Raw genomic sequence first — 72089 nt, forward strand, 5'->3', positions numbered from 1 at the left:
GCGCATTCAGTTTTTCCGGCGGAGGTGAGGGTGGTGTCTAGCAACACACACAATAATATATCTAAGAGCTTATGTTTACAATATGAATGAAATACCTCGGTAACCGTAGTGAATTTTGTTTTCGTGTTCTTTCTGGATGATAACATGTGTGAAGTCCGCACAAACAGACTATAAAAACAACAAAATAAAATTCATAGTTCAGTTTTATACCTTAAATGTAACTGTTACTGCCTTAGGTATCGTAATACATGTCAGTCTTATATTGATTAGAAGGAAACATCTTTCAGGTCCTATATTCATTCGTTGATGGTTTGAAACGATGACAGTACAACACACATACCACATTTGTAAACATTCCTTCTAATACACAGTAAAGCACGTGCAACACATTTATAGCCACTCCCTCTAATACAATTCGTGGTTTCAGATTATATGGTGGGCAGGACTTGGACGAGCTGACTGTTTAAAAGGACTGGAAATCGAAACGCCCCATTACAAGTGATAATGCAAACACAGTAAATGAAATACCATTTGGAGGAAATCACGTAATTGTTTTATGTGCATTGTGTATCAATCGATATCCCCATTCAGAGCGAATTGTCGCCTTTTAAGGTGGGAGCAACGACGCACAGTGACAACCATTCTGAGGGGAACTCTGGACAGTCTGGAGTGAACCAAAAAGTGGGAAGCCAGTTGCTTCGACTGGGGTACAGTGGCTTTATGCTATAATAGGAGCAACGACGCCCTTGATGATCCAGGTGAGTTTGATGCAACTATGACTTTTCTCACTCAAAGAGAATTACTCACTGTAGGCAAGCTGTAACGAATCAGGCTGACTAAAGGTTTTCAATTTGGCACCGAAAACCCAATTTGGACAATAACTCGTACTAACTAACCTGCCTAATTCATTTGGTAACCGTCTGCAAAACAGCTGAAGTAATTACTGCATCTCCATACCTGATTAAGATCACAAAATATTGACAGTTTTTGTCTCAGACTGGGACGCTTTTCGGCCAATTATATACGCTTAGTACCAAAAGTCACAAATTATATAGTAAAAAAGCTTAGCAGCCATAGAAACACAAATTTAATAGTTCGCAAAATCGTACGGCTTAACACCGTTGGACACGGCGATAGATGGCGATAAACGACGTAAATCCAGTAGCAAAGTACAGCAAAGATCATTCGTGTATAGTAAGGATGCCTCATATATAGATACGCTTCCTTGACAACAGAGAAATAATACTTTATCTGGGCGAAAATTTAAGCACATTGGTTTTGATTTTATATTAATTATGAGTAATAGCTGATAAATCAGTAAATAGTGCTATGTTGTCTTAGCATTTAAAGACATGTATCGATTCTTTCTGATGCTTGTTCATGCATAAATTACAAACAGAAACCGACTTTGAAAGGTCACTTTCAGACATTGAGAGCGAAAATAGAATTCTTTCAAGCAATTTATCTCCTAAAGATACAAACTATTTTCAGTTCTAGTGTAGACGTTATATAAAACTAGTCTCCTACTTACTGTATGCAATGAAGTTAATGCAAAATGAATGTTCTCTTTGATGAACAAGATAGATTCAAGTAAGCAAACAATGAAATGTTTAGTATTACCATCATCTTGTTCTTCTGGTCTTATAATACTGTAACGTGAAATATATATATGAAACAAATTAGTTTTATTTATAATTTGCACTATATATATATATATATATATATATATATATATATATATATATATATATATATATATATATATATATATATATATATATATATATGTCCTTGTGTTGCATTACACAAGGCATTTCCTTATTTCTCTGTAGGATTAGAACCGTACAAACTGAACACACACACACACACACACACACACACACACAACAACAACAAACTGCAGTTAATCATTTCACACTCTCTTTACAAAGGGAACTCACAAAAGGGGATTTATAACTGAACAGTTAGCTCACAGACTAAAAGCATTTAAATTTGACGTAAGTGAAAATAATACATGCTGATAACAAGAAGGATGACAGATAAAGTAAACACTAGCAGCCAAGCAGAACAATCGGAGTTATTCAGATCTGAGGTTTGGTCTTGAAGTAATTAGTAAAGATACCTTTTCGATATTACCTTCTTAGTGACAAGCGAAATGAAGGGTTAGCATGGAGTATCATTGTGGTTAGCTACCATATACGATGATATACTTAAGTTCATTCTAGGTTATTACATTTAGGGTAAAGATGACAGTTTGCAATCATTACAACTGTATTGTAGTGTTGCTTGTCTATCAAGAAATGAAAAATATGGTTTTGAGAGTGAAAACGGGGATATATCACATCAGTACCCTTGAAAATGAATCTTTCACTCAGAGGGCAATCAGATAGCAGTCATTCAAATATGCTAAAGTGTTTGCTTAACTTAGATCTTTTAGCTTGTCACTATCGTTACAATTATATTTACTTCTAGATTATAAAAATATATTTAAAACAACCTGCACGCGTTCTGTTTTTTAAGCTATGTTACCCGTATAGACGACAGTATTTATCTTGGCTCTAACTTGCATCATTGTGTTATGACCTTAGGTCTCACTGGACAGTTTATCTGGTGAATTTTCCTCCAACGATGGCCAGTTACAGAAAAATGAGAATAATTTTACATTGAAGATACAAATAAAAACAAACTAATGATTTTTGTAGAAAGCATACATGTGAGATTTTGACTGCAGTAATCAGGTTAATTCCTGATGCAGCTGGTGGTTTTTATACTGAACCAACACTGCCACCAACCTCTAAATGTTACATTCATTTTTGACAAGAAATAGCTATTTTGAATATTTTCCTGTGACAAGGCAGCTAAAAGAATCAGTATGTGCCTTATACATGAATAAAGTTCACTAGTACTATAACAAATTAGCATACTTTTCATCACCCCTCAACCATTTAAATTTTTAGATATTTACCTCTGTAGCAGACACACATAAATACGTAAGCCAAGTTGGCAGCTCATTTGCAGCCCAAGTTACGCATTTGATCTCCAATACTCATCTAACTGTGACAGGCAGTCACCAACAAGCCAACCTATTTCCAAGCCTAACTCAAAATAAATCTAAACCACATTATACATTTAGCTTATGTGTGAATTTATAAATGTTTGGCTTGTGAATTAGGTTCATGCCTTTTACCTTAAAAATTGGGGGGGGGGGGAGGGTCAAAATACGAAACTATCCAGTGAGACCTTAACAACAGGTGTTTGCAATGGATATGAATACCAGATAAAATCCGTACCACGCTGATAACGATCCATCAGCTATAGTAATCGTTGATGTGTTGCATGGCATTATTTTAATATTTGCATTGTGACATGACCCATGCTCAGTAGCGTATTAATGGCTGGGGTCGGGTCACAGAGCGGTTGCCCCGGACGCCTGATGTCTTGAGGCGCAAAAAGACCCCGGGCGCTAGAGGTCTTGAGCACCAAAACCCCTTTGGGCCTTCATAGTTGCCCCGAGCGCCATTTACCATACGGGTAGATGTTTATAATATATACTACGTAAATCAATTATACAGGCCACATATCTGAGACTGATATTGGATCACCGTAATTTAGTACTTTCATATCTGTTAGTACTACAACATTTAAATATCTTCCTGATCATGTTTCACCAAATTTGATCAGTATCATTCCGGCCTTGACATCTTCCAGCCAAGATTTCATGGCTAGCTGAAAATTACAGCTGGCGTTTAAACCAATGTTGAGTAGGTGAGTAGTCTAATGCTGGCCTTGACCTCTTGACAGTCCTATTATAGCACTGAAGACGAAGCATTAAATACTAACGGTCGTCACTGAAAAAGAACAATACTGCCACTTGTGAAAATTCAAGTTTGATCTAAACGGCTAACTTATTTTATTAGATAGTCTAATCCATTTGCACAAAAATTATATATATAAAATTGTGTTTTCGTTTTTTGCATGATATTGCCGATTTCTATTCCAAATCTTTGGGCTATAAAGTAATTCTTACAAATGTGTAGGGTACACCTCTCTCTCTCTCTCTCTCTCTCTCTCTCTCTCTCTCTCTCTATATATATATATATATATATATATATATATATATATATATATATATATATATATATATATATATATATTGCTTTCCCAAATAAATCGCTTTAGGATTAATTTTGCATTGTTTGTATTGTTAATTTATTTATTTATTTATTTATTTATTTATTTATTTATTTATTTATTTATTATTTTTTAAAAATTTATTTATTTGTGTTTAGGGTTGAAGTATTAAACGACGGCTATGGCCACTTTTCAAAGACCCTACATCGTCCATGGCATTCGAGGATCTGCACCTGGCAAACAAGTAGAAGTATCCCAGATTATTATTATCCAAGAATACGAGAAAATGAGACAAAGAGCCTTGCAAGATACGTCCTTCAGTATTCAAAGCGACCCGCTCTACGTATCTAATGGTGCAAAGATACGCACCAAGATCTATCTCAACGGGGATGAAATAGGAGGGGATCGGTGTATGACGGCCTTCTTCGTCATCATGAGAGGTTTAAATGATGCACATTTGATCTGGCCATTCGATGGTATAGTCGTGCTTGAAATATTCAATAAAGAGACGAGTGAATTTGAATTTGTGGACAGTTTTGTGTCCGATCCTGCCAGTGTCTGCTTTAAAAAACCTAGCACAGACAGAAACATTGGTTATGGTTTTTTGAAGGCAATACCACACCATGCGCTCGAAAAAATGATTTTAAATAACATGTTAATTTTAAAATTGTCAGTCATTACATCAAACTGAACGATGTGAATGCCTTGTATATTTTCATACTGTCATGCTTTTATCAGCAATACATTCTTAAATTAAAAAGTAAATGTAAATTTCATTATTTTTGCGTGGGATAAAAGTATGGCAGATTCTGTAGGATGTTGTAGACTATCTGTAAGATGATACAGGCATTTTCATTCTTAATGTTTATGAGATGAAGGCAATTTTAAAGTATTGATGCGATTGCTTTACACATTAAATTTCAGTTTTATGATTAATGTCGTGTTTTCTTTCAAGGACGAGAAATACCCCGATGGTTTTTATATGTTCAGTATGGATTAAAGTTTTGTCCTCTGATCACAATTGTCGAAAGACTGCTTAGACATGCTCTCAAAACTTTACTGTCCTTAAATGTAAGCGTCTTGCTTATTATCTCTTGATTTATGTCGAGAGGGTTCGTTTTGTTTTTTAATGTGCGATATTTAAGTCTGACAAGGTGTCATCCACTTACGAAATACCATCTTAGCGACCACTGTAACATTCATTCAGAATGTTTTCCTTAATAATCTTTAGTAGTTTAAGACCACCTTCGCCGCCTCCTACCCCCACCCGGAAGATTACAAAAAACCAAAAGAAACATCCAAACGGATCATCCATCTTGTTGAGTTGAGAAACTCAATTGTTACGGATTAAAGTTAGTATAAAATACATTCAGAACGCAGTGGTTTCGAAAATGAGATTTACTTTCCAGAGACGGTCTATTGTTTCCCTACAATCTGAATTTGCTACAGCCGCGCTGGCTTATATACGATTCACCAATTATCTAATTTAAACTTTTTGCAGAAGAAATATGGACAAAAAAAAAGTAATCCCCCCACTTGCCCTTTTTATGTTTTGTTTGGAACCAGTAGAATTTGTTTTGGAAATTCTTAGGATCAAGCAATGTTTGCAAATAAATTTAAAGCGATTTCCATGTTCTCTATGGAACCTGATTGCACGTCACCTGCATACGGTACATATTAGTCAGCAGTCATATATTCTGCTTAAATCAGGACAAAGAAAAGGAAGAAAAAGAAACCTCGTGAACTTCCCATTTTTTGCATATGTAGCTTATGCTTGAATGATCTTGCACAGGTACATTTCTCTTTTATAATATTCGTCAAAACGGATATCAGTCTAGCACATTAAGGCAGAAATATAGGACAAGTAAATCTTAACTTATTAAGAATTATGGCACTCACATATAGAGAAATAGATAGATGGCCTGACAAAATTACAGAACAATTATAATTTATAAATGTGTATAATTTACTGAAAAATTATTGGTAAGCCGTACAATTATCTTCTGATTATTGGGAGTTTCGTGTAGGTGGGAGTCCTTAACTGCTTATCTTTTATTTTCCTATTCCAATGATGTCTTTAACATGTGTTATGCCAATTTGAAGAATTTGCTAGGATCTGCCATTTTCAAATGTTTTCTGTCTTTTGTTTATAAAGTAATTCCCATAGGAGGAAAGTAAATGTTTTTGTTCTTGGTTTTTGATCAATAACCTCAAGGAATAGATGAACAATAGTTAGTAGAAGTACTATGATCCTTTCTAAAACATGACAGGCAGCAACGTTTTCCTAGACATACCCTAACTATATTCGACTATGTTCTTCTCTCGAGATACAACTAGTTCTAAATGGCCAAATTGTAAATAAATTTAGTAGGTGCAATACGATTATAAGAGCTTATTATATATTGAAGATACACCCCTTGAAATAGTTTCTGATGATCTGCCTATTTTTGCGGGATTTTCCTGTACCGTTTTCATAATTTTCGACCTCTCAAACTTACACTAGGTATACGAAAATGTGAAAAACCTTCCAAACCTAGACATGTTACGTATATCAGTTTTCACGAGTCTGATGTCAACAATACGTTTTCAGTGTTCTCTCAGTTTCATTGCACATAAGTACAGCTATTTAACATAATTAGTGTCATGTGAATATTTTATTGTTACATCTAAATATAAATTTAATGACGGTAATGAGTTTTACATTCATATGCAGCATAACTTTATGAGTATAGTATTATTATAATTACAACAGCAATAAAGCTGAAATTTACACTTAAAAATATTATCATATTTACAACATTAATTTAATGACATAAAATCTTACATACGAGTATCATGTTCTCATAGTTGAAAGGACAATTAACTATATATGCTACCATTGTTTTGGGGCCGATGTAAAGGCGTCAAATGTTATGAACCAATTATAAAATAAGTGTAAGTTTCGAAAACGTTTCAAAATAGAAGTATCATTCGATCCTTGGCATATTGACATATGAGTTACATTGCTGTTTTGGGCTTTGGAAGATCTGATTAGAAGGATTTTAAACCGGCCGGCTGACAGAAATCCAAACGATTAATTGCAGAAAAGGTCATATCATGGCATTAGTGAACTTGTAAAGGAGGACACTGTTTGCACATTTACTGGACTGGATGGCTGTTGTCTTGTTTATGGTGAGTATATGTGCCTTGCATTCATATTAATATGGGGCACACTTAAGTTCCGTCATGTTTCCCAAACTGTTTTCCAGGATATGAAATTTTTCGATGAGAACACTTATTTTTTATCATTAGATACGATTATATCTGGCAGATCATTTTGTGTTTTCCTTCTCTATAATTAAATGAATTTTATCTAAACTCATAATATTTATTTGTCATATCATTGATGTATTTCTTACCTGTTGCTTCGTAAAATATTTGAAATGTTTTGAAATTTAATTTTTTTAAATATGGAATTGAATCTATTCCGTCTGCTTTAATAAAATTGTGAAATTTAAATGAAATGTTCCACGGATGAGAAAATGTGCTTAGAGCGGATTTATATCTTGAAACACAACAAGGCATCAAGCGTATTCTCGAGTAAATCAAATTCAGGATGCCTTAATTAATTTTTTTTAATACAAAATAAACGGTTTAAAGAAAAAGAAAAAGAAAATCGTTGAAATTGTTTTTCATATATTAAAGAACTAGCAAAGGTAAAAATAATATAATAATTAAAAATATATTACTTGCCCTCAGCAACATGGTTTCAATTCTTTTCTTTTTTTCCTTCAAATTGTTTTATTTGTTTACTACAACTGAAGATTTGCATCAAAGTGTACATGGCATCATTCATATTCTGCGCAAAATGTCGTGGTTTCCTTTAAATCTAAAAAACTTCTCAAGGATTGCACAATTGTTATTGTAAGTTACAAAGACACCCCAGACAGAGTGGAAAACGTTATTTCTGGATCATAAAAAAGTATGCGTAATAATCTGAAGTAAAATTATATGGATAAAGGAAATTATTATTTATGCTGGAGAATTTAATTCGTTCCATGCTGAGAGTCAAACTCACGCACGCAAGATCAAGGAATCCATTACCATATACTTCAGTAATATGTATTCGTTCTTCAATTTCGAGATGACCATGACGTCATTAGCTTTTTTTTTTTTTTTTTTTTTTTTGACTGTGGGTACGTGAGTAGCCGATCAGGCAATTTGGGCACACATGAAAAATGAAAAGGAGATGACGCGTGAGTTCGTTTGATCGAAGGAAACTTGCTGGGATTTACGCTACTCGCGCTTCACCAATGCATCTTCAATTCTTCTCCGTTCAAAGTGTGTAGATCCAGTGGAGGTGAGACTGCACTAGCTTGTGAGGAAACCTTTAATTAGATAAAATGATTATGCCGTCTTCTGCTTGGTAACAAGAATTTAGTTTTAGTTTTTCTTAACTAGATTGAGTGTCAATAAATTTGGACCTAATTAAAGTACGTTTCTTCATGGATAAACATCTTTTTAGATTTAATTTGTGTAAACGAAAAGAACAAAATGAATTTAAACATATGCCTTTTGTCATAAAATTTATCCACAGTATGTATGACTATAGTAATATAATATTTATGGTGTAGCGGTAATCAGTTTGGATTGTGGTTCTTGTTCGCATATATTTTTTATATTTCTTACATGGGACGAATTAAAGGTCTCAAACCTATATAATTATACAAGCGTCTTTCTAACTATAATGCTTTCATGTAACCATTTCTCCCAACATACAGTGTGGGATACCAAGCTAAGCAATTTCCACTCTGCTAAAATTTTGGCGGGATTTTCCTGTACGGTTTTCATAATTTTCGACCTCACAAACTTACACTAGGCATACGAAAATGTGAAAAACTTTCCAAACCTAGACATGGAAAGTTTACTTGGAAATATAGACTGTATCAACATGCGTTTGATATCAATTTATATCACGTAATAGTATCTACGATCTGACAACAGAATAGCTTGCTATCGTCAAATACTGTTCATATAAAATGACTTTGAATATTGTACATGCAAAAGTTTCACATTTCAGAGATGTTTCCTGTCTTTTTCAATCGCAAAAGGACATATAAGCTGTTTAAAACATCCCAGTTCAGATTATATTTAGTTTCATCGATCCGCTCGGAGTTGCAAGATACTGCAATAGTGATAGCTGAATTTATGCATTCTCCAATCCAGATTGAACGTTATAACCATGGAATGGAAGGATATTACTAAATTACAGGAAACGTTTCGTTGTCTTTATGCTGAAATACCAATGTAGAATCGTACAATTTTAACAAGATGTACATAAATGGAGCATCTTGATATTTTTTTTAGCTAATTAGTAAAACCATTTTTATTCAATAAATAATATTTAGTGTGGAGATAAATCCTTTTTTATTAGGCTTTTTTTTTTGTCTTTTTTTCGCAAAATTATCTGACTCCGAAAATTAAAATAATGACACCTGTTAATTATACTCTCCAAAACGAACATTACATAAAGTTTATGATTGTTTTAAATGCAGTTTGTGCTTGAGTAATTTGCAGTAAGGAAAAAATTTGGATTTTATATATATATATATATATATATATATATATATATATATATATATATATATATATATATATATATATATATATATATATATATATGTATGTATGTATGTATGTATGTATGTATATATATATATATATATATATATATATATATATATATATATATATATATATATATATATATAAAATGTAAGCTTGCATTTTAAAAAATTCTTTCAAAGCGAAGTGACAGGTAGTTAGCCCTTTCGTTCTTGTGAAACGAAGGAATATTTATTTCGATATCTTATCAATTCACTGCAATATCACTGCAGAGATACTGCTTATATAATATGGATATTTAAAATTAATTTATAGAACAGTCCTACGGTATGATGGGTCTGTTCAGGTTCAATATCTACACTTTTTCAGATCGCAACTTTGTATGAATTCTTGGATCATAATACCTATCACAAGCATTTGTTTCCAGTTTTCCTCTTGGCACTTGTATTCCTACTCTCGCTGTTTGTGTGTCTCTCTCATTCACTATGCGTGTTAAATAGTTTTCTGCTTCCCCAAGGATCGCTTGTTTTGTTCAAGAAGTGATTTTATCACGAGATCTAAATAACCCGACAGGGGATGTTATAGTCAACTGTTTGAACCAAGCAGACTTTCATGACATATTATAGTTTTAAAGGCAAATAGTTATACGCATTATTTTGGTAATTATTATATTAGATCAGATCAGATCAATTAAATGGAAAAAAACAGTTCCTCAATTGCATGGTTAGATTGTCCTTAATACATAGAAAATCTAGAGTTGCTTTCTAGGTTCTCTTCAAAATACTGTAGTACTTGACCATGCACTGGTCCCGTGCTCCCACTACGCCGGTAAAGGTGGGAAAACTATAAGCTTTATACTTATTAATCAAAAACCATATCATATCCTTTGTGCAAGCATACAGTCGCTGACAGCTATTGTGAAACCACTCTCACCTTCTTACGATCTCACCTTCTTTGAGAAATAGATTAACTAAGTATAACCTTGAAATTAATGAATCAATTAACATAATATATTTCTTTGCAAGCCTACGGACAGACAGTAAACATGAGACAAAGCACTGTATCACTCAACTAATTTTACATTTTACCCATGCAATTTTGATATAAGTATCATTTCTACAAATTCTATTTGATATAAACGCATGCTCTAAGATCTAGTAGACATCAAATTTACGTAATTAAATTAAAGTTCTAGCTGCTAATGAAGAATGCACTTCGATGAGCAAATAAAAAAAAGGTTTAAAAATCTTTCGGGATATTACCATTTTGATGCCATACGTTTTTAGTTCAGGTGCATGTTTAGTACAAGAAATCATCCGCATATTACACGATAAAGACAATTAGTTCAACGTCTACCGACGTTACATTCTACCTGGTCAAACTTTCATGAAACGTCCTGACTTTGTGCATGTATGTTGTTCGGGTTTTCCGTAGCCATAATGGGGAAATAACAATATTAACAATTCAACAGATTTATACATAGGAATAATCTGATATTTTCAATAATTGCAACAGAAAGCTGTATATCAACTAGACTTGATTATGAATTGGTTGAAGAGCCATACTCTGAGTTGAGTATTATCTCTATATGAGAAATGTTATGAAACCGTGGTCTGATTTTATTAAACGGACTTAACATTACCCGTCTCTATTGTTACATTTCATCCCAGTCTAAATCTTAACACTCTGGGACACAAAGGTGTGGATCAATATAAATTCACACAAAACGTGTTTTGTCCAGTTCTGTGATACCATTAGGAGTATGCTTAACAACTGAATTTCTAATTAGAGAGGTGCTTGCAATTTATTTTAAAGAGTCGCATCAATCAGGATATTCTTGTGTTCCACCAACATACAACCCACCAATGTAATGGTATGATACAGACTATGAACATGCGAAATCGTTGGAACCAATCGCGTAATTTCTTCCAAAAAGTGTGTCACGTGGTCATGACATCACACACAAAACCAAACTCAGCAGCTGTAAATATGGCGTCAAAAGATGAAAATCGACCATCAAGAATGAACACTGGCGTGCCCAGTACTTCTGGAAGTACACATTACCAGAAGTTACGCAGTGAGAGCAGTGAACAGGTTTGTATTTCAATTTCTTGAAAAGATTACACCAATGTGTGTATTATAGACGTACCAAACAGCTGCCAATTATAAATTATCATCTCATCCGTACCCACCCACCCACCCGAAATGGCTGGTCTATTAAAGAAAACAAAATGTGATTTTATTCATAGCCGTTTGAAAGAGGAAATATTTTAGAATTCTAGCAAGTTACTCCTTTCCCATGGATTATGTTGTTCTAGTTTAAAACCTATATTGACAATTTGAATCGTCCTTTAAAACTCCTAACAGCTGCCGTTTACCATGTCTGGAAAGACTATAAGCACTGCCGCCGTGTATATAATTTACTTAAAGCTATTCGTAGGCTGCCGCATACCTCGTAACACGATATACGTAATATACTCATTACCCGTATTTCGATATTTGCAAGTTACTGTTTAAACTTTTACAAATAAGAATGTTTAAATGAATATTGAGTGACTCTCATTGGTGGAAAGTTCAGTATTGTCGCCCAATAATTGCACTTTATTAATAGTTAACTCATTTGTATGACATATCAAATTAAATAATGAATTAAACAAGACTCCAGCTTCTTAGTTTATTTTATAAGGTTTATTTAGTATAAGCGGTATGTAATACAGCATATGGTATAAAGGTAAATTCTACGTAAATCTAAGAAAAGGAATAATATACTCAGACCAGTATATGAAAATGTTACTTTATGGCCCTGTTTTATGATCTTTTCCAGTGATAGTAATCACTTTAGTTCTCAATAAAAGAAGGTAAACTAATTTTTGCACCAAGATCAATGAGTTGCTCTGATAACATTTCCTTTTTTAAATTGGCAATCCGAGATAAATAGTCATACAGTATTTCATATGATTTGAATACAGAACTCTGCCAACCACTCAACATACTTAGGTAATAATGAGACATCATTTTAAATGTCATATTTATATCTAAGACAAGATTTAATGTTTGTTCCATCTTCTTCATCTTGTTTTAGTTGAATTTAGCATCAGCTTCCAGAGTACAAGTAGGGATATGAAATTGGTTAGTTTTTTCAATATTTTTTGACCAAATTAGGTTGGCTTTTTAAGGCATGTACTGGTGTTATGTTGAATACCCCCTCCTCTCTCTCTACATACATACATCCATAAATATGCTCAATGATTGTATACAGTGTCAATAGCCTAGTGGTTAGAGCATCTGCCTTGGATGCGTGAAGTTGTAGGTTTGAACCCCAGTCGAGTCATACAAAAGACTTAAAAAAATGGTACTAACAGCTGCCTTGCTTGGCGTTCAGCATTAATAGGTTAGTGTTAAGACTGGTTGTCCTGGATTCAGACATAGCGGTATGACTGAAAACTTGTAAAAGCTATTGTTAAAAAAATAATAAACACCCATATACAGTGTTATACACATGTGGCCATACTGTGTTTTTTTATTTATTAATTGGTTAGGTTAAATCACTGCATGTAAACTTCCATCTCCACCCAGCATTTTATGAAGGATATTATTTTCTTGCAGGTGCTTGTCATGGGTGTTCCATCAGACCGTCCAGAACTTGGTATATACACAGCAACAATGCAGCAAAACAAAGGTAGTTCTCTAAGTGTGCATTGATTATCCATTTCCATATGACTAACAGAAAAGTTTTAAATTACTAAGCAACTATATTTGCAGATTGTCCTCCATAACAGTTCTGATACATATAGTGCTTTCATTAAGCTTTGGTTTCTAAAGGCTGAAATAGTTTTGTTTCTGTTGTTTTATCTTCACAAAAGACACTTCAAATATTGTTCAAAGTGGAGAGGTAAATGAGTTGTTACTATGATGAAATGTCCATTAATGCATACAGTGTCCAAGAAAATGTTTCTAAAATTAATATAAATGCTAGATTCTTGTATGGTTGTATAAAGTAACTTAAAATTGGTATGCAAGGATCTATCCTTCAAATCTCCAGGTGTTTCCAACAGTTTTAAAGTTAAGAATGTATAAGAGACATTCAGTGAATGGTGAAACACTGGAAACTCATAGTGAAAACCAAACTTGAGAGGATATGACATCTTATTGTGACAATAAATATAATCATTTAAGGCGCTGTGACTGATTTAAAAAATGATGCAAATGCAGTGTTTTGTAGTCAAAACTTATCAAATCATTGGAATCTTAGCTGTTTAATACCAGTAGTTTAACCCTGTGCAGGCCTGTTATGGATTGATTACTTCACAATAGTACTTTGGTGACATTTTGTTTTCACCCCCAACATAACAAAAGTTGACAAAAGATGTATAAATGGATTCCATCTTGCCATCTGTGTATTAGACTGTCAAGCACATTTTCAGTTTAAGAGCATCATTCCCAAACAATTCAAAATATCTTTTATAAAACTTGTTAGCCTTTTTAAGCTGTTGATTCTGATGTGCCTTTTGCTATTCACAATTTTTCTTTTTGAATATTTGTAAAATAATTTTTCCATGTCCTTGTCCATCCATCCATTATCCTCACATTTATTTGTCTCACCACAAATCATAATGTGTTTTAATACAGACTGTCAGGGTTGTTAACCTGTATGGCTTGCATTAATTAGATAAGATGTAAGCAACAGAAATAACCTTTATTATCCATAACAGAATACTATTTTTGAGCTAGTTCACCATCAAACTCACCAAATTTGTCTGCTATGTAAGCATTATACATTTTCATGGACTTGAGCCTGTTAACTAATATTAAATTTGATTTTGTTTAATTCACAAGAAACTACTGTTTCAGGTTAATATTCCAAACTAAATGTTAATGTAAGAAAATATATTTTTTACAATAAAAAAAGTTGAAAGGGAAATATGTTATAAATTGATAATGATAACCATGCAACAGCACATCCAGAAAGGAACCTGCATATATTCTCACACATTAGTTCATGAAATACATATTTCAATATTTTGTATTATTCATGGTCAGTACTATTGTCATTTTCATGCTTTTATAATTCCCTTGCCCTGTTAAAACAATCGGGTTCAACAAAAAACATTAGAAGCCTTTATATACAGTGGCCCCCCTCTTGAATGTCTCTTTGACCGGTGTCCACCCACTTTTTATGGCCAGAATTCCATGGCACTGAAGAGTTCCTGTTTAAAAGTATCCCCAAGAAAGTCCACCCCTCAAATGCAAACAGCAGCAATTATAATTGTGCACAAATGTAAGATTCTCACTTCACAAGTGGCAACATTTTATTTTAATATGTGTCCGAAACCAATATTTGATTGGTACAGTAAGTAACATGATTATCTCTTCTGATGTCTATTTCCCAATGTCAGGTTTGAGTGTACCACTAAGGTTAATATATAATTATCTATAAATGCCAGGATTACAAAATGGTCTTCATGGGCTAAAAATAGATTTGTGGATTAGCACACAGGAAGAAATTAACCTTGAACAGCACTGAGTACCAGACAAAGACCAGAAAATCATGAGACAACTCATGCATCACTTCCTTTATAAACTAGGCATTTTGTCCACAAAAGTTTCATCTTCATAATCAATTGCAGTACTGTACCATTAGCAAAAAAGGAAAAAATCATTAGAAAACTTTAACAGTTCATCACGAAAATGGAGACCTATTACTTTAAAAGAAAAGTTAAAGTCATTCGACTCAACATCCTTAGCGGTGGTGTGTGGGGCCCAAATCGCTTCATGTTGGAAAGGCTCCAATCCAATACATTTTTTGTAACAGATAAGGAGGATATTCATCAGCATTGGAAAATGGAGTAAATGGAAAGAGCATTGTATATGTACCAAGATTTAAATGACATTTTTGAATGTTTCTGCAATTTGCATGATAAATATACCTCACTTGCATTTCATTCTTAAGTCGAGAAAAAGAATTATTCAGTTGTTCAATTGAAATAAGTCTGTTCTTAAGACAAGAACATTTTAATAATTAATGCTGCTTTTAAATGAAGATGTTAAATGCTTTGAAGTTGTATGTAACTTTCTTACTACCGTACTATGTACATTCTATACACTTATGCACAAAACATTTAGTCCTCAATTGAAAAGGCCACATAATAAGAACAGGGCCAGTGTGTGTATGTGTATATATATGTATATACATACACTTCTTATACATTTGAAAGATCCTTTTATCTTCAGTCAGTTTTGTTAAGGTGGTGGATAAGATGTAGATACGTAGAACTAATAATATATTGGTGGTGTGAATATTTCTATAGATAATGATGAAGTAAACAGTTGTGTGCAGTGTCTGTAAACTGCCACAAACTGGTTTTAATTATATATGATCTTTTTATTTTGTGTGTTTACAGAGTGGACTTCCAATCTCAGACGTAACATGAAATTATGTCATGCAGCAGTGACTCGGCAGTCAGCTTTTTGCCATCTTCTCCAAAGGATAACTTTACCAGAAACATCTTACATGTTCCTTTTGGAGAAGAGTATGATGGACATGGCAATAGCAGGATTGTCAGAAGGCTATGCATATCGTGTTGTATTTCGCCAGGGACGTCTGCACTATTTACGATTTTTTTTAAAGCGGCATTTTCAGTGGATTCTTTGAAAGCAAAGGTAATCACATCATCACAACATTATAGCTACATTTGAGACTCGTGAAAGCAAATGCTCATGCTTTTGGGACATTCAAACTGGCTCCAAATTACTGGATGGTTAACTGGTGATCAAAGAACAGAGTACATTGTGCTTATGTTTGTAAGCATTTGTCAAATTCTATTCTACGACATCTCTTTGTAATTGCATTTATTCTATATTTGACCTATGACCACCTTAAATAAACCACAGGGGAGGGATACAAACTATCATACCCTAGTTGCAGCTATAAAAGTATAAAAATGTATGTTGAAATATCAGTTAAGTTAGAACAGTGTAGTTTAAAACCTTGTTTATCCCACTGATAGGAAAGTTTTTAGAAGTTGAATTTGTAGTTTTATTTCATTTAGCATTAAACTGAAATTAAGACTGTCAGAGAACAGTTATTAATCTTCTGATATGTGTGGTTAATGAAAGCACATTAGGCTTACAGTAATGTTATCTTTAACATTGTCATTTTGTCAAAATTTACAGATATAGCTTTTTTATCAGGTTATCAGTTTATACAAATATTTAATGTTCTTTTCTCCTTGTTAAAGTCAATCTATTGATTATATATATATATATATATATATATATATATATATATATATATATATATATATATATATATATATATATATTTATATATATATATATATATAATTGTATTGCATCTGATAAACATTGTTAACTTTTCATTCTGAAGAATTATAGTGGATGAGTCTTTGTCTGCATGATTTGTTATCTCCAGAATCGAGGCACAACATTTTACCTATAAATCTTTCTCTTTCAAGGTTTGGATATTATCAAACAGGCGCTTGAATGTGATAGAAACGAGGATTTTTTTTGGGAAAACATATTTACATTGGATGATATCAAAGCAGCTGAAGGAGAATACTTTAATTTGCTAACCGAGAAACGCAAAAAGCTGCCAGAGCCAGGTTTGTGCATTATTCAAGGCTTTCTTCTTACTAATACATGACCAAATATACCTGTAGCTTGCCAGCTTTCTAGTTAATACTGAAGTGTTTAGAAGCCACAAAATCAACTATCTTAAAACCTAACTTTGAACAAAAATGAAGTGAGAACAAGATAGGCATTGTTGATGTGAAATGTGAACAGAAGATTGTCTTTAATGTTTAATAGTGCATTTAATTTTATACTTTGTAGTGTTGGTACCATAGTAATATACACTTACCAACTCCTACTTCAAGTTTGAGAATACAGCTTAAACAGAAGAATGTCTTGTAGTGTCCATAAGACAAGTACATCATTTGGATGTCAAGTAATTTTTATTTCAAGAGGTACATGAGGAAACAAAGTAGAACACATGATCTTATGAGTGATAAAAATGGAAAATATGTCATTTTATAAGAGAAAAGTAGCCAGAAACCAAAATGGCAACAACATCAAAGCAATTTAACCAGACCTTCAAATTGTTAAATATTAAGCAGCTACAGTAAGGAAACAAGTAAGATAAAGTGAATGACATCCACAAAGAGCACTAAACCTGCAAACAAAATTGCACCATTCATCCCAGTAAAACCTTTATACTTTATGTACATTTTACAGAAATTTAACATCTATACCTTGTATATTTTACCATGTATATAACTTGCATCGAAATAGTCACGTTTAGTTCTTTTGACAGAGGGTATGGATCTTTTTTTGTGCATGCTGGCAAGTAGATGCATGCCATAACCTACATTTGATTGTCTGTGGTGAGCAAGTTTAACACAGTAACATTATGCTTATAGTGTTGTTTTTTTTTTTGTTTTTTTTTTTTGTTTCATTACAGAGTCAAAGAAATTACCATCCACAGGAAGAAGGTATTCCGAAATACTGTTCCAAAATAAATACAGTATTAGGAAGTCGTTAGATCATCTTCTTCATCACATACAAACAAATATTTTCAAAGAAAATAATTTTGAGTGTATGGGGGTGATGGTGTACATAGAGAAGAAAAAGAGCTACAAAGACAAGCAGAATGCGAAGTAAGTATTAAGAAGAAATGCAGGAAATCATTATTACCTTTCCATCAGTCTTTCTATATCCATCTTTCATTTTCCATTTGTTATAACCATGCCCATATGCTAATTCATATATGTCTATCCTTCCTTCCATTCAGCACACTGTTAAGACAATTAGTCTCTCATATATTTATATGAGTTGCCATAAAACATGTTATATGTACTGGTCATTACCTAAATATGCACCAACTGTCCAGTCACTTTGCACCTGCTGTTGTTGTAGGGTTTAACGCCATTTTTCAGCACAAGATAGGCTATACATGGCGGCCAGTATTAATGGTGGAGGAAGAACCCGGAAAACCCCCAGAAAGAACCACCGACCGACGATAAGCTACCAGCAAGCTTTCTCACATAACCACATTATCCGAATCCGAGACTCATTTGCCCCTGCAATTTTTATTATATGTATTGCTCTTTCTGTAATTGAATGTCACAGTCTTGTTAGTACAGTTAGCATGGGTTGATGTGACACAGACTTTTTCCATTGGCTGGCGTGACCATCTTGTGTGAAAATCAATTGGCCCTGCAGAAAATCAACTGGCTCTCCCAATCAGAGAAAAATAATGATGGAGGAAAATTTAATTGGGCCGATGGCCATCAATTTTAAATGACCTTCCTCAGAACCCACAGGTATTCGTCTGGCAAGCCAGCAACAAAATTGCCCCCTGAACTAGTCCTTTTGTTTTTAATTGGACTAGGAACTTGGTAAATCCTATGGTCATTATCAGAAGATACATATATTAATGAATCAGTGTGCTTCTGCAATTTTTGTTCATTTTTCTTTTGTAGATTAATGCAGTGCATGATACAAACTTGTGAGTGCAAATTGTACAACTTCTTTATGGATTGTAATGAAATTCAGTACAATATTATGTTCATTAACAAATAATGCATATATCAAATCACTGTTCCGCTAATTAAGTTTAGAATTATTGCCCTTTATTGACTTCAATCTAAAGACAGTGCATAATATAATCTAATGAATCATCTAATCTTTCAGATTTCATTGGATTGCCATGACATTTGGAAAAATGTTTTCATCATTATCGGAAGTTGCATACGTTGACAAATCTCTGCTGCTATTTCAGTTAGAGCTAGTTACTTTCTTAGATTAATGTTTGATAGGATTTTGTGAAGTCAGCTTGTCTCACATTTTTCATTGGATTGCCATGTAACTGCATGTTACAGTCATCATTTGAAAATGTTCATATAAACAGTTCACTTTGCTTTTGCAATTTTAGTCTGATGTATTGTCGTGCAGCAGAATGCATTGTTAAAATCTTGTCAGTGCTACCGATTGTGGTGCCTTTTTGAAAGGATCATGAAAATTGGCACGTGTGACAATATTCATCTAAAATTGCATGTACAAATCTTTGTGCTCCCATGATATTTGTAAGGGTTGTGGACATTTTTGGATTACAGTGGATACAGTGTATGACCAAATTTTGTTAATGCAATTACTCAAAGTATTTAGTGGATTGCCCTGAAACTTGGTACTTGTTCAGCTCATCATGAGAAGACAAGTTTCTTTACAGGCATTTCACTTGCACTTTTTTAAAAACAGTTGTGCACTGTTAAGCTCTACGCGTCTTCATCATGGGCTAGGGGTGTGATGTTGAGGAGGCATTGGTATATTTATATGATCAAATTGCTCACATTTCCTCTAGCTGTGAGCATCATTGTTAGTAGCCTTTTCAAAAAAAACCAAATACAATTCGTTAGGTTAACTGCATTGTATGTGAACTTGATTCTTTTAATGAGTGTGTCTTTGCAGCTCAATTGCTGACTTAGTTATTGGTCTTTTTTAATAAGAACTGAATCTGTACAATACCCGTTTGATAACCTAATTACTGGAAGAAAAATTCGATATTGTGTTTGTGAGTGATCACTGTTACATGCTGCCATTCAAGTATGTGCATGATATTGTTGAAATGTGACATGAGTAATTGACTTATGATCATTCTTGCAGGGTACAAAATTGATTGAGATCTCATGATGGGTTTGGCTTTACTATTTGCAATCTGTAACAAATACACTAAAGAGAAAAAATTGGTACTTGAGATTTTCAATTGCTTTTGTAGTGTAGTCATTTTGCAGGGTCTTACGTTTTGCATAAAATCTCCATCGAGAAATATTAATCACAGATTTGTTTCAACTAGCATGCAGTAAAAGAATAATATGTTTTCTTTTCCTACATTTCAGTTTTTTTTCTGCCAGTAAATGATTTGATGGGACTGCCTTTCAGGCCGCTTTTGAAACTCACAGAACTGAAGTTTGTATGTGCCAACAAGTTACATTCTCAGATGTCTTTGTTCCACTTGAATATCCAGTTTCATGGGATCAGCAGCTTCAATATATCTCCATGTTTCCAAATTGGCATAAATGGCAGCACAAGACAGTTTCTTATTCCCAGTGGCTATCAATTCCAGATATGAAAGAAAAGTATAAACCTGCTTCACTAAGGAATCAGGTGCTGTACAATTTTAGAGAGGGTAACATGGATAAGTTCTATTCCATTTGCTCCAAATATAAAAACATTGCCTTAGATCCAGCTCAGTCTACTTCCACATTTGAAAGTTTACCCGAGTCATCTGATTATGGTGACATAGTTCCCCCTGCATCCAAACGCAAACGTCATGAACCTACTTGACGTTTGACAATTGAAGAATTGATGACAAACATACACACTGTAGACCCTCAGTTTTCTTCAGAAAATATAGCTGAAGAAAGATCTTGTTATGATAAATTCAAATATGCAATGATTGAAAATGGTCATGTAATTTGGCGACGTAGTGCAGCTAATGTGAATATTTTTACAATGAATGAAGTTAGTATGACAACTGGACTGTTTCAGGAAGACTGTTATGTTCATTTGACCAAAAAAGATATAGGTAACTGAATTGTCTTGTAGCTGTGGAATGTATGGCATATTACTGCAGTTAGCCGCAATAAGTATACCTCAGGAAAATCTTGATGAGATAGATCTGAGTGATGTGAAATGCTGCCATATGAGACTTTTTAATGAATTGATCAGAGACCATATACCTTCTCTATTAAATAATTCTTCCAGGTCAGAAAATAAGATAATTGAAAAACTTGAAGCTGCGAAAGATAAATTAATGAGCCTATTTGCCAGATGCCAACCTCATCTGATAAAACTTTGAAGTTCTCAGTGTATTCTGATGATGACAAAACATGTACTTTTGTTCATATCACTGACAATAGACTATCTTGTCAGTCTGGATATTGTAATGCACTTTATTCATCTTCAAAATGTAAAGTTCTCCGTCTTGACAATGCTGAGACCCTTTGTCCTCACCTCAATCAATTGAAAGTCCATGCTAACACATGGATGGATCTACTGATGGGATCAGGCCAGATACAATTACAGTGGTGTGTTCTTGGCAAGGTACTTTGCCCCAATAAACTACATTGTGTTGATGTTCTGTAAAATGCCAAACCAAACTTAATTTGGGAGAATGTATTTAAAAGAGAATGAAAATAACTAATATTAAATAAGGGTCTATGGTAAAATGCATTCAGGTAGCTCAATATTATGCTCGTGATCACATCAACAACTGACATAAATCATTACAACAATTATACAAACTATATGCATGTAACAGAAGTAAATTACCTGTAATTACCATTTATTATTGGTTACAGTTTTAATTACATAGTCACCATACATTATTTTTCTAGTGTATCTTTCATCAGCTCTCTTACTTATTATGAGTGGGAATGTGAACATACTGTTTGAGAAAAATATATGATGTTTACATGAAAAAACTGAGGTTATCTATCAGTTTTGTATGGAAGAGTTAGTGCATTATCAACTAGTGTGTAATAAAGGAAGGATAAATTGCTTGGAGAAAAAAAGTTATTGCCTAAAGAAAACATCTGGAATACAGAATAATCATCGTCTTTGTGACTTCCAGTATTTGTGTGGACCAAGGATGGATGTACTTTCATTGATTGACTATCATACAGAATTGTCATATGCATATTACTTATTATGGAAAATTATACAATATATGTACTAATTGCTTATCCATAATTTAAATCAAATTTCATTCTAAAACAATTGTATCATTGTCAGATTTTTCTGCACATGTTAATGGGATTCAGTACAGGTTCAGATGGACCAGGACTAGACAGTTAATATCACATCCTGTACACAATAAATAAAAGTACATTTACTTTGGTTATGCTGCATCTTCAGGAAATATTTGTCACATTGCAACAAGAAATTTGGTTAAAGTTTGGTCCTTGAACATTCACTCTCTGTTCATCCTTTTCCTCAGTCATATTTGAATTACTTAAAGTTTTGTTTAATTGATTGATTTCAGGTAGGATATGTCTTTCCTAATGGAGAGACAATTGCAGTATCCCATATTTCCACTGTATATACATGTCATGGACCTGTAAAACACAAGGTATAAATTTTTGCTTTATTTTCTTCTTTCAGTGAGCTTCAGTTCATTGATGATGAACTAACTCATCTTTTAAGTAACCACTTTATTAGAAAGCATGGCATTTTTATTTGTTCCTATCTATTCATATCTCTGTCTTTCTGTCAAAGATTGTTAGCATAAATATGCACACAAAAAACACTTTATACCGACAAATGAAAAATATGTTGTTGCTTATATTGGCATGCATAAGTCCTTTTTATCAAGCTAAGACGTATCGACTAAGTTATGGGGATGTGGGAGAATAATTTTTCTATTGCTTTACAAACCCAAATCTAGTTCTTTGAAAACTCACAAATTTCACAACATGCATTAGCATCTAATTTTATGATATTAAAAGATTGACTTCAGTGGTCAAGACAGTGTACTTGCCTTAGTGTTTCCAGCAGTATAAAAGATAATAGTCTTAACTTTTTATCAGTGAGGAATCTGTTTTTACATTTGTTTGTATAATGTTTTATTTATTTGGTAAATGATACATTTTGTGTGTGTGTGTGTGTGTGTGTGTGTGTGTGTGTGTGTGATTTTATATTTAGATTTGTTATCACAGTTGTTTAAGTGTTAATCAGGATTCTGATATTTCTTATTTTGTATTTAGATTTGGTATCGCCGTTGTTTAAGTGGCACTCGGGATTGTGACATAGGTCCAGGAGAGAGAGAGGCCATCCACTTTCTTGCCAGGGATACTGGAGCTGGCGATGAAATTGGCTGGGACTTTGTGGACCATGTTCTGAACTCATATATTTCTTTTGGCTTCTATTGTACAATCATGAATAGCTTCTACAAACGTGTCAGTCATAATTCTGCTTCTTTTATGTCAAATAATACTTTTATTGCTTGGTTTTTTTCCTGGATAAGTAAGTTCAATTTAGATTATAGACAGCCTTGTTCCATTTGCAAATTTAGTCCAAAATTGTTAGCTGCTGATGGAACTAAGATAGGCATCAACATTCGACATTCAACAGTTGTACCAATAGAGACTCCAACGAATGACTTTTCAATAGATCCTTGTCATCGAAGGAATAAGAGGGCTTTCATTAGCTTTGCCCAGGGTGATCATGATTCAAAGGATAAAGCTCAGAGTAGAAATCACTTACTCTACCTTTCTAAGAAAGTGCTTGGTACCTTGGGCAGTGCTAATGAGCTACCTTTAGAAGAGGAAAAAAACCGAAATGATATTCTGTTACAACATGTTGATAGAAACTTTCACTCACTGTTGAATATTTTTATGCAAAATGGTTGTAGCAGCCGAGTATTGAGAAAGTTAGCAGTTCTTTTTATGATACTGTCTTCAAATCATTCCATTTCAAGCATTATTCCCTATCGATTTGTTGACGACTTCCAATCTATTTTGAATTTACTTAGGAAAAATTCAGATTTAGACATAAATGTTATAAACAGAGTTGCCAAGTTTTCTCCTGAAATTAGAGATGTATTATTTGCAGTCACGAATACTTGTATATGTTCAGCAACTTTAGAAATTTTGGACCATCTGGTGTCAAGAGTGAAACAGCTTTTTTCAAACTGTAAAGAACCAGACCAGATTAATCCTAAACCAGGTAGTTATAATCCTGCTAAATTTGGGAGAGCATATTACTTCACCCCACCCCCCGGTAAGCAGTTAAGAGACACTCCAAAATACACAATGGATAAAATATCTCATAATAGTACTTATGATGATGAACCTGCAAGAGCTGAAGAAAAATGCCATAAAAATTACCCTGAAGTGGGAAGGAAGGGTACAACATACTTATTTCTCTGGTTTGACCCACAGCATTATGGGCATTGCTATGGATATTATATGATACCAGGACATGAAGGGAGAAAAGATCCTGCTTGTTCTGCTTATGCATACATGGAAAATGCTCCAGAAGAAATATTTTATGATTTTAGTTGCCAGCTTGAGGAGTACTGTTTGAATAAAGAACCTGGTTTTTGGAAAAACACATTTTTTTTCATGATACATTTCATGGCTTTTCCCATAAGTGTCCACCAGTATACAAGTCATCACGTCTCATGTTGTTAAAAGAAATTAACACTGAAATATGTGAGCAAACAAATGCTTTTCTTCAGCACATCAAATATTCAGCAAGAGCTATGGGAATGGGTAAATTCAATCACTACTTGCAGTTTTTTATGCACCAATGGAGCCAGAAGAAAAAGAAGAACTTCTGCAAAAAATGTACATTAGCTTTCAGTTATGTTGGTTGATACACTAACCACACTGTACTTATATCAGTCTAGTACAACAAATTTAATATGCATGATTTACTGTGCAAATGGATGTACCATATTTGAGCAGATTATTGTCCCTGTCTATAATATGCATCTTAAGACTATTTTAAGGCAGTTCTCTTACAAAATGGATATATTTATATTGCAAGTTGTTTGAGAATAAAATATGTTGACAGTAGAATAAAATATGTAGATCCTTCAAGTTTGCTGGTTTTGGATAATCTATAAATATTTTGATATGTTTGTTACGAATTTCAGATAGTGTTGTGGTTAGCACATGATATACCAAATCTGTTCTTAAGTTAATTAAACAGACCAGTGGTAAAACTGCAGTGATTAGTATTTCATCTATTTTCCAAGACTCTTAAATTGAGTATACATTGAACATGTTGTCCCCATGCATTTGTAACCTGTACAGAAGTGTCTGTACCTAATTATAATGTGACACATTGTCCCCACATATTTGTTACATGTAACAGTCTGTCCTCCTTTATCATGCGACAGATTTTCGTACAGCATTTTTTTTTACAGTTATGTGGAAAAGTGTAAAGTCGTATACATTATCTTTTCTTAAATTTAAAAGAAATTAATTCATATGAAACCTCTTTGTATCATTTTCATTCCCAATTGTTTTATTGTGGTCATTTTCTAAGATGATTTGATGCTTAAGGATTTTGTAGACTTATTTACTTCATGAAAATACCCAAAATGTTTTTTCTGTAACTACCAATGTAATGCTGATTATGTCACTTATCAGGTACCAATGAGTCTTCTGTCATAGATTTAAAGTGGACTTTTTTACACATTTTTTTGTAAAATATGAATGTTAAGTTCAGAGATTTTTAAACAGGAAGTAATAGGCATATGTTTTTGGTAGAAAAATATTTCCTGTACATGTATCAGTTGCTGTGAGAAGAATGGAATTTTATGAGAGCGTGTGTTCTGCTTAAGGAAAATTTAGACTTTACATGATTGGAAATTATGTCTTATAGTACTTTGCCTAATGCGTGGTATTTCCAGTGTGTGTGTGTGTGTGTGTGTGCTTAAGATTTATGTACCCCAATTACAATTCTGGGTAAGAAAGGTTCATAACCATTATACAGTTAAAAAGGAATAGAATATACTTGATAACATGTTAGGCTGATAACTTGTAAATAGACATTTTTATTTTCGTGAACTGTACTTAAATCATTTTGTTGCATTTATAAGGCTGGTCATCTCTGGAAAATAATGCATTTATGTTTTCCATAACAGTACTTGGATCCATGCATTGTTTAGGATTTGACATGCATTTATATTTGAGATCTGTATTATTTTGTTCAGTGAATGGTTATTGTTTGTATTTAAGAATTGTAATGTATTTGAAAAAGAGCAAAAATAAATGATTTGCTTGTTGTGAATGTGTTGATATTTTACCATGCAAAATATGAATAAATTGATTTCTCATTCATTGGAGTAAATTTGTATTTACATATATGATTTATGCTCTGGTCATAAGGCTGACATATTATGATGTCAGTTGATCTTTGACTGTATTCATTTTGGCAAAGTGGTACTAACTGTCCTTCATCTTAAGTTAAAGAACTATGCAGATTCTTACACTTTGGGTAAGATAAGCCCTATTGAATTTGGGATCAAGATGTGAAAATAGTGTCTTCTGTACATTATGTTTAGTTCAGGGTAGTATACCTTGACCAATGATTAAAGTTATTTATAACCACTATAATGTACCATGCACGGTATTCCTGTTATGTTATTGTTGCCATACTCCTTGAGTCCATCTGGCCATCTTCCCTGTCTATGATTAACACAGATTTCAGGAGTGCAATGAAAACTTGCACTGTAAGTACATCTTTGGATGGTGGTATGTTGTACATTGAGATATGTTCCTGTGACCTTCTAAAGAGTTTATTTAGCTATACTAGTCACAGCACAGAAGAGTTTATGGGATGATCTGTGTTGTCTGTCATCTATCTGTTTATGCTAAGATTGTTAGCACTTCTGCTACTCCTAAACTATCTCAAGTATTGCCATAACTTTACACACACACACACACACATTCATTCTCGGGTCTAATTGATCCTAAATGAAAATGGTGCCACTCAAACATCCAATACAGCCACCACAGCAGACAGCGTTTTGGAAAATATTGTTATTACTGTATTTCAGTGAATGGTAAAATAAACATGCGTTTTTCACAAAAAGACTTCTTATGATGTATGGTTGGTCTATTATTAACAATTGTATGGCCAAGCTAGTGTTGTGGATTTGCAGCATTTTTAGTTTATGACCAATCCATCACTATTACCTTTTGGATATTTCTTAGTGAATAGGTGTATCTGGCCATCTTGAAATGTTGCTTACAAAATGAAGGGAAATATTGTCATTTGGTTTTAGCCAGAAGACTAGTTTGTGGTGCCATTTTGGTCAGTACTTCAGACAGCTGGTCTTATTGACATTGTGTCTCTCTTCAAAAGACTTATTATGTATAGTTGGTAATAGGTAGAAATGTTGCCAATGTGATATTGGATGTGACCACTATGGCATCCATCTTGGTATCATACCATTGCTATGACAAATAGAAAATATCAAAACGGGATTTCCACATGATCACTCTTTATGATGCCTTCTTGGTCCTAAATGAAAACTGTGCCAAGCTGACATACAGTATATCCACCACAGGAGGTAATTTGAAAATTGTGTTACCACTGAAGAATATTAAACACTCAGTATTTCAAAGGGAAGAAACTGTCTTGAATTCCAGTGACATCTAGTTTGCGCTAGAGTGGCATTCCATTTTAGGGACTTTTAACTTCCAGACTACTTGGATACGTTACGTATGTTGAGGAAGAAGCCGATTGATTTCAGGGTCAAAAACACAAATATCAAGATCACTGTCTGAACGAAATTACTCTGGTGGCCTAAGTGGTTAGAATGTCCGCCTATAATGCGGTATAAAAATGGTACAAAGACTGTCTAGCTTGGCTCTCAGCATTTAGAGGTTAGTGTTAGAACTGGTACGCCTGGCTTCAGGATAAAGATACCGGGGTAGGGACATGATGCTACATGTTTGCGACATAATCCACACACACACGCACGCACGCACGGTGACTGAAAGACTTAAAAACATGGTTTCCGTGCAAAAACAAAAGTTGAAAACGACATACCTCACCCAAACTCTGCGACTGCTTGCACAAGAGGCGAGGAAGAAGGTTGTGGAATTTTATGCCAAAGGTTGAGATCACTTGCTAAAAGAAGAAAATTGGTTTCCGCACAATAACAATAGTTGTACATAGCAACGTGGCGCAAACTTTGAGTATTACTTGCACTTCGGTTAAGGAAGAAACCAAGCGATTTTGGGGTCAAACGGACAAAGGTCAATGACAATCTGCATAAATCTTGTTACGCTTGATAAAAGAGAGGATGAAGTCCTCAAGTACGAGATAATCCCCAAGATGTGCTTATTTATAAAACAATAACCTTTTAAGGACAATTCTCGCTTTTGTGAATGTATTTTAATCTATCGTGCCTGACGAATGCTCCATGGAACAATCATTGTTACCAAGCAGATATTCAATAACCTCGATTGGAGGATAAAAGTTTTAGCAGAAATTTTAATTCCAAACCAATTATGTTTAATAGACTTTGTAAAATATTTGCAACGGTCAACAATATATTTGTTTAGTGCTTGTAGTGCACTTAGTTATTATAAACGTTTTCTTGGAAAAATAACAAATGATACTACAAAGCAGGCATGTTCGTGTAGCCTATATACACCTAGCAATGGATGTAGCTGCAATACTTGTCCATGTTTTGTAGAATAAAACTCATAGATTAATGTAGATTCTATCTCAAGTGACATCATGTATGCAATCATTAAAGTATCACTTACCTTACTAGATCTTGAAAATGCGGAAAACTATGTATGACATGCAAACCCAACACATAATGGCAAATTTGCTAGGCTCATATTTGATATCAAGCACAATATAAATGAACCGGTCCGTAACCATTTTAATGTCACAGAGTCATTTGTCAAACAAGTGATTGGTCCTTCCAAAATAATTACTAACAGAACAAGACAATCTAATAGATTTATAGGGCAATGAGATTATAAAATTAAAACCTTTAAAATCTTTGGGCTTTAATTTTCACGAATAAATGGACATCACTACATATGACACGACATTAACACAACTATTTGATTTAGAGAAAATCTATAAAAAAATTTACTGAAATTTGACCGAAAATATTCCATATAAATTAGCCAGGGCCTACTGCAAAAATAAATATTTAGGTTTCTTTTCTTATTAAAAACATTTTAAAGAACACGATTAATTATCCCTAGGTCAGTGCAAATTAAAGTTACCGTACACTTACACCTAACCGTAACTCAAAAACAAACACCAACTACAATGCGAAAAACTTGGCAAAGATTACTGAAATTTTGCACAAAGGTAATAGTATGCAAGCAGAACAAAGAATGCAAAAGTCATTAGCTGGATTGTTCTTCCTGTCTATCAGATCATATCAAATACTAATTTCTCGACATATTCAATATGATCCTCGTGTATAAGGAAAGATGTATGTATGTGAAATGTAATGAACTGTGCAACGTTTATGCTTATTCAAGGATGGTCTTGTATAATATCTAATTTATCTCTGTTGACCTCTTACACAATGCTGCAAAGCTAAAAATAATATATTAGATATATTAAATTGCTTTGATATGAAATAAAATATTATCTTAAATAAAATGTTTTTAAAAAATATTCTTCAAAATTTTAATACGTTTTGGCATTCGGAAGGTTTTCGGTATACCAGCAACGATTGCAGATTTGTGAACACTTCAAGCATGCAATAGTTTAAATTTAAAAGCCATTAGAATGGAAAAAGATTTTCCTCTATGCGGGATTATGTTAGAAAGAAAAAAAAAGTGACTAAACCGAGAGCAGCTTTCAGTTAAAATTTAGATGAAATAAGTCAATACATTAAAAGGACAACTTAACAGTTTTAGTTCGAATCACACTTAAATTTCGGTATTCATTGTGAATTATATTCATTATGAATTATAAAGCTTTGGGATGGTGTATAATTCGGTATAAATAAAGACAGTCGATGACATTGACATTGGCCGGATGTTGTGGGGAATCAGACCAGTTTTTCCGAACCCGGTATTCAAACAATGAAAACTTTGTGAAAACTATAATATTCGTCCGTACGTCATTTCCAGAGAAGCCTAACCCTCATCGCTAAACCTAACCATAAAAGACAAAAATCCATTTTTGTCCCAGACGGCTTGACAGATTCTCATGAGCGAGGTACCTGTTTGTCGGATTAGATGAGGCCAATATTGCAGAGAAAATTCTGTCAAGACTGTCATTTCGGTTCGTACGTTATCTCCAGAAAACTGTAACCCTAACCCTAACCCTAAAAGTCACCAAAATTTATTTTTCTCGCAAACCGCTAAACCGATTTGCATCATCCAGGTACCATTTTATCGGTGCTGATGATACACGTATTGCAGTAAAATCCTGTTAAATCTGGCCTGTCCGTTCATACGTTTTCTCCAGAAAAGCTTAACCCTAACCCTAATCGCTAACCCTAAAAGCCACATAAATTCACCTTTCTTCCAAACGGCTGAACCGACTTTAATTTCAAGGTATGACTGGATTCGTCTTAATAATGCACGTCTTCTGGTCTATCACGTATGATAATCAAAGGTTATGAACACAGCAACACGTACGTATACAAGTGAAATTTGAGTATAGTTTTTATTTACTTGCATTCAGTGAACAAACTGATAATGCACATTTATTGGTTTTACGGTCAATGGGTTTGTCTCAGGCTTACAGCTGTGTACTCTGGTTTACAAGCATGATAACACAAACAATAATTTTTTGTTTTAATGAATCCCAGTTTGTGCATATGCCTGCTGAATACGTTTGAAAATGATTTGCTTTGAAAACAAGAATCACTCAAATAAACAGATTATGCTGGCTAAAAAAAATTTAAAGAAATTCTAGATAAGACATTTATTCCTTTTAACTGCTAAGTGTTGAAAGTATCTGATATTCTTGAGCAATAAGATTTTCAAATTAACTGCTGTGAAAGTCATATTGATGTCAGATTGGCACCAAGAATTTTGTACTGCACTGACAGGAATCGTGCAAACATGTCAACTTGGACATGTAGGAAAAATACTATTTTAATAAAAATTTGGTTTGGTGGAGTTAAATAATGTATCAATGATGATTTAACAAAATGCTTAAAAAATAACCTGACAGTCAAGCATTTGCCCCTTTGAGGGATTTTTCCTTTTGTTAAATCAGACTATAAGGTCTGATTTAATTATGCACTTCACCAATAGGGAAGATCCTTGTGGGACAGCATATGATGATCGATAGGGAAGATCCTTGTGGGACAGCATATGATCACCGATAGGTAAGATCCTTGTGGGACAGCATATGATTACCGATAGGGAAGATCCTTGTGGGACAGCATATGATTACTGAGAGGGAAGATCCTTGTGTGACAACATATGATTACTGAGAGGGAAGATCCTTGTGGGACAGTTGTGGGACAGCATATGATTACCAAATAGGGAAGATCCCTGTGAGACAGCATATGATTACTGATAGGGAAGATCCTTGTGGGACATGATATGATTACCAATAGGGAAGATCCCTTGTGGGACAGCATATGATTACCAATAGGGAAGATCCTTGTGGGACAGCATATGATTACGGAGAGGGAAGATCCTTGTGTGATAGCATATGATTACCAATAGGGAATATCCTTGTGGGACAGCATATGATTACCAAATAGGGAAGATCCTTGTGGGACAGCATATGATTACTGATAGGGAAGATCCTTGTGGGACAGGATATGATTACCAATAGGGAAGATCCTCGTGTGACAGCATATGATTACCAATAGGGAATATCCTCGTGGGACAGTTGTGAGACAGCATATGATTACCAAATAGGGAAGATCCTTGTGGGACAGCATATGATTACTGATAGGGAAGATCCTTGTGGGACAGGATATGATTACCAATAGGGAAGATCCTTGTGGGACAGCATATGATTACCAATAGGGAATATCCTTGTGGGACAGTTGTGAGACAGCATATGATTACCAAACAGGGAAGATCCTTGTGGGACAGCATATGATTACTGATAGGGAAGATCCCTTGTGGGACAGCATATGATTACCAGTAGGGAAGATCCTTGTGGGACAGGATATGATTACCAATAGGGAAGATCCTTGTGGGACAGCATATGATTACCAATAGGGAAGATCCTTGTGTGACAGTATATGATTACCGAGAGGGAAGATCCATTGTGGGACAGCATATGATTAATTAATCCAAATCCTCATATTCATTTCATGAAGATTCTTCTGATCTGTGATGCAATTTTTTCATATAAAATTATTGTTTGCATCCTATTGCCATTAATCTTAAGACTTACCAGTACGTTATAGATATAGTATTAAATGGCAGATAATAACATGTAGCAGAAAACACTACTCACTGAAATACTTTTTATGGTCTAAGTGACATAGAAGCAATATCATTTATATTTTTTGAGTTGTTGATATAAAATGAGAAATAGTGGTCAGCTATTTGAAAATGTATAGGCAGCTCCATTGTTACCAGTCCAGCAACTGATGTACACTTATATCTCAAAGTATGCTCCAAAGTATGTTTAGGTATTGATCATGGAATCAAAATTTGGTCTATTAATGATTATCCAGCTGAGAAGAATTAAGTTGAAGAAATGTGAGGATTTCAGGAAGACGATCTGGTTGAAAGGCTTGTAAGTTAAAGCGTGTTTCTTAGCACATTACATGACATCATTAATGAAGCATAAGTAGAAATTCTTTAAAAATGGATCACATGTAGTATAGTTCTTTCATGAACAGTTTACTCTTTGAAGGTGTCAATGTGTCATAATTCATTTGGACTTAAAAGTTATGCCAGCTGAACATGTTACATGTAATTGATTGAATTTATTTTCTCCCCAACTATGCATTTACAAATTTTTTATATATGGATGTACACATTACACTAGCAATCAAAGACAAATAAAAATATTGATCCGATATTTAAAAAATTACTTCATTGTTAAAATTGTAAATGTTTTGGCTAAAACTATCATTAGTTCAATTATTATTTGCCTACTTATTTTTCTCTCATTTCTTACAAAATAGGCACACAATAACACATACCTGGCATAACTGAAGAACATTTAACCTCATGATTCAAACTATGAAGTGTTCGGGTGAACATGTAAGGCAAGGTCAAATCAGATAGTGCTAAGTTAGCCAAAACATCAAATGTTGTCACAAATGTCAGGCAACAGTCACTGTCCAGAGCTACATGGAGGACTTTGGGAATTCAGTACAGCCACATGGACTTGTAGCTTCCTAAGAGTTTCCATTTCTGGCTGCGTCTTCAGATGGTTTTGTAAATAAAACTCGTTGTGTAAGTCACATGTACGTAGATGTCTGGGGATTAAATTTTGTTCACCGCTTTCAGTGCCATAGAAGTACCCAACATTTAAAGAAATTTTAACCTCAAAATTCAATCTAGGAAGTGATTTGTTTATCTATTGAAGGTAAAGTACAGATGTAATCCGATTATTTGACCAGTAGCAGTGGTGGCACCTAGGTAGTAACGATAACTCACTACTTGCTCCCATGAAACCATCAAGATCTTTTACACATTTATAAGTGGGTCGTTGCACTTAAACCATATTTGCAGTATTTGTTGAGTGTATAATCTTTTATGACTTTTGAATGACTACATCTTTACACTCGCTTCTTTCAATCAATGAATCAATCAATATTTATAACTAAAATGTCAATGAGGTACCCATGCAGTCATGGTTACCTTCTTAATGTAAGGAAGCAGAGTACTGTTTGATATTCCTATGATCCTAACATGAACCCTGACTAGTGAGGGGCACTAAAGACACTAAAATGGTAAGATAACCCTAACATGAACCCAGACTAGTGAGCCACACTAAAATGGTAAGATAACCCTAACATGAACCCTGATTAGTGAGCGACACTAAAATGGTAGGATAACCCAACCATCAACCATGACTAGTGAGCGACACTAAAATGGTAGGATAACCCTACCAAGAACCATGACTAGTGAGCAACACTAAAATGGTAAGCCAACCCTAACATGAACCCAGACTAGATAGCATCACTAAAATGGTAGGATAACCCTACCATGAACCATGACTAGTGAACGACACTAAAATGGTAAGCCAACCCTAACATGAACCCAGACTAGATAGCGACACTAAAATGGTAGGATAACCCTACCATGAAGCCAGACTAGTGAGCAACACTAAAATGGTAGGATAACCCTAGTATGAACCTTATGACTGTTGCTCTAGTAGTCAGTGACATTTAGGTCACTAAAATTGACTGTTATTACAATAAATGGTTATAATGTTACAAGTTACTACCACAAAAAATACATTATTCTAAAACCTCTGAGAAACACTTTGGGGGAATTATGCATTGAATTAAAATTTTATATTGCTGACAAAAATATAATAAAAATCACCATGCCCTTTAATAGCAGACACTAGGAGAGAGGTAAATTCTGTGTGATTCTCACAGAAACATTTCTTTCTGAATCAGAGAAGCATACAAGCTTAACTTTAATGAATGTCTGACTTAAGGTGGAACAAAAAAATTTTAAAAAATGGTAACAGAAAGCTGGATGTTGTTCCATTACAGAATTTTTTTCTCATCTTTCAGCTAATGCACAATAACAATTAATCATGTTATTTTCAATAGTATGAGCAAGTGAGACAAAAGCACAATAGAGACTTAACTTTCTCAAAATGAAACATTTATTGAAGAATGATAGCTGATGTCTCAAAACATTTAAAATGGTGTACAATCTGCTGTAATCACGTCCAATATTATCTCATTAGAAGCTTATGAGCTTAAGCTTATAGAATCATTAAATACACAATGGGTAGTTATTACTCCAAATGATCATTTGGCTTCTATCGTCAATTATGCTGCAAATAACCAATAGAATAACCACCGATGCTCCAACGAGACTGTCATGCTGGCAACATTTAAGATGTAACAATGTGATGATGCTTTGTTTTGATCTCATTATATATTAATGCTCAAATGAATTAAATTGTAGTATTTTTTACACATGTCAATCAGCGAGGACTGCAAAGCTTATTTCAGGTGAACATCTGTATGAAATCATGTATGATGTTCTTTTCTGTCTATATTGTTCACAGTTATTTCCTTCTTGGAAACTGGTTACTGCAGCACTGTTCACTTGTCAAAGTATCTAGGATCTTCTCAAGAGAGGTTCTGCAAAAAAGTAAGAAATAATTCATGTGATAATTCTGTAATTTGTTCCATCTCATGTGGATTTTACTACAGAATAAAACAGACACACTAACAGGGAAATGTCATCAACCACTTTTATAAATGGATGACATCATTCTTACAAGCAAACTTTTATTATGCTGAAATCTATTATGGGAAGTCCCTCAAAGCTAGATATTATGCAAAGATCCCTGCCATTTTAAGTCATTTTAAAGATTATCCCTTTGAGTACTGACGGCCAAATCTGATGATTAATTAAATTCATTTGAAAAATTTATAAAGTACTTAATACACTCGTGCTTAATGTGAAATTTTTGTTGCACAGATGTTTGTGAGAGAGTTGCTTACCAATTTTTCTATGTGGAGTAAAAGTCGTGATACAAGGAGCATAATGCCTTGATACTTTCTGATAAATTTATGAAAATATATTCAGTGATTTTTTAAAAGAAGTTGTTCAAAGTTTCATATGTTGAATTTAAGTATCTATACTTTTTGACAGATTTGGTGTTATCCTTAAAAATTTTAAACTCTGTGTGGATGCAGTGCGCTATGTTTTGTTTTCATTTTTCTGGTTGTTTAGCAGATGAATGATGGACAGGTTTTTCCATTTTTACCACATAAACATAGAAATACATGATTTCCAAACTGTCATAAAAACTAAACTGAGAATAATTTTAACAAGTATAACATTTTAGAGAATTTTGTGAGGGAAAATAAAATGAGGAAAATATTACATGCTAGAAATGCACATACATGATATCAATTATTCACTTACTTTTTCTTGAAAATTAAGTTGATTTTAAAGCAACTGAAAAATTGTGATGATTTTACAATATTATGATTTAGCATAGAATTTCACATAATATCTAGGTATAAAATATGCTGCTAATCATATATGCAAATGTCAGTGTTTGCAAGTTAAAAGTGGTAATTTCGATCTCTTCTCTTCCATCTTTCTTATGTTTCAAAACTTTATAAAGCACAATCAAATCTGGAGACCCATATGAGAAATACCTACACAATTTGGGTGACTTTAGCAAATTCACATGCTTTCACTGGTCAGAGCACAGATCACAAGATCCGCTGGGCAATGGACCTAAAATTGACAAAGGAAACATACTAAATTAGATAGTATACCACTTTAACTGTCAAGTGGCCATCCATTTAATACATACACAAAAATATGGCAAAGCTTGACCCCCCCACACATGCTTTTTTACATCTCACCCCTGTGTACGTATGCTTGATGCACACACACCCAGAATTCTAAAGAATGGCCCATATTTAATACTCAGAAATGATCAAGGATTAATAATATTAATGTGTTTAATAACACAGATATATCACCGCCGTAGAATGTCTTGCTGCACCAAAGAAATAAGCTGCGTAACTTTAAAAAGTTGATCTAGTGTCCAATAAAATTCAAATGCCGACTGAACCCAGACAAACAGGTTACGTATTAGACAAATTATTATTGAGGTTTCACCCCCACCACCCCCTTTCATATGTGTACATACATCATCAGTAGACACATCCACATCCACCCTCCATGCGCATGTACTAAATGGACAGCCCGCAATAATACATTCTTTACTCACTCAGGCTGCAAAGATAAAACAAGAAGATTGTTTCTTGCATACAGTGAAATACAATCAACACATCTGAAGGATAAAATAAGCGCAACAAAATTGGGACAGCATGTATTTGTTATGTTATAAAGAAGCCTATAAAAGGTAAAAATTGCATATTTGCAATCTACTATTGCATACATTATACGAAAAAATATAATGCAAAAGAAAAGCTTAACTACAAAACTTTTAGATATATAATTTTTTTAAAAATATTATATTGTTCATATTAAAGTCTTAGCTAGACAAAGTTTACATTTACTTATATTTAAATAATCATAAGATGGAATAGAAATAACAAGAACAAAGAGATGTGTTTATAAAACACGATAGCCCCATTGAAAAACAGATACAATGTAATATTTGATGAACATTTTAAACATTTAAAACACTGCGATACTGGCAGGACAATCCAAAAATGTCATCTATGTATGCAAATCCAATTGTTAACCTTATTTTTACCTGTGGGGGTGGGGTGATTGTGCTAACAGGAATTATGTAACAAGCTGAGTGTAAAAATTGTATAAAACATTTATGAAACTGAAAAATTGCTGTAAGGAAGAAAAGACAAGTAATAAATTACTTTACAAACTGAAATAGAATTACTTTCATCGCTTGCCATATAAAACTCAGTATATTTTTATATACAGTTTGGTCAAGAATCGCTATATTGTATATCATTTTCATACAGTTTCAATTTCTACACAGTGGATTAAGATGAAATGTAGTTGCAGATGAACAGATGGATGGCCAGACAAACTGATCAAATACTTGAAGATTATAATCAGACCAGCTGATTAAAAAATTAACATAAATACCAAATATTTTGTTAATGTTTACAGCATCTGCCATATTCAGATCACTGTTCCTTGCTGACTGCTCTTTGTATCTTTGAGTAGGTACAGTATATCAACCAGATTCTATTGGCATTTTATTCAGTCTTACATTTATTATCATGCCTATTTTAGTAACATAATTAGATCTATTTGCATTTACCATAATTGGTTAGTTATCTGCATCACTTTATTGACTTCATCTTTTCATTATCATGGGAAGTTTCCAGTTTATTCAGTACAACAATCTGTAATAAGAAAGACAAAACATGATCTTTTGAAACAAGCTTATAGCTTTTATTAGCAGTGAAACCTATAATGAGATTATAATCAGTAAAATGAAATCAAAGCCAATAAAGATAAAAAAAAAAAAGATTTCATACACTACCCTAAGACTTTTGTCAAGCTAAAATTGGAATAATCAAACTATTTTGGTATGAAAAACTTCAACAATATTTATGGATATAAGACACTAGAACATTAAGGCTAATTTAACTGTCATGATTTCACTAAATTACTGTAAATAACAAATAATGCAAATAGGAAGATTTGTTTATAAACTATTCAGTTATAAGTAAAACACTGCAAGACAAATTAATAGGTATTGATGCAAATACATGACATGTCTTGAAGACAGCAAGTTAGTTTTCCATAGAGAATGTTAGCAAACTTGTTTCACTACTCAATAATGGAACCCATATCACTTGCATGTGAACAACTGTACTTTGTCCAATATGTTTTTGCAGAGTTTTGCATTATAAACACTTTGCATCATCATAGCCAGAAGGGTGTGTGTCTGGCATGCACCCACTCCTGCTTAAAAAGAAACATACACACACAAATGTACAGTCACTTGTCACTTTAAATTTGACCATCATTTTATTCTTGCACATGTTTATTAGGTAGTATGCACACTTAGCGTGAATAGACACACACAGTTTAGCTTTGGTGCCCTTGCAAAGAAGTCAGGGCCTGAAGGAAATTTTGGAACAACCCCATTCCTCCAACAATGGACCTGATCCAGCCTGGCATAATCATATTGTTTACTGCAATGGGAGATATTTTAGACTGACATTGTTCAGATGAATTTCTTAATAATCTGTTTGGCAAAGTTATCTCCTATTCATTTTGAGAATTGCATTATTGTACAGGTTTAAAAATCAACAAGCTTGCAATAATGTCATGATGAATGCCATCACTGTAGTATCAGATGAATCAATGTCATTGTTGTTGCTGTTGTGGGGTTTAATGTCATTTTTCAGCACACAATAGGTATTACATAGCATCCAGTATAACTGCTGAGGAAGAACCTGACAAGAACCACTGATCCATGGGAAGCTACTGGCAAGTTTTTTGGTCTTTACCTTTTTGGGGCTTAAAATTAAACAATCCAACTTTTTATAAATGGGAGTTAAAAATATCTGGTGTCGAGATTGTCAAACCACTCTATGACAAAATCAATTTAGAGTCAGTGCTGACCAAGTGTCGCATACTGGTTGGGCTTTCGGTGGTGGTGGGGGGTATTTTATGTATCTCTGGCCCCTATAATTATCAATGTATGGGGAACATTGGCTGTTTGAGATGGGAGGGTGTCACAGGCCTCCCTCAAAGTGCAACACTGCTGATAATTGTTTCTAATGTCAAGAACATTGCCCACTTTATTCATTAAAAGTTCATACATTCTACACTAAGTTTGTTTTCCATTTGTTTTTATCAAACTCGTACAAGTTTTCACTCTTCGGTACTAATAAATGTTTACAAGACGGTGAGCAGACTGGTCTAAATTTAATTACATGTAACTGTTGTCAGAAGGGTAATAGAATATATTCCATTAACAATCCTTCATATGACTGATTTCAGGTCATTAATGTTAATTTTTATATTCGTATCATAACTGGTAGAGTAAAACTTTATTCTAGTCAAATAAAAAATTTAGTATTTGCCTCACTGGGTGAATGTTGTATTTCGTTATTAATTGGAGATTTGTCAAACCAAGCTTTAAGTTCACCAATAAAATTATAAATTTCACACTACTACAAGTTAACAAAACATAATGTGTAGGATATTACTGGCAAACAATAACTCTCCCTACAATGAAATGAAAATTTATGCATCAAGCCGAAAGGGCTTGAAATGATGTCTTTGATTATCCTACATAAAAATAAGTGAACCATATTTTGTTGTTGTCAAGTTGATGTGCTTAATGGATGAAAATGGCTTTTAAATATTTGAATTTATGCAAGATATGATTGTTTCAAGCCTAGTTTAAGTCACAACGAAGATGAATAATGGTCAGGTTAGTCAAAATATAGTTACATATTCTGGCATTTTTTTTGTTTCTTCAGAAATACAAAGATTCCCTAGTAGCTAGGGAAATAAGTTCAAGTGATTGTAGCAAGTTATCATTTCAATAGGTGGAAACACAGAAATAGTAAGTCCCAATTTTTGTTCCTTCTGCAGGTATTATGGTTTGCCAGAACAAATATTACATCTTGTATTAGCCCACAGCATGAATGATTCATAACACAAATATCAATGAAAACAAGTAATGTCTGATATTAACTTGAGATGAAGCAAAAGATTCATTTTTCAAAACTGCCATTGTAAAGCCTCTGCTGAAGAAACCAACACTAGACCATAACGATTTAAAGTACTACCGCCAGTTTGTAATCTCAAATTCATATAAAAAATCTTAGAAGAGGTTGTTCTACCCCAGCTTGTATCTCATCTGAATTCAAATAGTCTTTTCAGTAATGTACAATCTGCTTATTGCCCTTGCCACAGAACTGAAATTACTCTTCTAAAAGTAGTTAATGACATTCTATCTGCTTGGGATAGTGGAAAGATTACAGTCCTCACCCTCCTTGATTTGTCTGCCGCAATTGACATAATAGACCATGATATATTACTTCACCGTCTCCAGTATGTATTTGGCATTCATGATACAGCCTTACTGTGGCTCAAGTCCTATTTGGTCAACAGGACATATATTGTGTCTACAAATTGAATATACTCTAGCCCAGTTGATCTATATTGTGTTCCACAGGGGTCTGTTCTTGGACCTGTTCTCTTCATTCTATACACTCAGCCGCTCTCAAGTGTCATAGATCATCATCCAGTGTCTCACCAATTGTTTTTGCCGAGTGGTCTAAAGCGCTCTTCGTTACGGATCACTGCCATCTCACCTCTGTCTGTGGCGGTTCGAGTCTAGGATTCAGCCAATGTGGGTATGTGAGAAAGCTTGCCAGTAGCTTCTCGTGGGTCGGTGGTTCTTTCCGGCGTTTTCCCGGGTTCTTCCTCCACCATTAATACTGGCCGCCATGCATAGCCTATCGCGTGCTGAAAATGGTGTTAAACCCCACAACAACAACAACAACAACCAATTGTTTTTTGATGACACCCAAATATACAAATCTAGCCACCCAACTGAAGTTGATGCTATCATCCAAGGTGTAGAGAGGTGCATTTAAGTTGTGAAATCATGGATGACATGTAACAAGCTGCAGATGAATGATGATAAAACTGAGGCCATTCTAATCACAACAAAAAGACTTTCTCATTCACATCCTTTACCTCAAACAAGTATCAGCAACACCAAAATTAAATTCATACAATCAGTACGAAACCTAGGTGTTACTCTGGACAGTACTCTCACGTTGCACCAACATGTCATGAACATATGCAAGGCTGCATATCTTGAGCTGAGACGCATCAGCTCCATTCTCAAATATCTTTCAGTTGATGCCACTAAAACACTTGTGTGTTCATTAGTACTTTCAAGACTGGACTATTGCAAATCAATTCTGTCTGGTTCATCTCAGTATCTACTCCAGAAACTTCAAAACACAGCTGCTTGGATCATACTTACAGTACCACGATCAGAGCACACCTCCCCACTGCTCTGTACCCTACACTGGCTATCCATTCCATCCAGAATCAAACACAAAATTTGTTCTCTGTGCAATGTTTCACTGTCGGACTATAGTCCAACATACCTATCCGACCTCACCCATATGTGCACACCAGCAAGATACTTACGCTCCTCTTCTGACAATCATATACTCATTATTGCCACTATGAAAACAAAGTCATATGGACATTGTTCTTTTGCATACCAGGACCCAGCACTGTGTTATGAATTGCCCATTGAACTCAGACACAAAGACACAGTGATCCCATTGAAGAGTGCTCTAAAAACTCACTTATTTCGACTGCAAGAACAAACTTAAAGACCTAATGTTTCCTACCTTAAATATTCTCAGCATGTTTGTTATGTTTTCTAATTTCGTAGCGTTTGTTTTGTAATTATATCATTATATATGTTTTTTTATCTTATAGGTGTTGTCTAATGTTGTAAAGCGCTTACAGCTTCTAAAGATTAGGCGCTATACAAAGTCCTCATTATTTCATTATTATTATTATATTTGCTACATGAGACTATAAGGCATTAAAATTTGGTTCTTCTTTGAAGTTAATAAAAACAGTATATCTTAATATACCTTCTTAATTCCAACCTAGTATATGACAAATTTACTGTTATTAACTTCATTTTAATATAGAAAATGTTTATTAAAAATAAGGAAGTCCCAGATTCCTCCTTATCCTCTCTTGCAAAATGGTCCATATAATATGGAATGTGTTAAATGGCTGTTAAAACGCAATCAAAATACAATTCAGTCAAAGCATACGAGTATGGACTTGAAATCAAAATCATAAACCCATTATGAAGAAAAAGAGTCTTAACAATAAAGATAATAATGCTCTGATATTCTTAACCCAAAATTATTTTTAAAATCTCATTAAAGGTCATGCCTCCTGTAACAATATAAAATTCCATAATCAATAAGTAAAAAAACCTCACGCAATGTTGACAGCTTTTTTAAAATTTAAAGTCACGATGAAATCGCATATTCTTAATTCAAATTTGGGAAAATATTGTTTACTTCATCATAATGTAACTTCTATCTGAACAGGCAGCACAACAAGTTGGTGGGATCTCAAATAAAAATTAAAAGTCCTCATATCAAATCTGATAATGCACAAAAAAATAAAATTATATTCTATAGTCTCTACAATAAAACTAATCATTCATTATAGTCTATAGGTAAAAAAAAAATTGAGAATGCCAGTCTTTATACATAACATATATTCAAGCAATGATGACATCTGCATCTGAAAATGTAGTAAAAAAGAAACCTTCACTATATCAATTTTATCACTGTTTGAAACAAAGTAACTGAAAAATGAAAAAGAAATAAGCTGTTTAACTGAAAATGACATGTTGCATACAAACTGTGGCATGTTTAAAGACTAAGGTACTCCACGTATCAAATATCTAATTATTCACAACAAATTTTTTAATGGTACATTGATTATATAATTTTAGGGAACTTCATCTTTTAAAATTATAAATATTTAAAGGAACAAAGATAATTTTTCAAAATAACACATATTCCATTTTTTATGTAGCTCTCAGAATATGTGATTTTCCATTTCTGACAATGATTATGCTTAATATTTAATTACCAATTGATTAACTCCTTATTTTGGCCAGATAACTTGTGTTTTGAAACTCCTCTCTGTGAACCTTCCTTTCATAGTATGATGTCTAAAGAAGCGTACAGTCAGACAATGGTTCTTTATGGTAGTTAAGTACAATTTCCTAGTGCTCAAAGGTATTATCTTTTATCTTTTTGATACTTCTGCTCCAAAACTGAATTTTTAACAAACTTAAGCTGTGCCAAAGTTTCACTTTCTCAAATTAGTGCTTTACTGAATACTATGATTAGACTGCTCTGGTTGGCCTAAGTGGTTATAGCATCACCATGGATGTGGGAGGTCGCAGGTTAAAACTTCGGCTGAGTCATACCAAATTCTTTCAAAAATGGTACTAACAGCTGCCTCACTTGGCGCTCAACATTAAGATGTTATTTTTAGGACTGGCTGGCCTGGTGTCAGGTTAATGTGACTGGCTAGGACATTATGTTACATGTCTGCAGCATGATGCCCAATTGCAGGCCATCACTATAAACAGCCACACTGCAGGCATCATAGCAATATGACTCAATTTTTTTTAAAGCTACATTAAAAATCCAAATCACACACACACACTACTGACAGATTTCTTATCTGTTCTTTAATGCTGTATTAGGGTTTAAGGTCCATAAATGCCATAGCTTGCTTGCTCCGACAGAGGTGTTTTGACCAAATAAATAACTGTACTTCTTATTATCATTTGTTAGTTTTATTTATTCAACAGATCTTAACCCTTAAAGGCTGTATAGTTTTGAAGCACATGATCCAGCAGGGCTAAATTGTTTGAGAAAAGAAATGAAAAGTGCACTCTAATTTTAAATTGTATGAAATTTAATTAGGTTTTGTATCATGTCTGCTTTACATTAAATTTTGATTTACTGCTCAAGGGGGGGGGGGACTGGAAAAACTATTTTGTCCATTCAGAGTGTACATCAGACGCGTATTTAACACCAATCAGTCACTAGTATCTCCATTAAAATTTTCCCAGCTCCAGTAATCAGATATATTTCATAATAACAGAAATCATTGTCTTCATCAGTGTCAGCGGCCAGTATTTGCGGAACAAAAGAAGATGAACCAAGCAGGGAATTAGCCTTTTTGTTTTTTCTGGGTAGGCTGTATTTTTAACATGCACTTGTAAAACTTCCTTTTTACATGGCTTATACTATGACATAATGCTTGCTACAGGGCACAATGTGCCAATAAAATCTAGTTTAAGAACCATTGATGTCAAGTTGAAGAATCCAGATGTAAACAGTTGTCTACCTGAAAAAAGACTTATGTTGCAAAAAACATGATGATACCTCTACTGGTGTGACTTACCCGAAGTACTTTAAATAAAAACTGTTTACAGTGCAGAGTACATTTTCCTATGTGTGACTTTAAATTGTTGGAGTTCCTGTGCATCAATATTTGGGAAATTCATACAAATTTTGCATGATTGATGCCCTGGAAGTATCTCTGTATCTGATTTGTAATGAATCTAAAGATAAAAAAACAACTAATGGATAATAAATTGTTTCCAAACTTAACAATTATCAATGGATGGGTAATGTGGGCTTTAAAAGATCTTAAAATAACTTTTATGTTCTCAGAAATTTTCAAACATATTTTCAAATAATGAAAACAAAACATTGGTGGCTAAGCTAACAAAACCCTAAATCACAAAATCTCTATCATCACATCGGTTAAAAGTAGCATTGTGAATAATTGTAACCAAAATTAAAAAGAAATAATGGCCAAAATTAATAGGTTGGAAACAACTGGGTGTTCAGTTTACTACTAGGTCAATGATTATGCAATCAACTTTTTACCCATGGTAGCAACTAACTGATACATGTAAAATAAAATTCTAATGCGTCATTATGCATACAATAAAAAGAGTGGTCACGCTATACCTCCTACTATGGTTTGTGGTCATTGTTGTTTCAGCTCTGTATTCCTGTCTGGGTGTGGTACTTACCTATCTGCTGTGACACCAGGTGGTTTCTCTGACAGGTCGTCTCAAGCAAAATTGAGGTATACAGTGCTGAAAATACAAAAATAATTTAATTTTGCCACCAGAACAACTTCATACAAATTTTAAGTCATACACTCTACTCTTACAGCATGGCTGGTTAATCTAAAGAGTACAACTTGTATCAATTTATTCCATGCTACTGCAGATTTATAGATAAGCAGTGAATCTGTATATTTTACACAATCAAACTGACTAATGTTTTGGAGACAAATTGTTCAATGTGTTGAGAACACAGTATTTAGACATATACTACTCTTGCTGTACGTACAGTATGTACTTCATTTTGGGAATGCTGAAATCAGATAAAGTTGAAGTATACTTAGCTAATGAAAAGAATAAAAAATATATTAATACTTAAGAAAGTGCTTAGATAGCTTCATTTCATTCAAGATACTTCTCATCCTTTTAACCAATTTTGGCATTTCTGACTTCCGTTGCATTACTGCCAACTGAAATGTAGGCCAACGAACTTGAAATCATGTCTTATGTGAGAATTTGAATTAGAAAAAAGACATCAGAGTTAGTAAAGTCTGATAAACTTTATTACTTTAATTTGTAGAAAAATGTGGGGACAGGCTGCCAAGAGTGTGAGATATTCCTGACAATTTGACTTCTTGTTCTGATGTTAGTCAACATTGGAACTCACTACACATACCGTTATTTACTCAGTAAAACCTAAATCCCCAAAACATAAATATCAGGGTTGATGTCTTACACTGTTATGATTAGCTTAAGGCCATTTTTCATGCTACACAACAGTAAATATATCTGGTGGAGGAAGAACCTGGAAAACCACTGGGAAAAACCACGGACGGATGGGAAGCTAGTGGCATGCTCTCTCAAAACGGAGCAGAGCCCGAGACTAAATTTTCCTGTAAATATTAAATGTACTATATAATAATAAATAAATAATTTGAAGAGTAAATTGTAAGCAACAATAACCCTGACCTGCACATTACATTATACAAATGACTGCCTGTTATGCTGCTGATTGGTTATGAACTACTAAAGTATTCTCACACCATACCCTTTGATTGTACCACCGTACTGATTTGAAAAACAGAAAGAATAAAAGATATCAAAAATGCACAAAACTTAGCCATTGCATTCACTGATTTATGAGTTCTAAACTGATTGCCTCCAGGTGGGTCTCCAACACTGCTGACTTTTTTAATCAAAAGGGAGCTTCTTTAGCAACATGGTCGCCATTTTTGCTTGGGCCAGCTTGTTTTCAAACACAGTTATGATTGAAATTACTGTCTTTCAAACTCTCAGTAATTCCATAAATTTGGGATTTACATCTCTTTGAACACGTGTATACAAGAATTCCTTCTATTTATTTGTTCAAATTGTTCTTGAAATATTAGAAAAAAACACTGCACATATTGGATGCAGATGGCACTGCTTCTACTTAGTCCTACAATGTAAGACATAGCACATATTATTTTTGTTTTAGTGACATGGTGCCCACAACATAAATATCAGTGTCGAGGTCTTACATGTAGGACGAGGCTACTATATCAGCGTCGGGTCTTACAGGTAGAACTAAGGCTACTACTGAAATAGACTATTCTAAAAATCAGAAATAGACAGAGGGCTTACAAACAAACGGGAGGATATGCGAATACTATAAATATAATATAAATCTACCTACCTCGATGCATTTAAAGTCTCTTGTATAACAATTTCGGCTATAAAACAACGCAGTCTAGGTGAATTACTAGGTCTACGAAAAATACTAAACATCTTGCCCGCCATGACTTTTATACATTTTTGTACTCTTCAGTACTAAAGATTCAGCATCCTGCAGCATTTCGAGAAACAACCAATGAGAGTGAATCTTACAAATATTTTACTGAATACTAGTATACTATTGGTTCCAACGATTTCGCATGTGAGCGATCTCGATACCACAAGAACGATTGATTTTATATATAAAAATGGACAGTGAGGAAATTACAGACATATGCTAGCATGACTGAAATTGGGATAAAAATACAAGTAATTATTACCTAAACTCAAAAACCTCATACTCGCTATGCTAGGCGCTACAGAATGCAATGCAAATCAAAACAAACTGAAATGATTATAGCATTATGAAAAATACAATATCTAGTTTGTTTAATTATGAGAAGATACATTAAATATTATTAAAGGATTAACATGAATTAATAACATAGCGAAAAACAAGGAAGGAATGGACACAATTCCTACTTTACTGAGTCTTAAACATAACGACTTAGTCGAACCTAAATATGTGTTCATCGTAGTTATAAGTCACTGACAGCAGGAAAGTACACCTATTCCTGTCTTTTGCTGAGCTCTCTATCAAGTTATTTCATACACTTATATTAGCAATTGATATAATTGTCGGTAGCCCACTCGATTTAACTCCGAACAACTTTTTATTTGCTCAGATCTAATAGAACAATTTAGGAGTGCGTAACGTATTCTGCTGGTCCTAAACACACAACCACCCCAAATTAAAACACCCTCCCCCCAAAAAAAATCCAAACAAATTCCAAATAAAAAACAATTATTTATCTGCTAATAAAAGGTTCTTCCTTACTTGCGTATTTATCATTTATATACAAATCCATTTATTCAGCAAATATTGTAAACGATGGCGATTTGCAATAAAAACGCACAAATAAACGTATTATGTCTACCGCCATATAGAAAGCGATTCGCGAGTTATTGCTGCAAATGATGTATTTGCCTGTACGGGGGCCCAAACAAGTTATGAAATGAAAACAATATCAAAAGTAACTCTCAGAAGTGTCGCCGTAGCAAAAAACCTAAAAATATAAATTTTAAAAATATGATAGATAGATAGATAGATAGACAGACATGCTCAGTAATATTCTTGGACTTAAACATTAATTAGGAAATATAGTGAATGAAGTCAATGACATTTTTGATTATATTTTTAATTTAGGTGGACTTATTTATTCAAGTTAATACTCACTGGAATTACAAAGGGCTCGATAATATTCTTGGACTAAAACATTAATTAGGAAGTATTGTGAATTCAGTCAATGGCATTTTTGATTATATTATTGTAATACATCAAAAGTCCGTTAGCAAATCACCACATTTCATGTCATTGGCGCTTTGGCACAAATGACACTATAGGCACATAAACACATTCAATATTGAAATTTCTTTGTAACACCACCGGAATTCAGTTGGAACTTTATACACTTGGATTTGTGATAGAACTTTGAGGACTATCTGGGATTTAATTCCCAATACTGTAAGTTCTTTTTAAATTTTCACTTCTTATTCTAGGGAAGTAAATTATTTGTTGAATTGGTACGGCTCCGGTGGCCAAAGTGGTTGAGCGTCCGCCACAGATGCAGAAGGTAGAGGGATCGAACCCGAATGAGTCATACTAAATACATATATAAACGGTACTAGCATCTTCCTTGCTTGGATCACAGTATAAAGAGTTAGTTTCAGGACTGGTCGATCTGGTGTCAGAATAATGTGAATGGGTGTGACATCATGCTACATATCTGCGGCATGATGCCCCAGTGCTAGACATCACTATATACTGCCACACTGAAGACATCGTAGCAATATGACTGAAAAATTGCTAAAAGCTACGTTAAAACTCCAAATCTGTCTGTCTGTCTGTTTGTCTGTCTGTCTGTTTCTCTCTCTCTCTCTCTCTCTCTCTCTCTCTCTCTCTCTCTCTCTCTCACACATTTGTTTTGATGAATTGAACAAAACGTTTTGGTTTTCACTCTTTAAGACCTTTGTGTAGTCACAAAATATTGGCGCCACTCGCCTGGGATACGAATTTCTCTAAAATCCTTCAGAAAACTTTATTTTTGAAATTTAAATACACTTTGTTTGGAACATTTTTTAGTCCAAGGTATTTTAATTGCACATAGTTTAGCAGTCTTCAGTGTAACCAACATGTGTTTACAATATCATCTACAGTGGAAAATTATATTTTAAATCCTACCCTCGAAGGGTTAGATTCATTAAAAAAGTAGTTGCTTGAGCTTGCAAAACATTATCATCTTCTTGAAGCGAAGGCTACTTTTAGAGCATACGTTTTCACTTTTCACTTTAAACACAAATTAAGTTTTTGATGTTGCCAGAAATATTAGGTTAATACCCCCTGTTAAAGAAGAAGAAGTAGATCAATATTTTCCTATATTTGAAACAATTGCTGAAAATCTGAAATCGCCAATAGGGCATTGTACTCTATTATTAAAAGTGTACTAAATTAGACTTAAAGTCTACTCTCCACTGACAGCACAACAACGTGCTGACCCAGATGTGGTTAAGGAATGTATCTTGAAGGGTTATGAGTTGGTACCTAAGCCATTAAGACAAAGTATTAGAACTGTGAAAAAAAAAAAAACTGGATCGCCCTATGTCGAATTTGCCAGAGAAACAGAACAATTATTTGATAGGTGGCACGCAGCCAGGAAGATTGGTCAAGTCAAAGATAATCTCAGACAATTCATAATATAGAGGATGTTTATGCATCCATTGATTTGTTTTAAAAAGAAAACTGAGGAGTAAACTATGAATATGTAGGCAATCATAGGCAAGACTTAGTGACGCAAATCCATCAAGGCGGATTTTTTGTCTCTGTTCTGCTCAAAAAGAAAATAAATTTATAAAGTGATTGTTCTGGACTTATTTCTGAATTTTTCAGAGTGATGATCTAGCATGTTTTTTCGTTTGATACATTGTATATAACTAGTGGCTATTCTCGTAACATAAACTAATATCTAGCTATCATGTTTATTGTCTAGACGGACGTCTGGTTTTTTAAACTAAATGACCTTGAACACAACCAGTCCTTCAAACTAGAACAACGTCTAGACAGCGTTCACGTGACTAGATGGTCGTCTGCGTTGTCAATAGAAATTTCACTATAAAGAAAGAAAAAAAAGAAGAAAAAAAAAAACAAACAAACAACAACAAGAAATTTTAGGCATCTGTAGTCGTATCTTTCACCACACAGAACAAGAATGTTTCCTTTGCAGACCTTGGCAAATGTATTATACCTTGACGGACTTTTTCGGCATCCTCTCTTCACAAATATAACTTATTTTCATTTATGAACAAATATATTTCTTAAGCCTTAGATGTCAATAATATTTTCGCACGATTAATATCTTATTCCTTAAGATATTTCGATGCCCTCTCAGAAGTCGACAACGAGCGGGAATAGTGCTAAAACCCTCTCCATTCTATTGACTGAAGCACTTTACTGACCACTCAGTATAGTCATTATTACAGCTACTACCACTCTGAAGAAACTAGTGACAACTACTTCCTGGAATGTAGGCTATGACATTTACATTATTACCACGATTTCGACCATTTTTATTAAGCTTTGTCTGCAATCTCGTAAAGCGATAAGTATATATTTTCTAGCTATGTGTTAAGCATTGTCAAGTAACTTCACTTTATTAAGTGAATAGAAACAACAATACAATAAAAACAATTTGTAGCCTGTATTCAAGAGTTTCTTATTTTCTCTCAACTACAGTATAAAGATTCCCACCCACTTAATCGGGGTTAGAGCTTCAGGAAATAAGTCCAATAATTCCGTCATAAGGTATAAAAATTATTACTTTCCTTGACACAAAAAATTAAAATCATTATTTGCAATTCTGTAAACTTCTGTTTTCGTGAAATTCGTGGATATTTACAATCGTCAGCAAGTATGTTCATTACCATATCAACAAAGTATTAAAGAAAGCGCTGCATTCGAACATCCTCGTCTCATTACGACGCAACTCGATTAAGTTTGACGACTTTAAAATGAGTCGGAGGTAATCGTAGCGATACTTCCCTAATTGGTATGTTTTTGGCTTGATGTACATCTTGTTACATTTGCGAAGGACAGATTCTTACAAAATGATAGATTTTGAAAATAACATTATTATACGCTTCAAAATTTAATGAAATACCCGCACTTTTAGTTTGATTGGGTTTCAATAACATGGACTATTACTTAAGTTACTTTTATGGTTAAGTGCTTGTTTATAGCACGAGGGACAGCAAGACCAAGGAGACAGGTAATTGAATCAAGTATGACACTGCGAGGTGAGCGTGAATAGAGTTTGGAATTAGGGAAGAAAAAGTAACATACTCCATGACTGTTGTTGCCTCCATGATTGTGTTGCCTCCATGACTGTTGTTGCTGCAGGCCACTTTTAGTGACTTAAGTATAGATTATATATAGAAATAAAACATAATTCAAGTCAAAAGATATACAAATATATATCTAAGTTACTGCTATGATGGCATAGCTTCTCTATGCACACTTCATACATTCTCTAGCCTTACTTTACATACTTAATGAAGCTAAAGTGCTTGAAATTTTGGACTCCAACCGCCACCACACATAGAGGGCCAGACACATCCAGCGCCCTCTGTATAGTTTTTAGTGATGATATATCATCTAGTAATTGTAACGTCATATATTTATTATTACGCATTATTTTATATTAGGCAATGAACTTGTTGTTGTTGCTATTGTAGGGTTAAACGTCATTTTTCAGCACAAGATAGGCTGTACATGGCGTCCAGTATTAATGATGGAGGAAGAAACCAGGGTAAATCCCGGAAAGAACCACCGACCCACGAGGCAAGCTTTCTAACGTAATCACACTGGCCGAGCCCGAGACTCGAACCCACGCAGACCTAGGTGAGATGGCAATGATCCGTAACGGTGAGCGCTTTAGACCACTCAGCCACTCGGGGCCCCAGGCAATGAACTACTCAGTTTTCTAATATTTTTGGGATAATTCAATGGAATGAAGAATCATTTATATTTGTCACGTATGGAACTACTTTTTGGTCAGAACATATATCGCCATTCATTTTCTACCACTTTTTCCTGATTTATGTGTCCTGCCCTGTCCTGTCTATTGCGTCTGCAACCAAAACTAAAATGGAAAAACAGTGAAGAAATTAACGTATAACTATTACTGCAGATGTAACAAGAGTTGATTAAAAACATTCTGAAATTGATTTTCAAAGTTTCCAGCGAGAACATTTCGTCCAATGTGACAGATTTAAGAAAGTGAATTCTGCTGGTGTAAATGACTTCCTGTAACAACAGGCAAATATCAACACGATGAAAAAATTGCACGCAACTTGAAATTGTTCATGGCTTTTCTTTAGAGGGAAAGGGAACACATATTCCGAGAGTTTATTCGTCCATAAGAGCCAGTCTAATGCATTGCACATTTAGAGGTGATGAATTTGAACCATCATCACTAAGACATCTCATCGCTGTCTACGCACAAAGTCATATGGTGTTTCAATAATAAATGACATTCAATTTGACAAATGTAGATCTGTTCTAAACAAGAAGCTGAAGGATCTGAAACATTGGAGAAAAGGCAACAAACCGAGGACATCAGACCGAGGGCAACAAACCAAGGACATCAGACCGAGGGCAACAAACCGATGACATCAGACCGAGGGCAACAAACCGAGGACATCAGACCGAGGGCAACAAACCGAGGACATCAGACCCGATTTTTGACGAGACAGTCCAGCTGCTCATTTACATTCAATGTGGCCCATCTGTTCTTTGCACTTTGGAATGCAGCCATGACACACAAACTGATATGGGTTCATCTCCTGCAAGTGGAATAAAGTAACCAGGAATATCTTATTTAAAATAGTGTCAGACAGACAAAGAAGAACCGGGATTTAATGGAAGAAATATCAGGTAATGAATGTGTTGGATCGCTGCAAATACTTTGAATAATGTTGAAATATTTGAAACACAAAAAATGCATTATGTAAAACAGAATGTTATACATTTCTGGACTTCTGCTAAATTAGAAAGTAAACAAAAATGTTTTATCTGCTTGAAAGAAATAATCTTTAAGTTTCTTCTACCCCTCCGGTGTAATAAGAACCGTTAAAACTCTTCGACGGTGATTCAAATTAAACGCTATGACGTTTACTGAGTTTTCGGTATACTTCAAATCAAGTAGTAAAGTACCCTAAGAAAGCAAAATCAGCAATCATTTTCGTATCGTGGTAAAAAGATAAACACGTTTAACACAGACGTGAAAATTAAATTATGCATCATACAGCAGAACATGCACTATAAATATTCTCATTACCGTAAGAAAGCTACTACTCTACTGTGTTCCAAATCGAAGGTATCCAAAACGTTTGAACATAAAATAAAAAGAAACTTTGCTAGTATCTAGTGAATAACGTATATATTTCATCTGGTATGTAAAAACAAAATCTAGTAAGTACTAAGACTTAGTGAAAATCCTGAATTTTTCACCCACTAGATGAAATATATTTTATTCCTTCGATACCAGCGTATATCCTCTATATAACAATGGCCATGCCAGCAGTTCAAAATGGCCATTGCTTTTTTATATCCGAAATGGAGCGGACATATCTGAGAACTACTTTCATCAAAATAGAACAAAATTGCAACGGTAAAAAGGAGCAATAATTGCGACTCTGCTAGTAGTGAAAGAGGCCACTTTAGCGACAATGGGAATTAGCATTAAAAACACCCCTGGGCCACTTTGGCGACAATGGGAAATTTAACATTACGAAAACCCCTGGGCCACTTTAGCGACAATGGGAATTAACATGGGAATAGATTTTGGGCTTGTCTAGGGACAAGGGAAATTTAACATGGGAGAAAAAAGCAATTTTAGGGAAAAAGGGTAGGCAACTGAAAGTCTACCTCTTTTTGAGAGATGTGGGTGGCCCTGAAAAGGGCTTTTGGGTTTTATGTTAATATTAAGATATATTAACATAAATGGCACCGCATTGGTCTTCTTCTTGTCCTTAGGCTGCGCTTGACTGCAGGACCGTAAATCAGGACTCTTTTGAGGCATCCTTGACGTTCTACATAGACTCTTCGCATCCACAGGCTCGTGTCTGTCCTGTGGATAACTGTCCAGTTGGATCGGACATACATTGGTATGTCCGTCCTGAACATCATCGAAGACACAAGCGTGGATGATTGTACGTCGGTCCACATCTTGAGGCGCCGAGTAACAGGTGAATCAATGCAGTGAACTGCGTTTATTTATAGGTAGAGGAAGGATTGAAACGGATTGAGTTTGTTGACCAATCCAAACACGCGTTACAAAATTCAGTCAGCACACGTCCAATCCGAAGAGAGCAGTCTGCGACGTCACGTGGTCTATATAGATTCGCTAGCGCCTGTGCGCAGTCAATTCATGCGACAGTTATTCAACATGACGGAAACTCAGAAAACGATTGGTTGGGGTGCACCAACAGTGGAGACCACCCAAGGGAACCCGGACTTACTTTCAGAAGAGGTACATTGGGATTTTGTGGATTTTCTTACCTCGCAAGAATTTGTTCCGGAACCTTCGTCACCTTCTTCATTACCGCACGTGGAGAATTTTAGACAGAGACAGAAAGAAGAATTGGAGAAATTTATACATCAGCAAAAGGAAGCGGAACAAGCTTTTCTTCTACAGCAACAACAGCAAGAAGAAGAGGTAAGAAAAAAACAAGAAGAAGAAGCAGCAGCAAAGAAACAAGAGGGTGAAAATCAAACGGTCACGGTACTGTTCGACATTTTAGCGGAGTTAAGAAGTCTGAAACAAATGTATCAGACTTCTTTATTACGACCGAAGAGAATACGACCTTCTCGAGCTAAACACTCCAACCCTGTGACTAAGCCTACCGTGCCACCCTTAGAGATTTCAACCAAATCATCATCATCAACAGTACGCAGTCCAGAAGTAGGCCTTGGCCGTTGCAAAGGCTTAAGACAGTTACAGTTGATTGCTTAAACTCACCCCTACACCAAAAACCAAAGGCCCTTTTCAGGTCCACCCACGTCTCTCGAAAAGAGATAGACTTTCAATTGCCAATAACTCAAAAAAAACCCCAAACCATTTTACCCCTATAGTACGTGTGTATGAGTGTGTGAGTGTACGTTCTTATATTAAAATCAAAACTCAAAGACACTTACCTTTTTATACCTAATTTATTCTTTTATAAATATTTACAATCCAATTCACAATTCACAACAGAGCACTTTAAAAAGTTCATAGACTTCTTCTGTCTCATTGTTTAGTCTCTCTGTTTTTTGAATTTCTCCACCGTCACAGTCTTTTCCTCCTCTTCCTCCTCACTTTCTTCCCTTCTTTTCTTCTCCTGTTTCTTTTTCTTCACCTGTCTGCTTTCTTCCTCCTCTTCTTCTTCTTTTTCCTCTGAAGAATCCCTCTCTTCTTCTGACTCCTCTTGTTTCTTTTTTGGGCAATCTGGAGACCAATGTCCTTTTTCTTGACAATAATAACAGGTATCTTGACTTTTGTCTTTTCTAACCCCTTTTTTTCTTTTTTGACGGTCTGGACACTCTGAAGACCAATGCCCTTTCTTCTGACAGATATAGCAAATATCTTGACTTTAATCTCGCAAGGAAGGAGAGTAGTCCGAAGGCTGGTCTGAAGAGAATTTTTTAATGACTCCTCGCAAAGCTCTGATGAAACGTTCGATTTGTGTAGTCTCTTCCATCGTTGTGCTCGGTTTGAGAGTGAAATGAATAGTGAAAGGACAAGACACACACCCTTTTATATACGCTGGTCTGCCATGACTATAAATTAGTCCATGGTGTTTAAACTTTAGTCATTTGACGTTTTGCTATCAAGATGAAACGATCCAATTCATTTGAGAAGAAAGAAGAAGAAAGTAAGAGGCAGAAACGTGATCTATCGCCTCGTACCAGGGCTGAATTCTTGGCACAAATTCATGCCAGTGATTTTGAAGAGGACATGAGTGAACCAGAATCCAAACCCTCTAAACAAAGTTCACCGCCCTTAGTCAACCCTGAAAAGTACTATTCCATTCAAGAGACGGAAAAGCGTCCCTCTAGAAAATTTAGAACCACGGCTTACAAATACACGGTGAAGTTTAAAGATTTCAAGCCTGAAGTACCGTTAGAGAAAGCAGAAGGGTTCATCACCGAGATGTGGGATTCTTTACTCACCACACTCAAGCGATAATGTCAACCCAAAGAAGACGATCGCTTGAGACTTTCCATACAACACGACGGCTTGAAATCCCCTGTTTGGATCGAGTTTAGCAGCCCTGCAGAATTGACCGCTTCCAAAGTCATGGACAAGATTCAACACGTGCAACAATCCAATGACCAGTTTGACATCACCGATGGAAAAGCCACACTGGACATGGCCCACATCTCTCCTCCTCAAGGGACTGGCCGCAAAAAGATCTTATTGGTGAACGACCTTCGCAGCACCAAAAAGAGTCTCGTCCGAATTAACAACCCTCAAGACCAGATGTGTTTAGCCAGGGCTATCGTGGTGAGACGAACCTATGCTAACAAGAATGATACGGCAGAATGGAAAAGAGCCTGGAAAACTATTCAAAAATAGGACCGAGCCAAACAACGAAGTGAAGCAGAACTCCTGTTACAACAAGCTGACCTGTCCAAAGACACACCCTGTGGCATTCCTGAAATGCAAACATTGCAAGATGTCCTAGCTCCACGCTACACCTTGAAAGTGCACCCTCAAGCATTGCGTGGGCCTCTGTTGTTTCGAGGGAAAGACTTTAAGGATGGAAGATACATTCATGTCTATTATCACGATGACCATTTCGATACCATTACTAGTATCACTGGATTCCTGGGATACAGATATTGCTGTGAGAAATGTGACCATGGCTATAACAATCGAGAACAACACAAGCATTGTGGATCGAAATGCTCAGGATGTTTGGCTCTCCACCTTGTCTGAACGAAGGGCAAGAACCACTGCATTGTTCTGCTTCTCTGCGTACGTTTGTCAGCCCTGCCTGTTACCAACAACATTTGAAGACGCAAGGTTCACAGCAGAAATGTGCTTGTCAACTGCTGAGATTGTGCCCTACATGTGGACAAGGCATACGTATCAATAATACCAAGGCACACGTATGTTCAGGAAAGAAAAAATGTCACATTTCTCATCACATCGTGGACTTGGAACACCAATGCTACGTGCAAAAATACCAACCCCAACCAGAGAAAGAGGATGGACACAAGAAGAAAGGCAATTTCATCTTTTTCGATTTCGAATGCATGCAAGAGACTGGTATTCACATTCCTAATTTCTGCGTGGCTCATCGAGTGTGCGAAAAGTGCATTCAAGAACCTATCGTGAGTCATTGCCCTTACTGCAGTAAAATTCCTGGAGGGCGTAAAAAGATCTTTCGGGGGCCGAACACGCTAGCCGATTTCGCTCGATGGGTCTTAGACCCCATCGACAAGACGTGGAGCCAAAGGACATCGAACGTTACGGAGATTGTCATCGCCATGCCACAGTGATGGCTCACAATTTCTCCGGATACGATGGACAGTTTCTTCTCAGATACTATACGGAACAAGGCACCGAACGTCCTAAAGTCACTTTGAACGGAGCCAAAATCATTTTCATGCAAGTGGGACAAGTGCAGTTTAAAGATTCGATGAGTTACTTTGGCCATGCCTTTGAGTCGAATGCCTAAAACGTTTGGAATGACAGAAATGGCTAAAGCGTACTTTCCACACTTTTTCAGTACGCAAGCCAAGCAACACGCTGTTCTACCCCATTTGCCTGAGGCTCAGTATTACGACCCCGACAACATGCGTACCGAACAACGAGAAGCTTTCTACGCTTGGTACCAGGCTCACACCTCCGACCCTTTCGACTTTCAGGAAGAAATGCTAAAGTATTGTCGTTCCGACGTGGACATTTTACGACGTTGCTGTGGAAAATTTCGAGAACTGTTCATGGAACACGGAGGGGTCGATCCTTTGAAAGAAGCTTGCACCATTGCCAAAGCGTGTTCCTTAGTGTACCGACAACGATTCATGCCTGAAAACACCGTGGTTGTCATCAGTCCTCAAACGACCAACTATGTCAAACGTCAATACTGGATCAAAGCCCTACGCTGGTTACATTACTTGTGTGACAAGGAAGACAAGTCGATTCAGCATGCCCGCAACGGAGGAGGCGAAAAGACCATCGGAACGCATTCGGTCGATGGTTGGGACTTAGAAAACCCCAAGATCGTGTACGAGTTTAACGGTTGCTTATTTCACGGATGTCCCGTCTGTTACCCTGACCGTGGCACTAAAAATCAGTTTTTACAACGAACCATGGAAGACTTGTACCAGGACACTTGTCAGCGACGCCTAAAGTTAGAACAGCAAGGATACCAAGTGGTGGAAATTTGGGAACACGAATACGATCACCGTTTGAAAACCGATCCCGAGTTTAAACGCCTCGTGGAAAGTTATCGATCGTTTGCCAAAGTGATGTTAAATTGCTTGTGGGGTAAAATGGCATAACGACCGTGTTTACCCAAGACCGAATATTTGACCGAACCTTCCCGCTACTTCCAGATGATTCACGACAGAACCAAATTCATGAAACACGTGGACGTCGTTCGTGAGAATTTAATCTTGGTTAATTACGAAGAAGATCTGGACTTTGTACAAAACGACCCCTTTGGAAATGTCATCATTGCGGCTTACGTGACAGCCCATGCTCGCTTAAAATTGTACGAAGCTTTAGAACTGTTAGGAGAACGTGTCCTGTACTTTGACACGGACAGTTGCATTTACATCCATCACCCGAGTCAACATCACCCTGACATCGAAGGAGACCGTTTAGGAGCCTGGACAGACGAGCACCCCGACGACAAGATTTTAAGTTTCGTCAGTGGTGGTCCTAAAAATTACGGCTACGAATACCGGGACAAACAAGGAGAAGTGCACACGACGTGCAAAGTGAAAGGACTGACTCTGAATTATCGTACCAGTCGAGTGGTGAACTTTGGGGTATTGAAATAAGCCTTGCAGTCTATAGAAGATGAACACTTTAAAGTGACCACCTATCAACCCAACAAGATTGTACGTTTACCCACTCACCACATCGTCAGTCGACCCTTGGAAAAAGTCTATCAAATCGTGTACCAGAAGCGAGTGCGACTTCCCAATCATTTTACCTTACCGTATGGACACGTTGGTATAAAACATTGGTTGTAAGAGGATAAGCCACCCACCAGAAGGATGACTTCGCCACAGCAAGAATCGAGTGAGAAACCCGATGAGAACTCCAAGTTCAAACCCTACTATTTTCAAGTCTTCTTACCTGACTATTGTGATTGTGTCCGTCGATTGGACACGTTTCTGAAATGGCCTACAGATAGGGAAGGATTACCTTCTTCGCATGTTTTAGCTAGAACAGGATTTGTCTACTTGGGACCTGAGTCAGGATTGGGATACGAAGTACAGTGTTTCGCTTGCGGACTGAAGTTACGAATGGATCTATGTATCTATAAAGATTCAGCTATTTTGGAACATACTCGATAGTCTCCGCACTGCCCTTACCTTTCTATGGCCTTTCCACCCATGACATTACGGTACAATGATGACGGTACCTTAGAGACGGTACCTTCCAAAACTAGACATAAAAAAGGAACGATGTACAAGCTTGAGACTGCATTGCGACTAGTATAAAAAGGGGCTATGGTCAAGATCGATAGTTCATTGTGACTACCAAGACCAAGCGAACAAGATGAAAACTTTCAGAGAAACAGAAAACAAGTTCAGACAGGCACAATTCAAGTTTGGGGTCTCTGAAGTGGAATGCGATTGTGAGCATTGCGATGGGAACGATGCTGTACGCTGTGACCTTAGCGATTCCGTAAAGCATCATGGGAAGTTTGTTCTCACTACCCCTATCATGGAAAGTGATGCTGTGCGTGCCAAACCTGAGGGATGCGAAAGCGATGCCGCTCGTTCTCTTGGACACTTTACTGGGTTTCGTTTTAAAGGTGGATGTTCACCTTCACGTCTACCCCCCTACAGATGTCATCCAGCCCTGAGCAAACTCCTGTCCATGTCACCCAACCCTCATCGAAACGAACCTGTGAAAGACGAATATTCGTTTCTTGTGCGTTTGTCGGAATACTGCGACTTTGAAAATCGTTTTCAATCGTTCAAAGGAAAATGGCCTAAGTATCTGGGAGGACCAACCCCCGAAGAATTAGCCAGAGCCGGATTTTTCTACTTGGGCGAAGGGGATAAAGTCAAGTGCTTCAGTTGCGGTGTGTCACTTCACCAAGATTCGGCCTACGTAGAACATGCTCGATGGTCACCGAATTGTCATTACTTACCCTTAGTGGGACAGAGACATTGAAGTAACTTACCATGTCGTTGACGAAGAAGAAACCAGATTGGTTAGGAGTCAAATGTTGGACATCACCGAGACCAGTATTTAAACTTCATTTTAAAAACGATATTGAATCATTACCTAAAGAACTGCAAGAGAAGATTTACAAGGAAGTTTGGCAGGGACTTGCCAGAGTGAAATCTCAATGGGTCACTGTAGAACTTTTGTGTCGAGAAATTCATAAGAGGAAAGTGAAAAAAGTCAACCAGTGTTATATTTCTTTGGGTCAAGGGTGCATTCGTCCTATTATATTACTCTAAACCGTTTACATCAAAAGAGTTCAGTGAGATTCTTGGACGTTACCCTGAGTGGCAGTGGTCAGAAATTACTCACTATGTGGATTACTTTTGTTCTAGGAGAAGATTGTGAATTGTACGGACTGACCTATTCATGGATACTTTATAAGAGAACATTCGTGCTTTGCCTGTGGAGTTGAGAGAACGCATTTACCAAGAGCTGGTCAAAATACAAGCCAAACGTAAGGAACAATTGCATCCGTTACGTCACCAGATGTTTAACCACTGGTACCTGAATGGTATAAGGGGACTGATTCGTCAGAAATTGTTTCAGTGGTCAGACCTTGTTGAACACTTTGAGTTAGTGAATGAACGAAATGTTTGTAATTTTGGTTACTTCGAGATTCACCTAGAGCAATGCATTGAGGAAGACAAGTTAAAGGATTACCAACATTTTTTACGTGGAATCTGCTTAGCGGAAGAGGAAACATCTAAACAAACTCTGAAGTATAGGTTACAGTATGCAAGATTTAGATTCCCCACTGGAGAACGAAGATGTCTAGTTAGAAAGTACCTTTATTGCTTTCGAAATAAAGAGACTATAAAATCAGGAATCCATGTCACGGCTTATGTCACAAGTGATTGAACAGATTCCGTGGAAGGAACTCAATGACCATATTCAAACCGTGGATCATTACCATCAATTATTACGAGAACTGTATCCGTTCAATTTGGGACGACGCATAGTGTGTGTCTTAGTGACTTGTTTTCTGCGATTTCGTTTACCAGCCGATTCCTTGTGGACCCTTTACGAACACTATTTACCACCCCATTCAACATGAAAGTGATGCCTTTAAATGTTCACGAGAGACTCATTTTGCTCAAAGCATTACGTTTTCATCTGGATACTTCTCGACCTCTACGGGAAGAAAAGATTCGTCAACTTTTAGCTACCCAAGACGTGTATGACGATGTGTGTGTAGCTTGTGACTTACACCCCCACTGGACAGATGTCCGTGCCTGGAAAAAATGGGATTTTGAGGCTTGAACCCAAGAAGTGGCCCAGTATGCACGAGAGTTGTGATCCTTCCTTTCAACGTCCAAAGAAAAAAGTCACTTTTCAACCTGTGTTAGTGACAGTGCCAGAAGAAGAACCCGTCAGCCAGGACAGGACTGTCGTGGACATGCCTGAAAGACCCTATCGGGAGGACACTTGTGTGACCTTACCCCTTATAGAACTGGTCAGAACATTACCCAAAACATGTTGTACAGACACTTGTTTTTATTCCACGTTGATGGTTATCATGTGCCTTTTATCGTTGTACTTAAGCCTTTGGCTTTTATGTATTTTTGTCTTTCGTGTTCATGTTTAAAACATTCAATAAACGTGTCCTGAAAAAAGTATATAAACTCTTGTCTTGTCTGTTTTTCGTGTCACAAGTGACATTCCTAACACTATGGCTACCTCTGCTGTCTCTGCTCCCTCTTCCTCCACTGTCAAAGTCATCGACGAACACTTAGATCGTGCCAGGTGGGAGGCTTTGTATCTTCGCCATCCCTTTAACATGCTCATTGCTGGACCTAGCGGTTCAGGCAAAACCGAATTCGTCAAACGTTTGATCGAACATAAACATCATTTGATCGATCGACCACCGCAACGCATCGTGTGGTGTTACAAAGAGTGGCAATCGGCGTACAGCCTCTTGCGAGAAAGTCAAGGCGATTCCATCGTGTTTGTGGAAGGCATTCCTAAAGAAGACGACGGCATCGTCTCTGACTCCCGTCAAACCCATTTGGTCATTTTCGACGACATGTTAGGAGAAGACGAAGAAGAAATTAAACTGTGGTTCACGCGCAAAGGGCATCACCGTAATGCCAGTGTCGTTTATATCACCCAAAATTTGTTTCAACAAAATAAAGCCCATCGCACCATCAGTCTCAATGCGCATTACGTGGTCTTGTTTAAAAGCCCTCGAGATAAATCGCAAGTGCAAGTCTTAGCCAAATAGTTAGGGACGCCTTGGCTGACTCAGGCGTACGACGATGCCACTCAAACTCCACACGCCTATTTACTCGTCGATTTGAAACCTACGACCCCCGATGATTTGCGATTTCGTACCCACTTGTTTCACCACTGGGGCCAAGACGGAGGGCCTGTCCTGTACACGTCTCCGTCCTCGACTTAACTTCACTCAACAAAAAAATCTATAAAAACCTCAGACACTTTTCGTCTGTCTCACACAGTTTGAACATGACGTCCCTTCAGTCGCATCTTCCCGTCAAATTGATTCGTGCCTTGTATGGCATCAGTCGAGAAAAAAATCCACAAATACGGGCTCGTGTCTTAGAAGCTGGTCTCAAAGAAGTCTTACGATGGTTCACGGTGACAGCACGTCAATTACTACAAGGGATCATTCAGATTCCTCATCAAACCAAACGCTTTTTTGATCGAAACAAAGTCGCTTTGACCCAGCTGGCCGATCCTCGCATCGACATTCAAACCAAAAAACAAATCATTTTGAAACGTGGAGGGAGCGATACTCTAGGAGGGGTCATCATTCGCTCTCTCTTAAGATGGAATCCTAATGCTCCCAAACTTCTCCCCAAGAAAAAAGTCAAAACGAAGCTCCAAGAAGAAGAAAAGGAGCCACGGTGTCAAGACCAAGTCCCCAAGGAGACCCGTGTCTCCAAGAACTTTTCCAGTGGTGGGACCCTCCTCTTACCAGTCACCACCCCGGAAAAAGAAAAGAAGCCCCCAGAAAAAGAAACAGAGAAAAAGTCCCCAGAAAAAGAAAAGTCCACAGAAGAAAAGTAGTCGCAAGACAGGCACTTCGGCCCGGACGCAACCTTACACTCGCAAACCACGACCTGCCACGGCGGTGACCGCGTCTCCGGTAGCCTCAGGTTCATTCACTTCCCCGTTGATGACACCAAGAACTGAAGAGTACTTGGAGACGTTGATCACACCAAGAACTTCTCCGTTAATGACCCCAAGAACTTCCCCCAGTGGTAGGGCCCTCCAATTTAGTGGCAGTGGCCGCTGCTCACAAAGTAATTCTCCCGAAATCAAAGTCCAAGAAAGATCGGGCATGTTACAAAGTTTATTGGATTTATCCAAGCAGGAACTGGCTCGATCTAGTCCGTTGCGTACCCCTACACGACGTGTCATGCCTGTCCTAAATTTGATACAACGTGAAGAGAATCAGTGGCGACGCATTCCAGTATAAAAAAGGTGTGTGACCAAGTAGGGGTATCAGTGTTTTTGGTGCTGAAGACTCAAAGATGTCACCCTCCAATAAACATCCCTCTTCTAAACAACCCCAAGGAAAGAAAAGGAAAGGACTGCCTCCACGTTTAGTCAAACATGGGGACATGTTATCTGTCCTGTCCAAAGCTTCTCCACCCCTACGAAAAAAACTCATTCAATCAGCCTCCAAAGAGGTCATCGATACCGTGTGCGAATGTTGTTTGAACGTCTTGAAAGGCACGATCCCTTTGTCCAAACACCAGAAACAATGCTTAGGCAAACATCGTCACGTTCTTCGCCAAATGGTTCAAAAGAAAATTCCCCTTCACCAAAAGAAGAAGATGTTGGTCCAACGTGGAGGAATTTTACCCCTCTTGTTAGGCCCATTGTTGAAATAAGTCTTGGGAACCATGTTGGGAGGACTGGTGGGAGCAAGATAAAAGGGCCCTCTGAAGTCCCAAGATCTCAGAATCGACCCCTGACAACCCCATGGAAGGACGAAAACTAGCTTTAGTGCCTTACAAACGATGGATGGAATACCATCGTTGGCAAGAACAACGCACCCCGCATTTACCTCCCAATCCCAATTCGAGCGAGATGTCCCAGTTAAAACACGAATTGCAGTCCTTGATGGATCGCCAAGATTTGTCCGAAACAGAAAAATCGCAAAAGTACGGTCAACTCTTGCAACGACTGCAACTCTTTCACCAGAAAGCCTCAGACGAAACAGCTCTTCCCACTCTGAAAGATTTTAAGACCTTGATGAAAAGTCCAGCACCATCACCAGTACCACCACCACCACTACCAGTGACCAAGACAGAAAAAGGAGAAGAAGAAGAAGGGTTTCAAACTCCACCGGAAAAAGTACGCAAGTTAACAACACCACCTACCTCCAGATTTGGATGGATTAAAAAGATGATGACCACCCCTTCTTCATCACAAGAGAAAAAGAAAATGAAGACAGAAGTGAAACAAGAACCGGTATCCCCTGTTCCGACATCCTCCTCTTCGACACCTATTGCTGGTCGCACACGCAAAGCATTGCAATCCAAGAAAGTACCCCAAGAGAAAAAGAGTAGCATCTTCCAAGAGTGGGTGCCTTATTAACACACAAACCAACAAATGGAAAAAGTCTTAGCCAGCATTTACTACGATCCCTCCCATCCTGCAGGTTACGCAGGAGTTCAAAAATTGTATCGTGCTGCCAAAACGCGACTGAAAAGTCTCCGTTTACCTCAAGTGCAACGATGGTTACAAGAACAAGCTACCTACACTTTACACAAACCCATTCGACACAAGTTTTCCAGAAGTCGCACCCGAGTGGAAGGCATCGATCATCAATGGCAAGCCGATTTAGCCGATGTCTCTCATTTGGCCAGCTACAATCGTGGCTACAAATATTTGTTTTGTGTCATCGACGTCTTTTCCAAATTTGCCTGGGTCGTGCCCTTGACTTCCAAATCGAGCAGCGAGTTAGTGCGAGCCCTGCAACGGGTGTTGAAACAAAGCGGTCGTCACCCTCTTCGATGGCAAACGGACAAAGGCACAGAATTTCTGAACCAAGCTTTCCAAAAAGAATTAAAAAAACGTGACATTCATTTTTGTTTACCACCGAGAATCCCGAAACCAAAGCCAGCATCGTGGAACGTTTTCAAGGTACTTTGAAAGAACGTATGTGGAAATATTTTACGCATCACCACACTCTGAAGTACATTGACATCTTACCGCACCTGGTGCAAGCGTACAACCAATCTTACCATCGAAGCATTGGACGTGCCCCGCAAGAGGTGACTCCCGATAACGAAGTGTTGGTGTTTGAGCGCCTGTTTCGTACGTCCCTGACGAGGGCTGTCCCCAAGAAAAGTGGAGTGTTGGCCGTAGGAGATTGGGTACGCATTGGCAAAACCAAACGCACTTTCGACAAAGGTTACTTACCTAACTGGACGACCGAATTGTTTCGTGTCACTGGACGAGTGCATGGTCGTCATCCTGCCGTCTATAAATTGGAAGACATGAACGGAGAAGTGCTCAAAGGAACGTTTTATTTGCCCGAGTTACAACGTGTCACCAAAATAGAAGACGATGTGTACGACATGGAAAGCATTCTCGAACGCAGAACCCGTAAAGTGGGTAAAAGACGTGTCAGAGAAGTCAAAGTACGTTGGAAAGGATATCCACCCAGTTTTGATTCTTGGATCGACGCTTCGCAAGTCATCGACTATAAAAAGAAGTGACCATCATGCCCTTTCACACAGACGCAGCAACTACTGCTACCACTCCTTCACCCAATTCTTCTCTGCAAGATTTACAAAAACAACCTTTATGGGTGTGGTGTGGAGAACGTGTGCCTAAAACGCAAATCTTCTTTTTCTGCCAAATCTTCGTGGTGTATTGTGTCATCGGGGCAGCCATCGCTAATTTGAGTTTGCAACAAGGAGACAAACAATTGTGGACCATTTCATTGAGCAGTTGCATCGGTTACCTGCTTCCCAATCGTTCCCTGAAATTCTCTTCCAACGGGAACAACGGTAACCTTGTGTCCAGTGCCAGTGTCAGTCACCACTCCAACAACAATAACAACCCCATTTTGGGCGGAGACACTCCTCTGACGTCCAGTAATCCCTCGGACAGCCACAGAACTCTAGAATTATGAACAATAACAACCAATTTTACTTAACCTTACCCAGTGACAGTTCCATAAAGGTGTTTCCCAGCAACACGTTGTGCTGTTACACGGCCAAATTACCTCAGGCCATCCAATTAGATCACGATGCTCATTGGGAAGTGGCTTTAGTAGAAATCATTCACCCAACCCAAGTCCTCAATGTCCTTCCCAATCAAAATTGTTTTGATGTGGAAGTTTATGACGAGCCATTGCAACAGTACTTGGATACCTATGGCAAATATGACAAGAAAACCCCTGGCACAAAAGATCAAAAGTACACCACCTATCACTTGTTCATTCCCGCAGGCTATTATTTAGTGGTCAACATTTGGTCAGCACCATAGCCTCCAGGTTTAATGTCGTGTTTCTTAAAGCTTTGGAAAGTGTCAAAAAAAGTGTCACCATGGAATACCACAAAGCATGCTCGTCGCTTCTTGATGAAATTTGATGGCAGTAAAATCGTGTCCATTTTATTTTGTCCTGAATTGTTTGACATGTTGGGCGGAGACATGGACATGAGAATGGCCATGATCAAGAAAAAGGAATTACCAATCATTTACGACAACGAGTCTTTTACCAAGTTATTTCGTGGCCCGGTAGAACTGAACCAAGGACTGAATTTGATGTATGTGTACACCGATGTGGTGGAGTATAACGTAGTGGGACACACCTCTGTGCCGTTACTGCGTGTCATTCCTTTCAAAGTGGATTCTGCCACGACCGCTGACGAGGAAGGTGGAAACACTTACCACGTTCACCGCGAATTTGTACATCCTCATTATTTACCTGTCAGTAAGTAGTATTTGGACACGGTCAACATTGCTATAAAAGGAGATCTGGGACAAAATATTCCATTCACCAACGGAAAGTCATGGTGAAAATCCATTTTCGAAAACGGTTCTCTCACTACTCGTACGTCATGTATCCAGTGTACCGAGGGGTTGCTCGACAGCGAGGACACGGTTTAGGAGACATGTTAAAATCGGCCTTTCGTTCGGTGGCCCCGGTGTTGAAACCGATGGTGACACGCGGATTGCACGCCTTGAAATATGCGGCATTGACGCAAGGCAAAGAATTTCTCCAAAATGTCATCATCGACAAACAAAACCCCATTGAAGCCTTCATGAGGGCAGGCAAAAATGTCTTGTTGCAAACGGGTAAAGACCTTTTAGGCCGACGAGAAACACCTATAAATGCCCTGCACGCTACCGAGTCAGGCATTCAGCAAGGACAAGGCAGAAAGAGACGACGAAGAAAACACCCTTTCACCAGACTTCACACGTCTAAAGCTAGAAAGACAAAGAAAAGAAGAACCGTTCGAGACTTAGACGTTTTCGATTATTGAAAAAACAGAAAAAAATGATGCACCGAGAGTCTTGCGCCTGTTCCAAGTCGGAACTGGATCTGTTTGCCATGCCCCCCACCATGATGACCATGCAAGAATCCCAGTGGATGGAATTTCATCCCGTCTCCTCTTTGACGGATTCCGCTCCCATCGAGTTTGAAATCAAAAGACAGCCCGAAGATTACATCGATCTGAATAGCAGTTACCTGTACTTGAAAGTGAAAGTGATCAAAACGGAAAACACCAATCCAGGAGGCGATGCTAGAGTAGCTCCTGTCAACAATTTCATGCATTCCTTGTTCAGCGAAGTGGACTTGTACTTGAATAACAAACTGGTCAGCAGCAGCATGGATACTTACCCATATCGTGCCTACCTGGAAAATCTCTTGACGTACGGAAAAGAAGCCAAGAATAGTCATCTGGATGCTTGCGTGGTATGGAAACCTGATACGGCAGGTGTTGACACGTTTAACGACACAGTCCTAACAGAAGATGACAATCCTCACAATGTGGGGTTTAACGACCGTCGTAAGAAAATTCTGCAAGGGCGAAGTTTAGAACTGATGGTTCGTTTGCATTTGGACATGTGGTAACAAGAAAAGTATTTGCTCAACGGGGTGGATATCCGTCTGAGACTGAATCGTAGCAGTGCCGCTTTCTATTTGATGGCCCATACCAATGAATACAAAACTATCATTCAAGAAGCCCGACTTTACGTGCGTCGTGTGGAAGTGTTGCCTAAAGTGGGAACCGACGTCAGTCACATGTTGAGCAGAACGACCGCCAAGTATCCGATACGACGCGTAGAAGTGAAAACGTTCACCATTCCCGCTGGACAGCGATCTATGATCGAAGATCATCTGTTCCAAGGACAGTTACCCAAGCGTTTGATTGTTTGTATCGTCAGGAATTCAGCATTCAACGGAACCCACGATCAAAATCCTTTTGAGTTTCAACATTACAATTTGTCCAAGATCGAAGTCAGTCGCGACGGCAAGACCTTGTGTACCCGACCCTTTGAGCCTAACTTTGGTGTCGCGAAGAATTATTTAAGATCGTACTTGTCCCTGTACGAAGCCACCGGACAGTTAGGAACCAATAGCAGTCACGGTATTTCGTACGACGATTATGCAGGAGGCTATGCTTTGTGGGGTTTTGATTTCACTCCAGACCAAGGCAGCGACGAGGGACATTTCCACCCTATAAAATCCGGTCAGATTCGTGTGGAACTTCAGTTTGCAAATCCACCTCCAGATCACACAGTGAACGTCCTCCTGTATGCAGAATTTGACAATACCATAGAAATCAACAGTTTGAGAGAAGTCATTCTAGACTATTAGAAGCCATGGAAGACTGTTATCCCTCTTTACCTAGTGGAGAAACTTTGGAGATGGAATGTGAGGAGAGCGGGGAAGAAGTTATCATGATGAAGTCAAGATGGCCAGAACAAGAAGCCCATTTAGTTTCCTGTTTTGCTACATTCCTGGCAGATATAATGAAAAAATTGATCAAGGAAGAGTGCTGTGGATGTCACAACGATCATTCCAGTCAAATTCAACACGACAAATGTCTGATGTTGAGTCAAGAAGAAAAATTGGACGAATATCTGGACAAAGCTTGGGGTCTCATCGAGATAGAATTCGTGTTGAACGAGTGGTATAAAGGCTTGGATAAACATTCTTCTCCTCCATTAACGTCTCTGGAGTGCCGTCGCATCGAATCTCTCTTGGACCAGAGTAAGAAGTCGGAGCTAAACGCCTTTTACTTGTCAGACATTTTCAAGCAAAAAGCCAGGATCGAATTGATCACTTATCATTACCTGTGAAGAAGAAGAAGAAGAAAACCACACAAATCAATGGATACCTGGGAACTTTATTACCTTTTGAACCACAGTTCGTACACAGCTTCTTGGAATCCTGTCGTCTGTGCTAAAGATGAACTCCCTCATCGCAAACCTCAAGACCATCTAGCTTATGTAATCAACACGGACGACAGTCATCTCCCAGGAACCCACTGGGTAGCCGTCTACTTTCCTCAAGAAGGATGTGTGGAATATTTTGATTCGTATGGATTGCCCTCTTTGGAAGACGATATCATTGACTTTATGAGAAGAAATGCTCAGACCATGCGATTCAATAATGTGAAATCACAAGGCACAGATTCCTTGGTGTTTGGACAATACTGTGTGTATTTTCTGCATCATCGCAGCCTGGGCTATTCCTTAGAACATTTAGTAACTCATTTTGATCCTCGTTCTTCTTCAAGAAACGATGTGAAAGTAGATCAATGGTTTTGTGACCATTATGCTTATCTTTTGTCTCAAGCTAGGAAACGTAGTGTCCATCAATGGCCTAATGACTTCCAAGAGTGGAAATCACATTTTCATTCACAACGTTGTCAACCCTGTCCAAAATAATGTGTGAGTTGAAAAAAAAATGTTTGATGTTATATTGTTGGGTTATTGTTAAAAAATGTTAGAGTTGTTTGTTAGTGTTAAGTGAATTTGAATAAAAAAAATGTTGTGTTTTGACAAAAAAATGCCTTTGTCGTTTGTTTGGCTATAAGAATTTTGATTCATGCTCTTTGACTTCTTACTATCCCTCTCATGACACTCATTGAACGTTCCGACTCTAAAACCGTGTAGGGATGTTTTCCTTCACGTCCGCGCTTTGACTTTAAAGCCGGGGGAAATCTCCAGTCTAACCATCCATTGTCGACTCATCCTCCTACGAAGATGTGCTCCAAACTAGCTAAGCTAAACGAAGCCTACGTGAATTTGCATAGGGTCAGACACAGTCTGATACCGAAGCCAGAAAAGATAGAGAATGTGAGAATCTTAAAAGTCACTGAAGACCTGATAGAAGAGCTCTTCAGAGAAGAAGTGAACAGGGAGAAAGAAGAATGGACAGAGAAGTACAGACTTCAGAAACAGCAGAGAGAGCAGCAACAGCAGCAGCTGCAACCTGAACCTGACAGAGGCTTTGTCGATTGTCGTATCGACACCAAAGAGCTCTTCTTCTCTTTCCGAAGAAGCAGACCTATCGTCAGAAAGTCTATCGTCAGAGGACATCGCATTCTTAGAAACTAAAAGATTGCCATAGCAAACAAAAAAAACAGCCCTTTTCAGGGCTACCCCAAATCTCTAGAAAAGAAATAACAATCGATTTTCCAATGTGTGTATGTAGAGTAGTGTGAATATAAAAAATGACTCTTTTGTGGTGTGAGTGTATGTGTTTTTGTGGATAGTAGATAATGATCATGGTTTTTTTTTGCTGTTTGACGTGCGTGGAGGGTAGATTTGGGGTTTGATTTGATTGCTTTGCGTATGTGGATAGTATATTATTTGTTTAATAAATTTTTTTAGAATAGTGATGGGTAGTATAAAAAAGTGAGTGAGTGTTTCTTTTAGGTCCGCGCGTTGTTTGGTTATGATCTTGGTAAGATCAATTTTGTTTTAGGGGGATGTTTTCCATCACGTCCGCGCTTTTAGTATAAATTGAAACTCGCTTGGCAGTCTAGCTACCCTGTTCGTTCGTTAACAAGACAATGAATACCAGAATAAGCAAACTTCTTGAACTCCAGATGCACCTGGAATATGCCAGGCACATACTAAATGAACTGGCCGCGGAGGCCATAGTAGAAGAGGGAAGGATGAAAGAGGAGGAAAGAAGAAAAATAGAAGAGGAGGAAAAGGAGAGAGGAAATTTCAGAATTCCAGAGACAGAAGATTGGGATTCTGAAGCCACTTATCCCACCTCTGCACTCCCAAGAAAAAAAGTAAAAGGAGACTGGGGAAGAAGACGTGTGTGTGGTG

The 72089-nt window shown here is 36.5% G+C and overlaps 2 protein-coding genes and 2 long non-coding RNA genes across 4 annotated transcripts; 3 read left to right on the forward strand and 1 right to left on the reverse strand.

Annotated features, from left to right (window-relative positions):
* The first annotated feature begins 500 nt into the window (after positions 1-500).
* On the forward strand, positions 501-5067 carry LOC149805662 (uncharacterized). Its single transcript, XR_016414965.1, has 2 exons — positions 501-758; positions 4290-5067. It is a non-coding gene; the product is annotated as an uncharacterized LOC149805662 (long non-coding RNA).
* A 6570-nt stretch (positions 5068-11637) lies between these two features.
* On the forward strand, positions 11638-17348 carry LOC149805663 (uncharacterized). The gene is made up of 4 exons (XM_089950309.1): positions 11638-11829; positions 13342-13414; positions 16137-16395; positions 17211-17348. Exons 1-3 carry the CDS (start codon positions 11686-11688, stop codon positions 16385-16387), a joined length of 468 nt encoding a protein of 155 aa, XP_089806435.1. The 5' UTR covers positions 11638-11685; the 3' UTR covers positions 16388-16395; positions 17211-17348.
* Positions 16677-26601, forward strand: LOC149805664 (uncharacterized). Its single transcript, XM_089934589.1, has 5 exons — positions 16677-16710; positions 17211-17357; positions 18215-18410; positions 22796-22882; positions 23517-26601. Exons 1-4 carry the CDS (start codon positions 16677-16679, stop codon positions 22797-22799), a joined length of 381 nt encoding a protein of 126 aa, XP_089790715.1. The 3' UTR covers positions 22800-22882; positions 23517-26601.
* An 8415-nt stretch (positions 26602-35016) lies between these two features.
* On the reverse strand, positions 35017-47369 carry LOC149805665 (uncharacterized). Its single transcript, XR_016419733.1, has 5 exons — positions 47210-47369; positions 45499-45564; positions 38164-38248; positions 36558-36635; positions 35017-35521 (listed from the first exon to the last, which is right to left on the reverse strand). It is a non-coding gene; the product is annotated as an uncharacterized LOC149805665 (long non-coding RNA).
* Between the last annotated feature and the right edge of the window lie 24720 nt (positions 47370-72089).

Source organism: Sinohyriopsis cumingii, chromosome 2, assembly GCF_028554795.1.
Source record: "Sinohyriopsis cumingii isolate HCF-2022 chromosome 2, ASM2855479v2, whole genome shotgun sequence".
Lineage (NCBI taxonomy): Eukaryota > Metazoa > Mollusca > Bivalvia > Unionida > Unionidae > Sinohyriopsis > Sinohyriopsis cumingii.

Bases quoted from the DNA above. Each gene is read 5' to 3' on its own strand.
- LOC149805663 (XM_089950309.1), top strand. From the start codon at position 11,686: ATGACATCACACACAAAACCAAACTCAGCAGCTGTAAATATGGCGTCA. The intron at 11,830-13,341 runs GTTTGTATTTCA...ATTTTCTTGCAG, and splicing joins GCAGTGAGAGCAGTGAACAG to GTGCTTGTCATGGGTGTTCC. The intron at 13,415-16,136 runs GTAGTTCTCTAA...GTGTGTTTACAG, and splicing joins AACAATGCAGCAAAACAAAG to AGTGGACTTCCAATCTCAGA.
- LOC149805664 (XM_089934589.1), top strand. From the start codon at position 16,677: ATGTATGTTGAAATATCAGTTAAGTTAGAACAGT. The intron at 16,711-17,210 runs GTAGTTTAAAAC...TTCTCTTTCAAG, and splicing joins ATCAGTTAAGTTAGAACAGT to GTTTGGATATTATCAAACAG. The intron at 17,358-18,214 runs GTTTGTGCATTA...GTTTCATTACAG, and splicing joins CAAAAAGCTGCCAGAGCCAG to AGTCAAAGAAATTACCATCC.